General features: G+C 37.7%; 1 long non-coding RNA gene across 1 annotated transcript; it reads right to left on the minus strand.

The window, feature by feature from the left end:
• Positions 1-37,516: 37,516 nt before the first annotated feature.
• Positions 37,517-53,671, minus strand: LOC121041365 (uncharacterized). The gene is made up of 2 exons (XR_005795710.1): positions 53,579-53,671; positions 37,517-37,872 (listed from the first exon to the last, which is right to left on the minus strand). It is a non-coding gene; the product is annotated as an uncharacterized LOC121041365 (long non-coding RNA).
• Positions 53,672-63,481: the final 9,810 nt, after the last annotated feature.

A 63,481-nucleotide genomic window follows, 5' to 3' on the forward strand; every position in this document is an offset into this window, starting at 1 on the left:
CTCAGACTCGTGTGTGAATTCAAAGAAAGAAAAATAAAATTACATAGATTCATTAAAACTATTCAGCACACTGTAATTATAGGATTACTCAAGAGCTTCCTTCTAACAGCTGCAAGTCTTTAAGATTAATCCACACCCATATTTGCACACGACTTCACATGCTTGCTTGCATACACACACACACACACACATACACACACACACACACACACACACACTCCTTGCTTATTAACACCTCTTTCAGAAATGTAGAAATGACAAAGTTTGGGAAATTGAAATCCATAAGAAGCAGAGAATTTGCAAAAAGATAAGGAGCAGAGATGTTTCCCCACCACCCTCATGGATGTCTATGGAAATAAAACAAATAATAATAAAATGGAAAAAAACATCTACCAACCTGAAACTATAAAGGGTGCCATTAAAAATCAGAAGCTTTGATTAATTTCTTCAAGATGGAGTGTAGAGAAGACTGTAAGAAGCACAGAGACCTGCAAAAATCGTGTCTGGGAAATAAGGATGGGAGAATTTAAAAAATAACTCACATAGTTCCATTTATGCAGGATTGGGGTGCAGGAAGAAAAAGGAGATCAGCGTAAACCAGATGGCCACACCAAGCAGAATGTCAAAGTTCATAAGGTTTATATCCCAGAGTAGATAGCCAGAAGGAAGAAATATCAATACATAGATATTTCCTTGAAGAATAGATTCTGTCCCAAAGAGAAAACCTAAGTCATCAGACTTTCCTATTGAGTGAGCTGCTACAAAAAGCTATCATCATGGTTGGCAGTGATGTGACTAGCATATTTGATAATCAGAGATTACTTTTTAATCTCTTTCCCCTATATGAAAAAAATAACAGGTAGTAATCAGGTACTAATCATAATTTTACTTATTTTTTTAGTTCTAAAGCCATTATCACTTGAAAGAATAGATTCTATTTTAAAAATATTGTTTGGTGGCGCCTGGGTGGCTCAGTCACTTGAGCATCCAACTCTTCCTTTCATTTCAGGTTGTGATCACAGGGTCCTGGGATTGAGCCCCGTATTTGAACTCCGTGAGTAGCATGGAGACTGTTTGAGATGATCTCTCTCTCTATCTGCTCCTCTCATCCACTTGTGTTCTCTCTCTCTCTATATATATATGTATGTATATATATATATGTATACACACATATATATACACATGTATATACACACATATATACACATATATATTTAAATAGAATAAAATATTTTATGTATAAATGAAAATTTGCATTTACCAATCCAAAACAATGCACTTGTGATTCACATTTTGTTCACTGCCTTAAATTTTAAGCACAAATAAAACTGCCATGTAGAAAGACACACTTGAAATAAATACAGGTCTCTTGGTTAATCTTTATATTCCCTGTTTTAATGCAGAACTATGTAGAACTACCTGGACTAGAGACACAATCTGTACCCTAAAAGAGCATTATTGTATTTGTTAGCAAACAGTGATAACAAAAAGCAAACTGACTTTTAGTTGGTTTTATTATTGTTTTTCTTTTGTTTTGTTTTTGATTGTTTTGTTTTTTACACCTTATTTTTTAAATATTTTGAAATTTTTATTTTTTTTCCTATTTTAACCATGGTTATTTTTTTATTTTTTTTTTTAATTTTTTTTTCAACGTTTATTTATTTTTGCGACAGAGAGAGACAGAGCATGAACGGGGGAGGTGCAGAGAGAGAGGGAGACACAGAATCGGAAACAGGCTCCAGGCTCTGAGCCATCAGCCCAGAGCCTGACGCGGGGCTCGAACTCCCGGACCGCGAGATCGTGACCTGGCTGAAGTCGGACGCTTAACCGACTGCGCCACCCAGGCGCCCCCATGGTTATTTTTTTAAATTTACATCCAAGTTAGCATACAGTGCAACAATGATTTCAGGAGTACATTGCTTAATGCCCCTTACCGATTTAGACCATCCACCCTCCCACAACCCCTCCAGCAACCTTCTGTTTATGCTCTATATTTAAGAGTCTCTTCTTTTTTGTCCCCCTCCTTATTTTTATATTATTTTTGCTTCCCTTCCTTTATGTCCATCTGTTTTGTCTCTTAAAGTCCTCATAAGAATGAAGTCATATGATATTTGTCTTTCCCTGAGTAATTTTGCTTAGCATAGTATCCTCCAATTCTATCCACATAGTTGCAAATGGCAAGATTTCATTCTTTTTGATTGTCGAGTAATACTCCATTTTGTGTGTGTGTGTGTGTGTGTGTGTGTGTGTGTGTGTGTGTGTATACACACCACACCTTCTTTATCCATTCATCTATCGATGGATGTTTGGGCTCTTTCCATACTTTGGCTATTGTTGATAGCACTGCTGTAAACATTGGGTGCATGTGTCCCTTCGAAACAGCACACCTGTATCCCTTGGATAAATGCCTAGTAGTGCAATTGCTGGGTCGTAGGGTAGTTCTATTTTTAATTTTTTGAGGAACCTCCATACTGTTTTCCAGACTGGCTGCACCAGCTTGCATTGCCACCAACAGTGCAAAAGAGATCCTCTTTCTCCGCATCCCTGCCAACATCTGTTGTTGCCTGAGTTGTTAATGTTAGCCATTCTGACAGGTGTGAGGTGGTACCGCATTGTGGTTTCAATTTATATTTCCCTGATGATGAGTCATATTGAGCAGTTTTTCATGTGTCGGTTGGCCATCTGGATGTCTTCTTTGGAGAAGGGTCTATTCATGTCTTTTGCCCATTTCTTAACTGGATTGTTTTTTTGGGTGTTCAGTTTGATAAGTTATTTATAGATTGTGAATACTAACCCTTTTTCTGATACATTATTTGCAAATATCTTCTCCTATTCTGTCGGTTGCCTTTTCGTTTTGGTGATTGTTTGCTGTGCAGAAGGTTTTTTGTTTGTTTGTTTTGTTTTTTCATTTTTTTTTTTTTGATGAGGTCCCAGTAGTTCATTTTGCTTTTGTTTCCCTTGCTTCCAGTGATATGTTGAGTAAGTAGTTGCTGCAGCCAAGGTCAGTAAGGTTTTCCTTGCTTTCTTCTCGAGAATTTTGATGGATTCACATCTTTCATTTAGGTCTTTCATCCATTTTGAGTTTATTTTTGTGTATGGTGTAAGAATGTGGTCCAGGTTTATTTTTCTGCATGTCGCTGTACAGTTTTCCCAGCACCACTTGCTGAAGAGACTGTCTTTATTCCATTGGATGTTCTTTCCTGCTTTGTCAAAGATTAGTTGGCCATACGTTTGTGGGTCCTTTTTTGGGTTCTCTATTCTGTTCCATTGATCTGAGTGCCTGTTTTTGTGCCAGTACCATACTGTCTTGATGATTACAGCTTTGTAATACAGCTTGAAGTCTGAGATTGTGATGCCTCCAGCTTTGGTTTTCTTTTTCAGGATTGCTTTGGCTATTTGGGGTCTTGTCTGGTTCCATACAAATTTTAGGATTGTTTGTTCTAGCTCTGTGAAGAATGCTGGTGCTATTTTATAGGGATTGCATTGAATACATAGATTGCTTTGGGTAGTATTGACATTTTAACAATATCTGTTCTTCCAATCCAGGAGCATGGAATATTTTTCCTTTTTTTTGTTTTGTGTCTTATTCAATTTCTTTCATAAGCTTTCTATAGTTTTCAGTCTATAGGTTTTCACCTCTTTGGTTAGATATATTCCTAGGTGATTCATAGTTTTGGGTGCAACTGTGAATGGGATTGACTCGATTTCTCTTTCTGTTGCTTCATTATTGGTATAGGAATGCAACCCATTTCTGTGCATTGATTTTGTATTCTGTGACTTTGCTGAATTCAAGGATCAGTTCTCACAGTTTTTTCGTGGAATCTCTTGGGTTTTCCATATAGAGTATCATGTCCTCTTTGAAGAGTGAAAGTTGGACCTCCTCCTGAATGATTTGGATGCATTTTATTGCTTTGTATTGTCTGATTGCTGAGGCTAAGACTTCCAATACTATGCTGAATAACAGTGGTGAGAGTGGACATCCCTTTCTTGTTCTTGACCTTAGGGGGAAAGCTCTCAGTTTTTCCCCATTGAGGATAATATTAGCAGTGGGTCTTTGATATGTGGCTTTTATGATCTAGAGGTGTGATCCTTCTATCCCTACTTTCTTGAGGGTTTTTTATCAAGAAAGGATGCTGTATTTTGTCAAATGCTTTCTCTGCATCTATTGAGAGGATCATGTGGTTCTTATCCTTTCTTTTATTGATGTGATGAATTGCATTGATTGTTTTGGGGATATTGAACCAGCCCTGCATCCCAGGTATAGAGCCCACTTGGTAGTGGTGAATAATTTTTTTAATATATGTTGGATCTGGTTGGCTAATAACCTGTGAGGATTTTTGCACCCATGTAAATCAGGGGAATTGGTCTATCGTTCTCCTTTTTAGTGGGACTTTGTTGGATTTGGAATCAAGGTAATGTTTCATAGAAAGAGTTGGAAGGTTTTCCTTCCATTTCTTTTTTTTTTTTTTTTTTTTTTTTTTTGGAACAGCTTCAAGAGAGAATAGGTGTTAATTCTTTAAATGTTTGGTAGAATTCCCATGGAAAGCCATCTGACCCTAGACTCGTTTTTTGGGAGGTTTTTGATTACTAATTTGATTTCTTTACTGGCTATGGGGGCTTTATTATTGTTTTTAAAGTCTGTATAGATAATGTATCTCCTACTTATCTGTACTCTGAGCCCTGATATTGAGAGTGAACAGTAGACTGAATTCTGCATATTTTAATATAATAAAAGATAAATTCAAATAATCAACCCAGAATTCAGAAAAGAAATACAAAAAGGTGAAAATAATGTAAGGAAATACATTTGATATAGAGGAAAGAGAAAATCCAACCTATCATAGACATCACAGGGAAAAGAAAAATCATTTATAAGAAATCACAAAATCAATAATAAGTGAAAAAAAATTAATGTTAACCTGAAGAAAGACCTGAATTTTTATCAAAGGAATTTGGCATATATAAGATGTAAATAATGAAAAGAGATAATATTATAACATATCCTAGTTATGACTGTTAAATTTTACAACAGATATAGGAGAAATTCAACTACTATATAGGAAAGCAGATAACTTATAAAGGAACAAAATTCACATTGCATCTGGATATCTCCTTCTCAACCTCAACACCAAAAAATAATCAGGCAATATTTACAGTTGTAAAAAGTGAACCACAGCTAAAAATGTAACCCCAAATTTATTTATCCATCCTCGATTTTGTTCTTGTGACAAAGCTATAAAAAGACATTATCAGGCATTCAAGTGGTAAAAAATAGACACCTACTTGTGTATTCTTTCTGAAAACTACTTGGCAGTGTACTCTAAATCAAAAAGGATCAACAGAATTCAAACTGAGGAAGAAAGGATAGCAACTGTTAATTATACAAGTTGAGAAGCAATAGGGGAGAGGAGATTGAAAGTAAAGGCTAAATGTTCATTTAACATACTTCTAACTACCACTTCACTCCTCACAATGAGGATTAAAGAAAGGTAGTAAGTTGAAATAATTGAAATTCCCCAACTATAACCACTAGTTAAAAAAACAAATAAATAAAATAAAGTGCATATAACTTGGAAATCATGGAAGCAAGAGAACACTTCAGATTAAAGAAAAAATAGGCCCAAAAACGTATGAATGGAAAGGTAGGAATAAGAAATAACAAAATTACACACAAAATGATGTGATGCTAATAACCCCAAATACATCAGATACAATAATAACTGTAAGTAGATTATGCTTCTTGTTGAAAAGCAGTTTGTCAGGTCAGGTTCAACAGTAAAATTCTAAACAGGTAATTCAGATTTCAAAGGAGATTATATTCTTCTATGACATTTAAAAAAACCACGCATTGTAGTATCTCAAATTTTACGAGCTCAATGTGCTGTGGTGGTGTATACTTAAAGTTCTTGCTGGACCCAAGTTCCTTTAGGATCTGAACTCTAAACCTTGCTTGTATCTGACCTTCTATGTCTCCAGCTCTTCCTCCTGCCCCTCTCCTGTGTTTCCCTATGTCCGACTCCCTAGACAGGAAATGCTGGGCGTTGCAGATAACACTGAAGCTCTGGGACCATGGAAATGTGCTTTCACCCTATGGTGTGTCCTTTCCTCCTTAAGACTCCTTGTGTATCTCCAGCCGTCTCATATTGCCAAGAACCCCTCACCACTCTGCTTACAGGTTACTCAGTAACCCCTCCCCCTTTATTAAGCTGAGCAGTTTATCTAGCTTTTGAACCACAAATAGTCTTCTGTCTTGCCTTTGCTTTTCCGAAGTCTTATTAATATCACGACCCAAACAGCCCTTCTCCTCTGAGTCTCACCTTTTAACAGCCCGGAAGAATGGGCTTTGAAATTTCACTATTCATTTTCCCTCTTGTATGATCCTATGTAAATGCAAGGGAGCTAGAGATTTTACTTTCTTAAATATAAATTAGGCCATCACTTGTTCCCATACCCTCCCTCAATTCCTCAAGACAGATGCTGTTTTAGGCTATTTGGATTTTAAATTAAACTATTATAAATTAAACTATTTTAAATTAAATTACTATAGGGGCGCCTGGGTGGCGCAGTCGGTTAAGCGTCCGACTTCAGCCAGGTCACGATCTCGCGGTCCGGGAGTTCGAGCCCCGCTCGGGCTCTGGGCTGATGGCTCAGAGCCTGGAGCCTGTTTCCTATTCTGTGTCTCCCTCTCTCTCTGCCCCTCCCCCGTTCATGCTCTGTCTCTCTCTGTCCCAAAAATAAATAAACATTGAAAAAAAATTAATTAATTAATTAATTAAATTACTATAAAAATGCTATTTACATAAGTATCCAAAATAAAATTTAGGTTAAAGATATAAAAGAATGAGTAAAGACTTACCAAGGAAATACAAACAAAAAGGAAGCAGTGACAGTCAATAGGATACAAAAAAAATCCAAAGAAAATATTAAATGAGATAGAAATTGATTATTTTTTTGCTAATAAGTACAATTCTCAATAAATTTACAATAATCACTAAACTTTACGTGTCACATAATAAAATACCGACATAACTACAGTTAGGCTGTCAGAAATAAAAGAAACTCACAAAACACAATTATGGGAAAATCTAATATGTCTTTGTTACATTTCTCTGGCTTTTTAAAAAACTAGAAAAGTTATTAGGCAATGTATTCCAACTCATAAAAAAATAAATAGGAATCAAAAGAGCAAGACTAAAAGTAATTGTTAATAAACTATGAAGTGGTAGGGGAAAGCAGAGATAAAATACAGAAAATTGGAAAACAGAATTAACAATAGTAATCCCCCCCCAAAAAACTCTATATTCTTTTATGGTTCATGAAGTACTTACAGGAAAAACCTCGCTAATTAAAAAAATAGAAGTCATTCAATGCCAACAAGACAAATTATAATGCAATAAAATTAGAAACTAGTATAATTCTAATAAAAATTCTAACAGGAGGGTTTTTTTGTTATTGTTTTTAATTTGTATGTGTGATTTTTCCAGTGTATCTTAGAGAATAAGGGTTGGAAAAAACTCAAATTACAAAATATTATCAAGGAGAATATACTGTACTTGATATAGAAATATAGAAGAAAAATAGAGAGACACTGTCCTAAGTATAGAACCTATGGTTTATAAAACAAAGGTGCAAATTCAACCATATTTATAAATTATATGTATATAGTCATATACATAGACGTCATCTTCTATATCTCATACATAAATATGGAGAGAGAAAGAAAAAGAGAGGGGCACCTTGGTGGCTTAGTCGATTAAGCATCAGACTCTTGATTTCAGCTCAGGTCATGATCTCATGTTTCAAGAGATAGAACCCTGTGTTGGGCTCTGTGCTAACAGCACGGAGCTTGCTTGGGATTCTCTGTCTCCTTCTCTTTCTGTGTCTCCCCCACTCGCATGCATGCTCTCTATCTCTAAATAAATAAACACTTAGAAAAGAGAGAAAGTAATTGCATATCAGAAAGGAGAGGATGGAATGACTATTCAATAGAGCATATTAACTGATGGACTATTTTATGTTTCAAAATGTATTCTAATGAAGTATAACAGTAAATAGAAGAAAAATGCTAGAACAAATGTGAGGGAATATGATCCCCTGTTGATTTTGGAAAATATTAAAGCTAAATGTGATCAGCCCCATAACTAATCAAAGTAATGTAAATTACAATAACAAATTAAATACAACATCTAGTATATATCAAACTGATTAAGTTTTTTTATTTATATTTCTGGGTTTTTTTTTTATTTAAATCCAAGTTAGTATATAGTGTAATAATGATTTCAGGAATAGAATTTAGTGATTCATGACTTATGGGTAACACCCAGTGCTCATCCCAACAAGCACTGTCCTTAATGCCTCTTGCCCATTTAGGCCATCCCCTAACTCAATACCCCACCAGCAACCCTCAGTTTGTTCTTTTTGTGATAACCAAGTAATATTCCATTATATATATATGTATATATATACATATATATACACATATATACATATATATACACATGTACATACATATACATATATATATTATAATAAAAGAAAATGTGAGAGAATATGATCCCTTCTTGATTTTGGAAAAAACTAAAGCTAAATGTGATCAGCCCATAACTAATCAAAGCAATATAAATTACAACAACAAAAATTAAATACAACAACCAGTCTATATGTATGTATATATACACACACATACATATATATATACCACATCTTTTTTATCCATTCATCAGTTGATAGACATTTGGACTCTTTCCATATTTTGGCTATTGTCAATAGTCCTCCTATAAACATTGAGGTGCAGGTGCCCCTTTGAATCAGCATTTTTGTATCCTTTGGATAAATACCTAACCAAAGAAATAAAAACTCTATACAGTGAAAACTATAGAAACCTTATGAAAGAAATTGAAAAAGATACCCAAAAAATGGAAAAATATCCCATGCTTATGGATTGGAAGAACAAATACTGTTAAAAAGTTAATACTACACAAAGCGATCTACATATTGAGTGCAATGCGTATGAAAATAATACCTGCATTCTTCACAGCCAGAACAAATAATTCTAAAATTTGTATGGAACCAGAAAAGACCCCAAATAGCCAAAGTAATGTTGAAAAAGAAAGCCAGAGCTGAAGTTCTCACAATTCCAGACTTTAAGCTGTTTTACAAAGCTGTGATCATCAAGACAGTATGGTACTGGCAAAAAAACAGACACAGAGATCAAAGGAACAGAACAGAGAACCCAGAAATGGAACCACAAATGTCCATTAATCTTTGACAAAGCAGGAAAGAATATCCAATTGAAAAAGACAGTCTCTTCAGTAAATGGTGTTGGGAAAACTGGACAGTGACATGCAGAAGAATGAACCTGGACCACTTTCTTACACCATACACAAAAATATACTCAAAATGGATGAAAGACCTAAATGTGAGGTAGGAGAACTGTCAAAATCCTAGAGGAGAAAACAGACAACAACCCCTTTGACCTCGGCCGCAACAACTTCCTACTAGACATGTCACTGAAGGCAAGGGAAACAAAAGCAAAAATGAACTTTTGGGACCTCATTAAGATAAAAACCTTCTGCACAGAGAAGGAAACAATCAGCAAAAATAAAATAAATTCCATCAGCTACTGATGGAATGGGAGAAGATATTTGCAAATGACCTATCAAATAAAGTGTCGGTATCCAAAATCTATGAAGTACTTAGCGAACTCAACACCCAAAATAATAAAAAAAATCCGGTGAAGAAATGGGCAAAAGACATGAATAGACACTTCTCCAAAGAAGACATCCAGATGGCTAACAGACACACGAAAAGATGATCAATATCACTCATCACCAAGGAAATATAAATCAAAACCTCAAGGAGATACCACCTTACACCTGTCAGAGTGGCTAACATTAACAACTCAGGCAACAACACATGTTGGCGAGGATGTGGAGAAAGAGGATCTCTTGTGCATTGCCAGTGGGAATGCAAACTGGTGCAGCCAGTCTGGAAAACAGTATGGAGATTCCTCAAATTAAAATCAGAACTATCCTATGACCCAGAAATTGCACTACTAGGTATTTATCCAAACGGTACAAAAAAACGTGTTGTTTTAAGATAGATCCCAGTATTGGCACAGCTAATGGGAAATGTTTGCTCTCTTACATGATTGATGGGATTGTCAATAGTAATAACTGTCTATAGTGAAGTTTTCTCTATTAGAATAAGCCTTAATTTTTTTTTCCATACAATTGGACTCAAATAGTTCCACTTTTAAAATAGCGGTAATTAGGGGCGCCTGGGTGGCTCAGTTGGTTGAGCGACCAACTTCAGCTCAAGTCATGATGTTGCAGTTGGTGACTTTGAGCCCTGCATCAAGCTTGCTTTGGAATCTGTGTCTCCCCTCTCTCTGCCCCTCCCTTGCTCATGCTCTGTCTATCTCAATAATAAATAAATGTGAAAAAATTTTTAGAAAAAAAAGTAAAACGCAGGTAATTAGAGGTACCTGGGTGGCTCAGTTGGTTGAGCTTCAGACTTGTGCTCAGGTCATGAACTCGCGGTTAGTGGGTTCAAGCCCTGTGTGGGTCTCTGTGCTGACAGCTTGGAGCCTAGAGCCTGCTTGGAATTCTTTGTCTCCCTCTCTACCTGCCCCTCCCCACTCTGATGCTCTCTCTCTCAAAAAATGAATAAACATTTAAAAAAATTTTAAATACAGGTAATTAAATATAAAAGAAAAATTATAAATAGTTTATTTAAATTAGGCAAAAATGGGGGGTTGTGTAAACAAACTATGACATGATAGGCATATATAAAATTTATAATATAAAGGATACTGATGAGAGATAAAATGTTCAGGATTAACATTACATTGAAAAACATTTATACAATGATCCAATTTTGTCAAAGTGGGAATGGGCCTCTTTGGAGAGGAGGAATATTTTATCACTCACATTGTTTAAAATTGTAGGCAAATGGTGTTAATGAATTATTACTAGTAAAGTTTTAATTATGGAGATACATAAAAAATGAGAATCCCAGAGTCTGGAACAAGACCTGCTTGCTGAGTTGACAGGTACTTTCTGAGAGTCAGCCCTGGCCCACCCTGTGCACTTACCCCCCTTCCTAATAGTGTATTCCTGGCTACTGAACTTGCATTTTCCCTGTCAAAACTGCCTAACATTCTTTTTTCTTGACTCCAAACTTTACCACCAGCAATGCCATCCTAAAATCTCAAAAGTCTATCTCTGCAAAGCAAATATGACTGACAGCAGAGGCTAGGGAGGTCCAAAGAAGAGGTGGAATGGCATGGTGCTAAATTACCAATGACAACTATTTGCCTCTTCATCCCACTGCAGATGGTTCCTGACCTGCAATAGTCTGACATGATTTTTTGACTTGATGATGGTGTGAAAGCAATAAGTATTCACTAGAAATCATACTTTGAATTTTTATCTTTTCCTGGGTTAGTGATAATGGAATACGATACTCTCTCATGATGCTGGGCAGGGGCAAAGAGTTGGAGCTCCCAATCAGCCAGGCAATTACAAGGGTAAAGAACCGATAGGCTTACAACCATTTCTACTTGTACAACTGTTCTGTTTTTCATGTTCTGTACAGTATTCAATAAGTCACGTGAAATCTTGAATGCTTTAATATAAAATAGGCTTTGTGTTAGATGACTTTGCCCAACTGTAGGCTAATGTGAGTGTTCTGAACACATTTAAGATAGGCTAACCTATGATGTTCAGTAGGTGGGGTATATTAAAGCATTTTCAACTTAGAATATTTTCAGCTTGTATGGGTTTATCAGGACATGACCCCATCATAAGTTGAGAATGATCTGCATTGATCTATTGATCAGCCCTTCTACCTCTTTATTGATGAAAATAGCTTTGGGGCTCTCTTTCTTTTGAGTAGCTAGTAAACTGGGCTTATTATACAGTAATTTCTCAAATGATAAAGATTATAATCTTAAAGAAAAAAATATGATTTCCAAGAAGGGAAAAGTTAAAGAAACTTCCAAAATAAACCACCTTTATGAACATTCAAACTCTGCTCCATGGTGTCAAAAATCGATTCAGGAACACCTACCTGCCTGCTGCATTAGAATCTACAGAGGCAGAATCTCTCCCGTTACATACACAGTGCCTCTATTTAAAGTTTGTTAACATCTCTATGTTGGTTACTATCTTGGAATTTAATTTAGGGGTCTTGCTTTATGCTCCAAAAAATCTTGGTAAGTCTCAGCAAAACTCCTGTGCCTCAGTGAAGGCTTGCTCTGTTTGTCCAAAGGATGGAGACTCCATGCTACCTCCCATACTTGTGTATGTGACTGGGAGGATATAACAACACTCTTGTCTGGTTTAAGGATCTGAAGGGAAGCATATACATGCAAAAAGGTAGGAGGCTTCCAATAATAAAGTTTTGTCTCTTCTCAGTCCCCAAACAAACTCACCTTCCCACAACTGGCTAAACCAAGACATTAAATTCAGCATATAACTAATGTATTCTAAATTTATTTTAAAATTCTTTCTGAAGTAGTTCTATTTCTCCATTATAATTATAGGATAGATATGCATTTGCCTTAATTACTCTCTCTTCTCCTTTCAAAATATGCATTGCAAATAATTAAGACTCCTCTATTCCTAATAAAGATAAAGCAAGTATATATTCTGAGGGGAAAATGCTTTATCTTTCACTTCTGAATGTGTTTTGGTCCTTGCATTTGAATATGATCTGGAAATTCACTTCAAACTGAAGCAGTGCAGCTGAAAACTCAAACTCTTGGGAACCAGTCCTGGATCAGCCGCTGAGTAACCTGTGCACGTTGCTGCCTCTCTGTAGCCTCTTAGGGAAAACAGTGAGATCAGAGACTGAACGTAGGGCCCCTTCCAGCATAACAAATCAAAGCATCTCTGAGTTTGTCTTTAAATAATAAAGTCTTGCTGTGAAGAACGGCTGTTGAGATCTCACAGCACAGCTCTACTCCAAGCTGGAAATAGCCCTTCTCACAGACTCATAGAGAGCTAAGCTGAAAGCACACTCACATTGTTTCGTTACATGTGGAGTCCTCAGGGTGTCTCCTCTAGAAATGAAAGCTACCTACAATGTGAAAACAAACAACAACAACAAAAGAGATAAACCAAATGAAATAATTAAGACTCTTCTGGAAGAGATAGGTTATTCTACCATGTCATTCCCAGTCCTGTTTCTTCAGTCACTTAAAATCTGCTTGCCACTTTGTTTCTGGAAAATTCAATAAAAGATAGCTGAGTGTGTCAAGATCTAAAGCTCTAGCTGTATACAGGATTTGGGAGCTGTCTCTTGCTATTCTGACTTGACTCTCAGTGAGAGAGGCCTAGGGCCAACTCTGAGAACTGCAGGCACAATTCCAGGCAATTAGTGATAGCGCTTAAGGACCACAACATCTGAGGGACTTGATTGGAGCTTTTTCTGAGTGTATGATGCCTTTTGGTTGATTAATGAGTGAATATGCCCTCATTTATTCTCTTTGAGGACGCAGCTGTGGAGAGCAAGCACATAGGCACATCCTGTCTGAGCAAAGTGCTTTTTCCTTTCAGCTGCCTCTGTGCCCCAGTCCTAAAATGGCACCTCTGGTAGACAGCCTGATGCCTGACTTCCAAAATCATTAGAGAACAAGGCTGAAGGACTCCATTTTAACTCTTATTTTGCTTAATGTCACCCCAAAGTTGGAAACATTCCAAATGTACACTTCTCAAAAGGACAACTTTGTTTCTAAATAACATGCCCATTTAACAAAATACAGTTTTCTTTGGCTGCTGTTTCATACCCCCGTCCCAAGACTCATGCCTGTGGTCACTTGTCTTTGGATGTCTTACAAATGGCCTCCTGATTGAGGTATTTGGGAAAGTAGCTCCTGAGTCACTATGTATTAAAGTTGGGTTAAATATAATAAATTAGATGTTTCAAATTAAAATGAGTGTTTTTAAAATGTATATACCTAATGAGGTGAAGTATATCCAACGCAAGGTCAAATTTAGTTACAGGTGTGATGGAAACTGTGCATACGCTTATTGGGAAGGTCTGTAATGTTAAATGAGGAAATTCATCCTTGGACTTGAAAGGGCTTTGTTTGTAGTTTGTATTAATAGCCGCTTCTCAAAAGATTGCCAAACAGCAAATGACTTGTAAGAAGAGACAGTCTCTAGATATTGCCCATGATTAGCTGAATAGATCCTTCTGTCACCCATCAATTCCTCATTTCAAGTGGCTCAGAGTTCATTGAATTTCTACAATTGGAGGGCTTTTTTAATTTTCAAAAAATAACATCGTGACTCATCTTGAGATTGCAATATTCTGCCTGAGAAGTACTCATCCATGGCTAATTTTTTTTTAAGAAAGGTACTATTAGAACTTAGATGTTGCCATTTGTCTTACATGCCAAAGCAGCTTACAAAATGGCTATTAAAAATAAAATTGCCATCCACCTGTTGGGTTTAATACATGCTACATCACATTTTACTTCTCATATAATTTGTTAGGCAATGTGTGGTTGTCAAATTCTAGGAAAGTAAGAGAAAGGAGATTAATGAAGCAAAACACTTATCTTTTTTAGAAGGCAATACTGAGAGTTAATCATTCTTACTACTAATATTTGTACTGTTCCACAGGGCCATGTGACCCACAAAATGGTGGCCATGTAACCTATAAAAATGGGTGTGAAAGAAAATCGTGTAAGACTTTCCAAGCAGCTATGAAATGGAAAGTAAATTTAATATAGTATGTAAAATGCCATATTGAACATGTAAACAATGCCCTCTTTGTCAAATTTTCTATTGTCTTTTGTGATCTTCTGTCATTGATTTGCTTCTAGTGCTTCGTAGGACCTAGACTTCACTGGTTTCCAATCTGAAATCTCAAACCAAGAGCTCTAGATATAAACAAGTAAAGACAAACACGCAGAGCATTGGGAAATGCAAATGCAATGATAAGGCACCTAAACAAATGCACCGTTGCGTTTGGAGTCTCAAGTGTAGCCCATGTATAGCATCTTCTTATGAAGGGAAATTGCTAGGAAAGCAAAGTGCTGGGCATTACCCTAGATGAATAAATCAGAAACTTTGGGGATAGGGCTCAATGATCAGTGTTTGAGCAAGTATTCCAGGTAATCATGATGAATACTGAAATTTGAGAACCACTTATCTATAGGAAATACCTGAATTTCTTCCGCTGAATAATGAAATGTTGCCTAAATCCTAGATGTGCTCAACAAAATGTGACAGTAGTAACCAGAGATAAAATTAGAGAATTAGATGTGGTAGGAGTAGCAAAGGCCTTATTATAGTCCCCCCCCCAAATTGTTTATTTGCAGTGTTGATCTCAGAGTCATTACCTGTAACATTGAACTTTAGAGCAAGCTCATTGTACAGAGAATCACAACCACCCCAACAGTAAAATGACTAATGCTTATTAAGCACATACTATAAGCCAAGCATAGTTCTAAGTGTTTTACATTTATGTAAGTTAATCTTCACAACCACCTTAACCTCATTTTACAAGTGAGGAAACTAAGACCCAGAGGGAGTAATTTGTACACGGTACCACAGCCACTAAAGAAGTGGATGGCCAGTTTCCTCAGAATATCTTTCTTGTCTCTAAGTGATGATAAAATTATGAGAAAATAAAATATACATGTAAGGTTCATAATTGCTACTCTCTGGTTTTTAATATGAAACAAAGTCCATTACACAACTGCTCAAGTGTAATTCGGTAACACTAAAGACAGTAACTATAGAACAAACCAGATAATCAAAACTAAAGCTGTCATATACATATACACACACATACATATGCACATATGTATATAATACATACATTATGTATACGTACATATACATACAAATATAATACATAATACATACACAAGATACATATGTAATCTTTCTTGACATGCTAAACTAGTTCTGAGACCACGGACCTAACCTCAGTACTGATGAGAGTCAGCCTTCATATATGACCCTGAACATGGCCAGACAGACCCTGGATGGAGAGCCTGCTTCTCAGAGAGTCTGGAGCTGTTGCTGCCACCAAAGGGTCAGTAGCAAGGAGAGCATATCAAAAAGAGTGACCTGCAAGGGTGCATAGAAAGCTCACATCTGCAAATTCCCAAACCAAACAGAAGCTCATTTCTGTATTTCCTGCTCTTTCCTTCGAAATGATAGTCATTTAAATTTTGCAATTTCCCATCTCACACTTACACTTTATTTTTAGCGACTTGTTTTACATTTGGTCCTATACTATGAGATCACTAAAAGAAGCCTTTACCTCCCTCCTTCATTGATTAAACAAAAATTATAATGATAACAAAACATAATAGAAAATGAACCTGATTTCTTTACAAGTTTCCTAATCACCAGTCTCTGGGGCCAATTTAACAATGAATTATTAAAGACCTCTGACGTCTATTTCTTGGAGTAACCTGTCTAAGCATCACTAAACTGTTAACCTCCCCTGCCATCAAAGAAGTCTTAAGTTACACCATATGCATCTATGTTTTCTAGTGGTGTGTTTATATTTTGTGAATTTTATACAGTGCATATACACATCACTTGTATTCTTAGCACAAGTCTGTCAGTAATAGATTTGAAATAAAAATTGACTTTTAAGATTGAAAGATAGGATCTAAAAGAATACAAAAGAGTGAATACTTTTAAAAATAGCATTACACAATTTATCTTTTTTTTTTTAAATATAACTTATTGTCAAATTGGCTAACATACAGTGTGTAAAGTGTGCTCTCGGTTTTTGGGGTAGATTCCCGTGGTTCATCGCTTACACTCAACACCTAGTGGTCATCCCAATAAGTGTACTCCTCAGTGCCCATCACCCATTTTACCTTCTCCCACAGTTTCCCCATCCACCCTCAGTTTGTTCTCTGTATTTAAGAGTCTTTGTGGTTTGCCTCCCTCCCTCTCTGTAACTAATTTTTTCCCCTTCCCTTCCCCCATGGTCCTCTGATAAGTTTCTCAAGATCCACATAGGAGTGGAAACTCATGATATCTTTCTCTGACTGACTTATTGCACTCAGCGTAATACCTTCCAGTTCCATCCATGTTGCTGCAAGTGGCATGATTTCATTCTTTCTCATTGCCAAGTAGTATTATTACATTGTATTTATAAACCATATCTTCTTTTTCCATCAGTTAATGGGCATTTAGGCTCTTTCCGTAATTTAGCTATTGTTGAAAGTGCTTAAACATTGGGGGTACATATGCCTCTATGCATCACCACTCCTGTATCACTTGGATAAATTCCCAATAATGCTATTGCTAGGTCATAAGGTAGTTTTGTTTTTAATTTTTTGAGGAACCTCCACACTGTTTTCCAGAGTGTCTGCACCGGTTTACATTCCCACCAACAGTGCAAGAGGGTTCCCATTTCTCCACATTCTGGCCAGCATTTGTAGTTTCCTGAGTTTTTCATTTTAGCCACTCTGATCAGTGTGAGGTTTTGTTGATTGTTTGCTTTGCAGTGCAGAAGCTTTTTATCTTGATGAGGCCCCTTAGTTCATATTTGCTTTTATTTCCCTTGCCTTTGGAGATGTGTCAAGCAAGAAACTGCTGCAGCTGAGGCCACAGAGGTTGTTGCCTGTTTTCTCCTCTAGGATTTTGGTGGTTTTCTGTCTCACATTTAGGTCTTTCTTCCATTTTGAGTTTATTTTTATGTATGGTGTAAGAAAGTGGTCTAGTTTCATCCTTCTGCATGTTGCTGTCTAGTTCTTCCAGCACCATTTGTTAAAGAGACTGTCTTTTTTCCATTGGACACTCTTTCCTGCTTTGTCAAAGATTAGTTGGCCATACTTTTGTGGGTCCAATTCTGGAGTCTCTAATCTATTCCATTGGTCTGTGTGTCTGTTTTTGTGCAAATACTATAGTGTCTTGATGATTACAACTTTGTAATAGAGGCTAAAATTTAGGATTGTGATGCCTCCCGCTTTGCTCATCTTCTTCAATATCACTTTGGATATTCGGGGTCTTTTGTCGTTCCATACAAATTTTAGGATTGTTTGTTCTAGCTTCGAGAAGAATCCTGGTGCAATTTTGATTGGGATTGCATTGAATGTGTGCAGTGCTTTGGGTAGTATTGAAATTTTAACAATATTTAATCTTCTAATCCATGAGCATGGAATGTTTTTCCATTTCTTTGTGTCTTCTTCAATTTCCCTCATAAGTTTTCTATAGTTTTGAGCATACAGATCTTGTGTACATCTTCGGTTAGGTTTACTCCTAGGTATTTTATGGTTCTTGGCGCAATGGTAAATGGAATCAGTTTCTTTATTTCTCTTTCTGCTGCTTCATTATTGGTGTATAGAAATGCACCAGATTTCTGTACATTGAGTTTGTACCCTGCGACTTTGCTGAATTCCTGTATCACTTCTAGCAGTCTTTTGGTGGAGTCTATCAGGTTTTACATGTAGAGTGTCATCTCATCTGCAAGAAGTGAAAGTTTGACTTCTTCTTTGCCAATTTTGATGTGTTTTATTTCATTTTGTTATCTGATTGCTGATGCTAGGACTTCCAACACTATATTAACAACAGTGGTGAGAGTGGACATCTTTGTCCTGTTCTTGATCTCAGAGGGAAACCTCTCAGGTTTTCCCCATTGAGGGTAATATAGCTGTGAGCTTTTCACATATGGCTTTTATGGTGTTTAAGTATGTTCTTTCTATCCTGACTTTCTTAAGCGTTTTTATTAGGAAAGGATGCTGAATTTTGTCAAAAGCGTTTTCTTTATCGATTGACAGGATCATATGGTTCTTATCCTTTCTTTTTTTTTTTTTATTTTTTTTTTCAACGTTTATTTATTTTTGGGATAGAGAGAGACAGAGCATGAACGGGGGAGGGGCAGAGAGAGAGGGAGACACAGAATCGGAAACAGGCTCCAGGCTCCGAGCCATCAGCCCAGAGCCTGACGCGGGGCTCGAACTAACGGACCGCGAGATCGTGACCTGGCTGAAGTCGGACGCTTAACCGACTGCGCCACCCAGGCGCCCCTCCTTTCTTTTATTATTGTGATGTATCACACTGACTGATTTACAACTATTGAACCAGCCCTGTAGCCCAGGAATAAATCCCGCTTGATCATGGTGAATAATTCTTTTTTTATGCTGTTGAATTAGATTTGCTAATAGCTTGTTGAGATTTTTTGCATCCATGTTCATCAGGAATATTGGCCTATGATTCTCCTTTTTTTGTGGGATCTCTGTCTGGTTTGGGAATCAAGGTAATTCTGGCTTCATAGAATGAGTCCAAAAGTTTTCCTTCTGTTTCTATTTTTTGGAACAGCTTGAGGATAGGTATTTACTCTGCTTTAAATACTGGTAGAATTCCCCTGAGAAGCCATCTGGCCCAGGACTCTTATTTTAGAGATTTTTGATAACTGATTCAATTTCTTCATGAGTTATGGGTCTGTTCAGATTTTTTATTTCTTCCTGTTTGAGTTTTGGTAGTGTGTGGGTGTTGAGGAATTGGTCCATTTCTTCCAAGTTGTCCAGTTTGTTGGCATATAATTTTCATAGTATTCCCTGATAATTGCCTATATTTCTGAGGGATTGGTTGTGATAAATCCATTTTCATTCATGATTTTATCTTTTTGAGTCCTTTCTTTTGAGAACTCTGGCTAGGGTTTTATCAATTTTGTTTATTTTTTCAAACCACCAACTTTTTGTTTCACTGATCTGTTGTACTGTTTTTTGTTTGTTTGTTTGTTTTTTGTTTTTGTATTCTATATTGTTTATTTCTGCTCTCCTCTTTATTATTTCTCTTCTTCTGCTGGATTTGGAGTTTCTTTGTTGTTCTTCTTCTAGTTCCTTTAGTTGTGCTGTTAGATTTTGTAATCGGGATTTTTCTTGTTTGTTGAGATAGGCCTGGTTTGCAATATATTTTCCTCTCAGGACTGCCTTGGCTGCATCCCAAAGGGTGTGGGTTATTGTATTTTCATTTTCATTTGTTTCCATATATTTTTAAATTTCTTCTCTAATTGCCTGGTTGACCCATTGATTCTTATTTTTTTTTTAAGTTTATTTATTTTTGAAAGAGAGAGCATGAGTGAGTGACAGAGCATGAGCAGAGGAAGGGCAGAGGGAGAGGGAGACAGAGAACCAAAGTAGGCTCCAGGCTCTGAGCTGTCAGCCAAGAGCCCGATGTGAGGCTTGAATTCACAAACCACAAGATCATGATCTGAGCTGAAGTTTGATACTTAACCGACTGAGCCACCCAGGCGCTCGTGACCCATTGATTGTTTAGTAGGATGTTCTTTAACCTCCATGCATTTGGAGGTTTTCCTAAATTTTTCCTGTGGTTGATTTCAAGTTTCCTAGCATTGTGATCTGAAAGTGTGCATGGTATGATCTCTTTTCTTTTACATTTATTATGGGCTGTTTTGTGACCCAGTATGTGATCTATCTTGGAAAATGTTCCATGTACACTCAAGAAGAATGTGTATTCTGCTGCTTTAGAATGGAAAGTTCTAAATGTATCTGTTAAGTCCATCTGGTACAGTGTATCAATCCGGACCATTGTCTCTTTATTGATTTTCTGTCTAGATGATCTGTCCATTGCTTTAAGTGGAGTATTAAAGTCCCCTGCAATTACCACATTCTTACAAATAAGATTGTTTATGTTTGTGATTATTTTATATATTTGGGTGCTTCTGAATTGGGTGCATTAACATTTATAATTGTTAGGTCTTCTTGATGGATAGACCCCATAATTACGATATAATGCCCTTTGTCATCTCTTGTTAAAACCTTAAGTTTAAAATCTAGTTTGTCTAAGTATGGCTACTCCAGCTTTCTTTTAACTTCCAATAGCATGATAGATGGTTCTCCATCCCCTCACTTTGAATCTGAAGGTGTCCTCAGGTAGAAAATGGGTCTCTTGTAGCCAACAAATGGATAGGTCTTGTTTTGTTTTGTTTTTTATCAATTCTGATGCCCTATGTATTTTGATTGCAGCATTTAGTCCATTTACATTCAGTGTTCTTATTGAAATAGATGGGTTTGAGTCATTGTGTTATCTGTAGGTTTCGTGCTTGTAGTGATGTATCTGGTACTTTGTGGTCCTTGCAACATTTTAATCACAGAGTTCCCCTTAGGATCTCTTGTAGGGCTGGTTTAGTGGTGATGAATTCCTTCAGTTTTTGCTTGTTTGGAAAAACCTTTATCTCTCCTCTATTCTGAATGATAGGTTTGCTGGGTAAAGGATTCTTGGCTGTACATTTTTCCTATTCAGCACATTGAAAATTTCCTGCCACTACTTTCTGGCCTGCCAAGTTTCAGTAGATAGGTCTGCTACTACCCTTATGTGTCTACACTTGTAGGCTAAGGCCCATTTATCCCTAGCTTCTTTTAGAATTCTCTCTTTATCTTTGTATTTTGCCAGTTTCACTATGATATGTCATGAAGAATGATTAAGTTATGTCTGAAGTAACTTGAAGAACTGGAATTTTCTGTGCCTCCTGGATTTCAATGTCTGTTTCCTTCCTCAAATTGGGGAAGTTATCAGCTATGATTTGTTCAAATATACCTTCAGCCCCTTTCTCTATAAGGGAACTACTTCTTCTGGAACTACTTCTGGAACTTCTAGGGTATGGATATTAATCCATTTCATTGAATCATTTTAGTTCTCTAATTCTCCCCTCATGCTCCAGAATTTTTTTTATCTTTTTCTCAGCTTCATATTTTTCCCTAATTTCACCTTCTCTTTCACTTAATTTCCCTTGTGCTTCTTCAGTCCTCACTGTCACTGCCCTTAGTTTATTTTGGAGCTCACTTACAGCATTTTTAATCATCATGACTATTTTTTAGTCCCTTGATGTCTGCAGCAATAGATTCTCTGCTCTCTTCTATGCTTTTTTAAAGCCAGTGATTAATCTTTTTTTTTTTTTAACGTTTATTTATTTTTGAGACAGAGAGAGACAGAGCATGAATGGGGGGAGGGTCAGAGAGAGAGGGAGACACAGAATCGGAAGCAGGCTCCAGGCTCTGGGCCATCATCAGCCCAGAGCCCGACGCGGGGCTCGAACCCACGGACCATGAGATCGTGACCTGAGCTGAAGTCGGACGCTTAACCGACTGTGCCACCCAGGCGCCCCAAGCCAGTGATTAATCTTATGACTACTATTCTCAATTCTTGTTCAGTTATATTGTTTATATCTGTTTTGATCAATTCTTTAGCTGTCATTTCCTCCTGGAATTTCTTTTGAGGATAATGTTTCAGTTTTGCCATTTTGGCTAGTTTTCTGTCCCTTATGTTTTAAAAGCTTGTTATGTACCCTGCACCTGCGAGCACTACTGTATTAAAGAGGAGTCACACACTGTCCAGGGCCTGGCCCTTCAGGAAGTGTTTTTTGGAGAGTGTTACTTGTTCTCTGTTGTTGTGACTTTGGTTACTTTATCTCCCTACTCCTAGTAATGTTTTGGACTCTTCACCAAGTGTACTTTATTTTTCCTTGAAGTAGCCCTGAAAAGTAAAACAGACAAACAAACAAAAACATAAACATCAGCTACAAGTAAACAATAAGGTGGAGGGAGGGTTGATGGAAGAGGCCTTATCCCATACAAAGGGAGAAATGACAGGGGTAGAGGAAAATAAGAGAAAATAAAATTTGACCAGAGAAACTATATGGCTTAATCCAGAGAGAGAGAAAGAAAGGGAAATAAAGGAGGTATAGAACATGTATCAAGAGAATAGGTTAAATATGTCTGCTTAAACAAACCAATAACCAGAGTAACCAGACTAGAGAAGGGAAGAGATGAGGAGAAAAGGAAGGAAGAATATATCTATATAATAAGAGTTGTCCAAGAATTAAATCAGACAATGCAACAGCGCTGATCTGGAGGAGGGGCTGTCTGGTTTGTCAGCTACAATCCCACTCTTGGAGATAGGCAGTTACCAGGCGTGGAGGGATGTAGTTTGGTGTAGGCAGGTCCTGCCTCCACTGTGGGTCCACTCTCCATTCCCTGAAGCCCTACCTTGTTGGTAATGGAGAGAAAAATGGAAACATCCCACTCTCTTTCCATGGACTGGGGGTCCCAAACCATTCTGTTCAGGCTGTCCTCACTGTGCTGCGGGCACAAACAAGGGAAAGGGAATGAGCTCACTGTGCTGCGGGCACAAACAAGCATGTCCTGTGTTTCCCTGGCCCTTGGCTAGGATTTAAACCCCAATGTGTTTCAGGTTCCCACTCCATCCACCCCTGTTTCGGGGACGTTTCACTCCTTTGAGTGTATATATATTTTCTTGCCACAGCACTCCAAGGAGGGGATTGTTTTCTCCCACTGAGGACTGCACCTCTGAACTAGTTACCGAGCCCAGGGCTGGCTTTCCTCCTCCCCAGGTGCATGAACAAAGCAGCACAGCCAGCCCCAGTACAGAGAAAGCCCCTCATTTAGAGATTGGATCTTTCTCTTTCCAGTTCTGTGATTTTTCTCTTGTCCAGGTACAGGCCTACACTTCCACAGCCTCTCTTTCTCTTCTCTTTGTCTCTTCACAGAAGGGGATCCTTTCCCTCTGTTCCTTTTATCTCTCACAGTTCACAACCACGCACCTGTGGCCTATCAGGTTGTCCTAGTGGGTCCCTGGAAGCATCTTCATCACTTTTCTGCCTGGACTCTTGGAGTTCAAATTCGTTTGGGCTCAATATTGTTTTGTTTGGGAGACGAGAGAACTTGGGATCGCCCTGCTTCACCATGTTGGCCCCTCAAAATCTACACAATTTATCTTTAAAAATAGTCAGCAAATGAGAGCAAATGAATCAAAAACCTGGCTATAGACTTAATTCTTGAATGGTAATAGGAGTGGAGTAATGGGAAAGCCAACTCCTATAAATGGTAACTTCAATCTGATACTACACTAGAATTAGTTGTTTTAACCCCTTTTAAATATGACATTGGTGCTTGAGTGGAAACTAGCCATGTGTCATCTAAACCTCCTGATAAGTTCTTATAATTTGGAAGTCCAAATTAAAAATTTTCATACTTCAAGGGTAAGTTCTACCTTCTTTCATGCTTCCAGAGTCAGGGGGAAAAGCACACACACCTTAATGTCAGATAAAATTTTCTACATTCTCTAGCTGAAAAGAATTATAGGGGGCAATCATTAAATAAGAAACACTTTCATGAGGGGTTTCTGAAATGATTCTGCTGTGAATGGTGAACATCTGTAGTTCCATGGAGTAGAAAGACTTGTCCACAGAGGAAATCATCTTTTATAGTCATTGTTAAAGATAAAAACTGATTAGGTAACCTATTAACTTTACTCACCTACTGCAAGGTATTTGCTTAAGACAAATTAGTAGCTACAGAATATCTGCTATAAATGAAACTGTGGAGGGACTCTGGGGGCAGGAGGAAGACGACTTTTTTTTTCCCCAACAATAATTACTGAATATCTCCTATATGCCAGGCACTACTCAAGATACTCAACATTTTGGTCGTGAGTAAAAGACACACAAATTTCTACCCTATGATGTAAGTTCTAGGGGGAGGAATAGACAATAAACAGGATACACAGCAATAACAAGTGTTGTAAAGAAAAATAAAGAAAGAAAATGGACTAAAGAGTAATGTTAGGAGGCATACACCAATTGCAAGTGACAGGGAAGAATGGTTCTCCATTGAAAAGATGGTGAAGGAGGTAAAGGAGGAATCAGGGAGGATGGCTGCAGGAAGATCATTCCAGGGAAAGGGAATGAGCACAAAAGCTCAGAGACAGGAGATTGGTAAAGTGTAAGAACAGCACGGAAGCCAGAATGACTGGAGTAGCGTATGGGAGAGAAAGAGGAGTAGGAGGTGGGGACAGAGAGGTAATAGGGGACAGATTCCCTAGTGTCTTATTATAGGTTATTGTAATGACTTTCACTTTTACTCTGAATGAGAAGGGAGCCACTGTAAGAGTTTGAGCAGAGGTGAGAAATGTTCTAAATTGGGTTTTTAAATGTTCTTTGAAAGATTCACACACACAAAAGTAGCCTGATATATAGCAAGTAATTACACCACCAAAGAATGAAAGCAATCACTAATATATTTTTAGCTAATGAATTGAGTGCTTACTATATGGTTAAGTAGGTTATTTCACAAATGTGCCCAGTAAACCTATTCTCTAATTTAGTTGAGGAAATTGAAGCCTGGAGAGTTTATACAACTATTTCATTATCAAACAGCAAAGTGTAGCAGAGCTGGCCTTCAAACCTAAGCATTCTCAATTCTGACTCCTTGAAAGGAAAGCTTATGCTTTCTGGCTTCTTCAATGCTCAGGGCAATACAACAGAGGGACTGATTTGCTCTCTCTGGTAAGTTGAAGAGGGCTCTGCAAAGAGAGCAATGGTTGAAAATATCCTAGAAGAATGACTAGATTTCTTGGAAAACAGTAGGTGCAAAGTCATCTAAGCAAAGGAAAGCATGGTAGTTCAGGAAGAGGTTTCGTGTGGCTACAACTTGGTTAGCCCATAGCAGCATCTTGGGATGACATAAGACAGGTGATTTTAACAGGCCCTAACCCAAAGGGAAGATTTCCTCTTTGCTGAGATATATATTTTTTCTGCAACCGATCAAGGGTAAGAAGAGCCCTACCAAAATGTTTGCTTCTAGGCAGAAAAGTTTGCCTTCTGAGGACAGGAACCTCCTCTCTTATTTGCTGTTGCTTCCCAGCTCCTAAGACTATTAGATTATATGTATTTTCAGTAACAATGTATACTTCTTTTGTGTCAATTCAAGTCCAGGAGTGGGTGTGAATGATAGCCATGCAGAGCTAGGTGCCATCTTTTTCTGCCCTCCAAGGGAAATGAAGCATTCACAAAGTTAGCATATACTACACCTACTGGTTTGGCAAATTTGCTCAGCCTAGATGTCATTGATTCACTGGACTCTTGGTTGTCCCTCATGGCACACAGTTTCCTCAATTCCAGATCTTATTATCTGAGAGGAAAGAATCAACTCAACTAGGAAATGAGTAGACTTTGTTAGGTTATCAACCCTTGGCAGGGGACATCCTCTCATCTCCATGTCTTGCTTATCATGGGTATCACCAATGATGTCATGCAAGAGACAATATAGGGATGAGACAAGTTCCTGTTCCCATAGACTTAACATTTGAAAGAAAATAACCTGCTTCTGGAAAAGGAAGTTATTCCTGATTAGACAGATACAAGAGTCTCATGTGTATAAAATGGAACCACTGAAATTCTGTACATTTCAGAAATATATATAGATTTATTTATTTTTTGTTTATATCTAGATTTTAAAAAGGATTTGGCAATCAAAAATAATGAAATCTTGCCATTAACAACAGCAGGGATGGAAGTAAACAATATAAGTTAGAGAAAGATAAATATCATATGATTTCACTCATGTGGAATTTAAGAAACAAAGCAGATGAACATAGAAGAAATGAAGGAAAAATATAAAAACAGGGAAACACACCATCAGAGACCCTTAAATACAGAGAAAAAACTGAGGGTTGCTGGAGAAGTCTTGAGTGGGGCGATGGGCTAAATGGGTGATGGACATTAAGGAGGGCACTTGTTCGGATGAGTACTGGTATTTTATATGTATTGTTGGATCCGGTTGGCTAGTATCCTGTTGAGAATTTTTCCTCCATGTTCATCAGGGAAATTGGTCTCTAGTTCTCCTTTTTAGTGGGGTCTTTGTCTGGTTTTGGAATCAAGGTAATTCTGGCTTCATAAAATGAGTTTGGGAGTTTTCCTTCCATTTCTATTTTTTTGGAACAGCTTCAAAAGAATACGTGTTAACTCTTCTTTAAATGTTTGTAGAATTCCGCTGGAAAGCCATCTGGCCCTGGACTCTTGTTTTTTGGGAGATTTTTGATTGCTAGTTCAATTTCTTTACTGGTTATGGGTCTGTTCAAATTTTCTATTCCTGTTTCAGTTTTGGTAGTTTATATATTTCTAGGAATTTTTCCATTTCTTCCAGATTGCCCATTTTATTGGCATATAATTGCTCATAATATTCTCTTATTATTGCTTTTATTTCTGCTGTGTTGGTTGTGATCTCTCCTCTTTCATTCTTGGTTTTATTTATTTGGGTCCTTTCCTTTTTCTTTTGGATAAAACTGGCTAGGGGTTTATCAATTTTGTTAATTCTTTCAAAGAACCAGCTTCTGGTGTCATTGACCTGTTCTACTGGGGTTTGTGTTGTTGCTGTTTGTTTGTTTTTGGTTTCCATAGTATTGCTTTCTGCGCTAATCTTTATTATTTCCTGTGTTTGGCTGGTTTGGGGTTTTATTTGCTGTTCTCTTTCCAGCTCTTGAAGATGTAACATTAGGTTGTGTACCTGAGACCTTTCTTCCTTCTTTAGGAATGCCTGGATTGCTATATACTTCCCTCTTAGGACTGCCATTGCTGCATCCCAGAGGTTTGGGGCTGTGGTATTATCATTTTCTTTGGCTTCCACGTACTTTTTAATTTCCTCTTTCACTTCTTGTTAGCCCATTCATTCTTTAGTAGGATGTTCTTTAGTCTCCAAGTATTTGTCCAAATATTTTCTTGTGGTTGATTTTGAGTTTCATAGCATTGTTGTCTAAAAATATGCATGGTATGATCTCAGTCTTTTTGTGCTTGTTGAGGGCTGATTTATGTCCCAGTATGTGATCTATTCTGGAGGATGTTTCATGTGCACTTAAAGAATGTGTATTCTGCTGCTTTAGGATAAAATGTTCTGTATATATCTGTTATGTCCATTGAGCCTGTGTGTCATTCAAAGCCACTGTTTCATTGTTGATTTTCTGTTTAGATGATCTGTCCATTGTTGTAAGTGGGGTGTTGAAGTCCCCTACTATTGTATTATTATGAATTAATTTATGTTTGTGATTACTTTTATATATTTAGATGATACCATGTTGGTGGCATAAATGTTTACAATTGTTAGGTCTTCTTGGTGGATCGCTTAATTATGATATAATGCCCTTTTTCATCTCTGTTACACTCCATATTTTAAAATATAGATTGTCTGATAAAAGTATGGCTACTCTGGCTTTCTTTTTGTGACCATTAGCATGATAGATGGTTCTCCATCCCCTTACTTTGAATCTGAAGGTGTCTTTAGGTCTAAAATGGGTCTCTTGTACACAGCATATTGATGGATCTTGTTTTCTTGTCCGTGCTATTACCCTATGATTTTTGACTGGAGCATTTAATCCATTGATGTTTAGAGTGAGTACTGAAAGTATGGATTAATTGCCATTATGTTGCCTGTAAATTTGGAGTTTCTGGTGGTGTTCTCTGGGCCTTTATGTCTTTGTTGCTTTTGGCTTTTTTTCACCATCTTTTCTCCCCTCAGAGTGTCCCCCTTAAAATTTCTTACAGGGCTGGTGTAGTGGTCATGACGTCCTTCCGTTTTTGTTTGTCTGGGAAAGTTTTTATTTCTCCTTCTATTTTGAATGACAGCCTTGCTGGATAAAGAATTCTTGGCTTCATATTTTTCTGATTCAGCACATTGAGTATATCCTGCCACTCCTTTCTCACCTGCCAAGTTTCTGTAAATAGGTCTGCTGTGAACCTGATCTGTCTTCCCTTGTTGGTTAGGACTTCTTCCCTTGCTGCTTTCATGATTCTTTCCTTTCCTGAGTATTTCTTGAATCTGACTATGATATGCCTTGTTGATGGTTGTTTTTGTTGAATCTAATAGGAGTTATCTGTTCTTCCTGGATTTGGATGTCTGTGTCTAACCTGTGTCCCCAGGTTAGGAAAGTTTTCTGCTAGGATTCCCTTCCATCAACCTTCTACCCCTTTTTCTCTCTCTTCATCTTCTGAGAACACTATGATTCTGATGTTATTCCTTTTTAATGATTCACTGAGTTCTGTAATTCTTATATTGTGCTTTTTGTCTTAGTCTCCCTCTTTTTTCTGCTTCATTATTCTCCAGAAGTTTGTCCTTTATATTGCTGATTCCCTGCTCTGCCTCATCCATCCTTGCCACTGTGGCATTCATTTGAGATTGCAGCTCAGGTATAGCATTTTTTTTATGTCATCCTGACTAGCTTTTATCTCCATAGAAAGGGATTGTAATCTATTTTCAACCCCAGCTAGTGTTCTTACTATCATGATTCTAAATTCTGCTTAAGACACATTGCTTGTTATCTGTGTTAAGTACCTGGCTGTCATTTCTTCCTGTTCTTTGTTTTGGGGGGAATTGCTTCATTTTGTCATTTTGAAGGAAGAAAAGAAATTAATAAAGTAAAAAAATAAAAATTAAAAAATTAAAAACAACACAAAACAAGCAAATAAAGGATGCTAGATACTAGGTATGTTTTGGTCTGGTTGTTGAAAGAAGTTTGATAAAATAAAAAGGGGAAAGAAAAGAAAAGAATAAAAAGGAAAACAGTTGAAATTTGAAAAGTGAATACAATAAAATAGAATAAGATGAGATGATAAAAGTAAAATAGAATTTAAAAATAGAATTACAAAAAAGTGAAAAAATATAATAGAAAAATATTAAGGAAAAAATTTTATATAAAAATGGAAAATAAAAATAAGTTTTCTCTTTGTATATTCAAGAATAAGAAAAAGGAAAAAAATTAATAGATGGAGCAGCGAACAGAGTGAAATATGATTGAAATTACATCCATTTTCCCCTAGAAGTCAAATTATGAAGCACTTTATAATCCATAAAGTAAGCAGGTGGAGACACTTGTGCTCCTGGAGAGTGTGGTTGCCCAGTTGGGTGAGGCTTAGGGTAATTGTTCCATTCTCCACTAGATGGTGCTGCTTAGCTTACTGCGGTGGATTGTTGCAGCGGGTGTAGGCATGTATGCACATGCGCGGGAGTGGTGAAAATGGCATCACCCCGCTAGCCAGTCTCTAGTTTCAGAACTCTGTGCTCTCCCAGACTGTAAATCAAGCACCCCTCCTTTGTCTACAGATTCCATGTACTCCCCACACCTACACTGTCTGTGACAAAGCTGTCAGGCTGCCAGGAGGCACTTCCCTCCTGAGTTTTATCTCAGATGGGGTGGTGTTTCTCAAGCTCTCACTTCTGAGGAACTGCAGCCTTGACCCACTCAGTCCCTTTGGGGGTGGTTCTTGTTGAGCAATGGCAGGGTACCGGCTGCCCCCAGGAATATTTGTGCAACCATGCTGTTGCCAATATCTAGGGACTGCAGCTGGGTACTACCTCACCCCAAAAAAAGTTCACACATGTAGCAGCACTGTTTTAGGGACTCCAGAAAATCACAACACACATCTGGCACAAAGCTTCATCCCCATCATTCTTGTTCCAACACCAGTGAATGTGGATGTCTGGTGTCCACGTGGACCCTTGCCTGTGCGGTGGCCATACAGGCTCTACCAAATGTCTTCCCAGGAGGGGAACCGCCTCTCCCCATGTGACCAGAGGACCTCTTGGACCTCCATCTTTGCTCCTGGGGGTTCACCCTTCCCCCCAGAGCACTGCCAGGTATCAAGCTACAGAGCCTCACACTCTGCACTCCCCCTGTTTATAGAGTCTTGATAGAATTTAAACCCTCTCCTTTCTCCTTTCTCCCTTTTCTGTCCACTATTTTGCAGCTGTTTCCACTCTTCCTCTTTCTCTCCAGCTGCTTTTGGTGGGGCAAGGGTTGCTTTTCCCATACTCTGCCCCTGTTTCCGTCCTGTCTCCACAAGCAAAACCAGCTCCCTGCCCTCTGCAGATTCCCTCTCCCCCAGTTCACCTCCCCACGTCAGGTACCTGCAGAGTTCTGTGGCTCAAGTTGTGCAGATTGTTGTGTTAATCCTCAGATCAGTTTTCTAGGTGTGCAAGATGGTTTGGTGTTGATCTGGCTGCATTTCAGGGATGACAAAGGCAAAAAAACTTCCATGATGTTCAGCCATCTTGGTTCCCTCCTATTCCTTACAAATGGAAGAGTTGAATTCCATGTAATAAATGGACATCACTGCCCTAGTAAGATGTCAACTTAATGATTTTCCTTAACATACTGCTGAATATAAAAAAAATTATTGAAAGCTAGGGAAACTGAGGGAGGACTTGTTATTTCCATGTGTTTTTTGAATCTTAAGGATCTAGAAGGAGAATCAGGGACCCTATGCTATCAGTGTACTTGTTTGTACACAAGAAACAGTTACATCTTGAATGCCAGTTTGAGTGTGCCTTGCCACCTTTTTTTTTTTTATCTTTGCTTCCTCATTCTGATATAAAATAACTTCAGATTAGTATTTCACTCACATTGTTTTTATCAGGGAACTCATTTATTAACAGTAGATACTCACATGAGTACTTTGAATAATTGAATCCATTACAGAGAATTCTATAGGATAGCCCATGATAGACTTGCAACTTTAAAAGCAATGAAAGCAATTTTTAAAATGTGCTTAGATTTGACTTGACATATTTTCATATTTCATACTAGTAAAATGAAGAAGTACATTTTAAAATACTTTGAAATCACTGCTATTATAAATAAATATGATAACATTATTTTCTGGGAATCAAGACAGGTAATAGTGTTTGATGATACTGCCCTGAATATGAATTTTAATTTTCAATCTCATGATGGTAATTCTTAAAAACTATTTATTCTTTGGTGGTTGCAGCTGTAGAGCTGAATGTCATGTTCACAGTTTGCATATTTGTGCAGATTTGTTTAGAAAATGGGCTCTGTTGTGAACTTGTTTCAAAATTGCCAAATGGGTGTGTAATGAAAACACATCTGCTAAACAAAAAAAGAGAAAACCAAGTATGAGAAAGGAATTAGCAAGGAAACATTAGTTTTAAAAGTTCTCTTATAATTGAAGTGTGTTGCAAATGAAGTGGATCTTTGCCCAAACATGCTATTCATAGCATCCAGAATCATCAAATAGTAGGCACTCCAGGCAGAGCCAGAAGTAGATAAGCCATAAGCAATTACGAATAATGCAGAAGAAGAGGGGATGGCAGATTGGAGGTGAGGTAGTAGTGGCGTGATTGTCCAATATCAAGTACCAAGAAAACATATGTTGAAAAAAACTAAAAATTAAGGTGACCTTGTGTGTCTTGCCCCAAGGAGTGAAGAGAAAATTTTGAAAGGGATTTTTAAAATTTGTTTGACTTACGGTGTCAGCATTTTGACCAGCTCAGATGCTACCCCATCAGTGAGGTATTCTCTGCAAATACATATGTACACATAGACATATATTTATACATACATACATGTGTGTATATGTATATTGAGAGAAAAATCTTACTGGTGGTCATGTTATAAATTTTATTTACAAGTTATTTATGAATTATAAATAAATATATACTAACACCTCCAGTGGCAGTCTTGAAATCCCAACCCCCCCTTTGTTTGCACCATATGATGTATGATAAACACTAAAACCTTAGTTTGTGAACATAATTCACTCCAGAAACTTGCCTGTAATCCAAAACACTTGTATATCAAAGCAAATTTCCCCATAAGTAGTAAAGGAAACTCAGATGATCCCTTCCACAAGCCAAAAATATTCATATAAAAATGATTACAATAGTATAATATACAAAATAATAAAGAAAGTACAAAATATAAACAAAAAAATTAACCTACTCTTACGTTTGAAAACCTTCATGGCTGGTGTGAGGGAGATGACAGAAGAGGGTTCTTGCATAAGAGACAATTTTCCCTATCACTAACAAAATCATTGCTATCTATTGGCTCAGTGGAATCTCTTTATTTTTGTGCAACTTTAACAAAGAACCTATTCAATTACCTAGAATGAAGCAGAGCATTCCTAAGCTTACTCTTATATGGAAAAGCAAAGGACTGTCCATAGGTGCTTTGAAGGAACAAAAAATACACCAGTGCCAGTTGTGGGTACCTTCCAACGTTCTGAAAAATCACTGATTTCTGCCAAACACCACAGCCTGAGACCAAGCATTTGAGTATGGGAGAAGATCACCCACAATCCCGCAGCGAGAAAGAGAGAGAAGAACCATTGTCTCAGTAGTGATCATGTGATTTTCGGCATCAGAAACTACTCGTATTGCAAGACATCGCTCTTTACCAAGTTAAAATTTATTAGAAATGTTTGCTCGTCTTGCAGAACATGCACAGTACAGGTTACTCACAATCCAAGGTTTTACTGTATTGCCCTATTACCTCTTTATTATCTACTCCATCTAAAATATATGCCTCATAAGAACAGAAACTCTGTTCTCTCTTCAGTCCTCTATTTCTAGAACCAATACTTGACACAGAGTTGATGTCCATAAAAATGTGTTTAATAAATGAATAAATCACTAAATATGAGCCCCTTTTTAGCACATAGTGAAATATTACCTCTATCTGTGTACCTCTATCTGGGTAAAGAGACTCCTTTGATCTCCTACTTCTATAAAACATCCATATTTCTCAGATGGATGAGAAAACATCCCACAGACAATTAGAATGTCTTTGTAAATAAGGAAGTATGTCATGTCTTCTCTATATGGCATTATATTCATTTGGGAAAGAATTTTGCTTCTAGCTTATAAATCTGTATTTGTCCATTGATTATTATTTATCACTCTGTCTTCATACTCAGTTTGAGAACTCAAAGTTTTTTAAGTGAAACTTAGTGAATTCCTTTTCCAAGTAGCTTTTTTTCCATTTGAAAAAGCCGGACTTGATAGTATTAAATCCAGAAAGAAGGAAAGAAATTCTTAACAGCATTATATAGACCACATTCCTCATTTTTTTCTCCCATCAAATCTTAACAATAATTGCGCATTAGAGAACAAAATTGGTAAATGAGTTCCCTTCCACTAAGCTGAAATTCTGCCACGAACAGAAAGTAATTTTTCTAAAATGCAAAGTACATCAATCATTTTACCCCCTTGCTTAAAACCCTGCAGTAGCTTCTCATTGCTCTTGAAGTAAAGAACAACATCTTCATCTCTGCTCACATGTCTACCTGGCCTGGCCCTTGCTTATCTCCCCAGTCTCATTAATCATCCATCTCTCACTTGGCCTGTGAGCTCTGGCCAAACTGCCTTCTCTCAGTTTTTAAATTTCATTCTTTATCCAAATGCCAGGCTTCTCTGATTTCACTCCCACATCCTTCAGATCTCAGCTCTGAGGTCCCTTTCTCTGGCAGCTTTCTCTCCCTCAAATTCTCATTCTAGACCAGGATCTTTTGTTACAGGCTCCCATAGAAACTTTCCCTCCCTCCCACTCTTCTCTCTCCTTTCCTTTCTTGAAGAGCACATACCTCCATTTCTAATCATACATTCTTCTGCATTCTCATGTGACTAACACCTTTCTCCCAATTAATCTGTAGGAGAGCAGAGATTCCTCTTTTACTCACCATTATTTTCCAAGCTTGAGAACAGTGCCTGGCATATGTGATAGGCCACTAGTACTTGCTACATTAATGAAAACAGTTCTCAAACTCTCTGATTTGCCTTGCTGATGGAAGTCAACTATTTAAGTAGTGTTAAATACTCTTAGCTTAATACAGCAATAATTGGGGTAGGGAATTATATTGATGTTACCTTGTTGCCATGAACATAGGTAGTTAAGGAGCAGCAAAGGAAGAAGGAATGTTAAACAGAAGTAACTTCCTCAGGGGCTTCTTCGCTGTGCTGAGTACCTATAAGTCCATCTAATCTTTGGACATTCATTTCCACAGGGAGTATAAAATGCAGTAACATTCATGAAAGTACTCTAGATTCGTTTTGCCTATAACTCCAAGAAAACGATTTATGACAAAATGTTGATAGTAATAATGAAATGAATATAAGAGAAAAAGTTGGGAAGTGTGAAAACAAAGCACCCAGACCCTGCTGAACATTTCCAGGGAAATAAATATTTAGTTACTCCATAGTGAGAAGGTCATGTTTTGTAATGCGAAATGTTTCATGCCTCATAGCACGGAAGTTATGAAAGATCAGTCAGTAATCAAAGAGTAACACCATCCGTTAACCAAAGCAAGAGAAGACACAAAGATGATAAATGAAGTGTCTCTTTCGAAATGGGGAAAAAATGAATGAAGACTTCAGAAGTTGAAATCAGTCTGGTTTCCCTCTGGGATTTCGGAGAGGATTTTACATTTTTTCTCACTTGGCTTCTTCCATATTTTTGTGTGGACATGAGGCCTGTTAATACTTTCAGGACAAACTCAAATCAACAAAAATAGTTAGAATACATGGAGAAAAGAAACTGGATGATGGCCGAGCTTGTTTTCCTGGATCTGATATTGAATAGTTGTGTGACCTTGATGAAATAACTTGACCTCTTGCTTGGGTCTGACTTTATGCAGTACAGAATTTAATGAGAAACATACAAATGATTGTTGTTATGCCTCCTAACATACCTGGAAGAGGGGATATGTGTTAGTGTTTCCTTTTACCTAACCTTATGTGACTGTGTATGTGTGTGTGTGAACTCAAGGTGTATTCCAGAGTACTCGGATGGCTTTTTTTGGTTTCTTTCAGAATCTCTTTCTAACTTGCCCATTGATGCCTGGAATTCCTCAAAAGGGGCACAGCATTTCATTCTATAATTAGCATTATAAATTAACATACAAATCATTCTGGGAGAGGTGACACATGGAATTTCATACTATGAGTTAAAAAGACTTGAAGGAGCTCTTTTTCTGAGAGTAAATTTTGACAGGGTTAAGAAGCTGAAGGAAGTGAATGCTGACAAATGGGGAAGCATAAACATGAGAAAGCTTAGAGTACCAAAAGCACATTTTACTTGCTTCACATTTTTGTCTGGAGCTGGCCCTGGGGAGCAACTTGAAGAGGACCATTACATAGACTTTGAGTTTTGGTAGCAAACACCTCCCCTCCATCCTCCTCAAGAGAATGTAAGCTTGTAGGGTTGTACCCTGGGCCCACTTCACATTGAGAACACTTAAATTGTTGAGCAATGCTACACAGTACCAGGAACTGCACCAAAGGGAGCCTATCTGATGGTAAAATAGCAAATGGCATATACTTCAATACCAGTGTTTAGAACATGAAGAGCAATGACAGTTCAGCGAGGTTAATGTAACAACTTTTCCTTGTTTTCTTTACTGTTTATATAATTTCTGTTTGCGTATTTATTTGGCAGCCAGATGGAAAGCCTATCTTTTAAAACTATCCATAGATTATGAGGGCACTCTAGGCATTTTACATTACCTTATACTTAATAATAACAACCCGTTGCTAAGGATCACAGTTAGTTGGCATATGAAATTACTAGGAGGATGCAGCATTTCTGACAGTCTCATTTAGTCTGATTTTGATAAAATAACTGTTCGTTGAAAATGAGTTTCTGTGTTTTGAGTATTCTGGCATATTCTGGCATGTTGTAGATCGAACATTAAATAATAGTGTCTTGTTCTGTATCTAATATTAGTTCCCAGCATATCTGTCCTCTGTACCCTTCAAACCCAGTGTTCCCTTGGTTTCATTTTCTCTGCCTTTTGTCACAATCATCAAGTTGAAAATGAAGTTAAGGAAGCTGCTAAGTCTCTGCATGTGTATATAATGGATATCATGTTGACCCATATTCCAAAGACCTCTGGAAAACACAGGGACAGGTAAAAAGGAGTAAAAAAAAAAAGGGGGGGGTAGTTATTGATAATGTACAGAGAGCCAGCAGTCTGATACCAGGGACAAGACCTATTTGGGAACCAGACAAAAAATACAGGTATTCTAGTCAGAAAGAGGATTGTGTCTGGGACCACTTTGGTCATCTGTCCAAAAGCCTTTTATTTGAGTAGTATTTACTAGATAAGTCCCACTCTCAGGGGCTTTTTCTTAAAGACACTGCTGATCTTCTGACACCTGCAGGTATGTAGACTTCCCTCTTCTCCTGCACCAAACATTTTTGTAGACTTATTTAGCAATTCAAGAATCCTTTCAAGATTTTAAAATCCAAACTACTGTCAAGAATAACTATCCTAGGAGGCACCTGGCTGGCTCAGTTGGTGGAGCCCGCGACTGACTCTTGACCTCAGGGTTGTAAGTTCAAGTTCCATGTTGGGTGTACATATTACTTAAAAATAAAAATATTAAAAAAAACTATCCTAATTATGATGGGGTTGAGATTGCTATCAGAGGGAAGCATGAGGGAAGATTGCACGAAAAAGGAAAGATAATTATAGTGAAATCCAGGATCTGCAAATCCCAGTACACCACTCCATTGTGCCCACAATTGCTGATTCTTGGTATTGCTCTGAACTTAAGTACTTTCTCCTGAACGCTCTTGAAAGGGCCAAGAAGAATGAATAAATTCTTAATACTAAAGAATGAATAAAGAATAGGAAGAGACGAGTGTGTTTTTTGGTATTTTATTCTCCCAGCAACACAAGGCATGTAGACTATCAAAGACAGAAACTATCAAATTACAGATTTTCAAAGGACCCCTAAAAACACCTAGTTCCCACCTCTGTTTCTACATAAACTTGTCATTCTGAAAACTTTAGGTAAGATTTTATGTATATACTTATTTTAAAAGTTTTCTGACAGCCATATAGCATTGTTTTTCCTCAAATATTTCAGTTAGAATTAGTTTCTAATATGTAATACAAGTTTGGCTGTAATTTAAGGCAATTTCTTTTTTTTTTTGTCTTTTTTCACTGTTTTTCATGTTGGTTTTCTTCTTATACATACCTGCTGTTACATTTTAGATAAAGATATTAGGTGATTTTATTCCCTTGGTTATGAGATTAAAATTGCTTAGGACTGCACATTCATTTTTTATGTTCACGTTCTAGTGGCAAATTCATTCTTTATAAACATGCTTCTTTATATGGTGTGTTCCCTGGTGGTTTGCAGTTCCAAGGGCAGCAATGACGAAAATTCTTGAGGTAAAAGCTCATCTGTGACTTGATTCCTCCAATTCAGTTCTCACAACAATTCAGTGTCTCAGCTTTACTCCCTTTTGAGTGTTCTCCTTGAAACTGATACTATGGAAAACAAAACAAAAACAAAAGCCCTCTTAGATATGGATAATACAGAAGGAGAGGGAAAATCTACAAAAGATCTCTTATGGACTGCTCACTGCTTGCTTCAGGGATATTTTTGAAAACAGAAATTATATCTACACAGCCAAAAATGCCTGGAACCAGGGCTGTGCTGAGTTGCAGACTCTGTCTCCACAGCCAAGCTGGGGCAGCTCTGGCCACTCGGCCCGGGCTCTGGGCCACTCTGGTTGGCAGCCTAGCCAACCAGAACATGCCAGGGAGGTGGGGCTGTGGGGCAGCCTTGCTGTCTCCCCAGGACTGTGCAAGTGAAAACTCTAATAGGATTCCTGAGAAGGATTAGACCCAATCAGAGTGCTGATGCCACGTTAATCCTTCGGCTACTTTAACTCAAGTCCCCAGTGAGGCTGAGGAAAAAATGGAAATTATCACTTTTCCTGTTCCTCCTTCACTATGAAAGCATGACTGCACAACCTTCAAAAAGCCATCTTTAACAATCCCACTATCTTTTATCTATTTCTCTAACTGGATTTTTTGGCAGTAAAGGAGGATGTGAGTAAGCAACACATGTGCAACTAAACTTAACAAGAGCAAGAGCCAGCCTTGCTGGCTGATGGAACTGATACTCAAAGCAGTGGTTCCAAGCATTGTAAAACTGCCATGATGTGGAGATTTGGCTATATGTATGTCAACTAGAGGATTGCAAGTCACCAAACCAGGTCATTTGGGTCCATCATATTCCATCTGGGAACTGAATTATTTAATCTGGCTGCCTAAAATAATCAGAAAACTAGAAAACTAGAAAACTAGAAAACTGCCAGACTATTTAGGTTTGGGGTTGGTAAATATAAAACAGTAAGATAAAGAAGTACCATGCATTGCAGATTATAGGGAATTTAAAAAGTGCCATCAGATCCTTCCCATAGAGTCCTCTCTGGCACGTATGTGCTTGCTTCCCAGTAGACTGCAGGCTAATATTGTCTCTATCCTAGAGGTATTAAACATACCTTCCCCTTCTCAGCTTTTGCATTAGGAGGGAAATCCGTAATGGAAACTGACCAGCTGGAGATCTCATTATTTTTGGTGATCAAAGAAAAACAATTGATCCTTGGACATTGTTTTCCCTTGTGGAACAAGAATTGTAATTTGTGCCATTGGTTGGTTCTCTCCCTACCCAAAGGAAAATTAGGAAATTAGAGTGCAGATTCTAAAATAGGTTGTACTTCTGAACTCACTGGTGATTAATAATAGATATCTCTAACCCCTAGACAATTAGTGTTCATATATAATTCCCTTGACTCAAAGAGGGGAAACAAAAGAAACAAACAAAAAAAGAGTAAAGCCAAATGTAAAATCGAATCAGATTTTGTACACTGTTCCCCAGAGCCAAAATGGAGACTTGGAAGTTTATGCTATCCAATTACAATGTTGCTTCACATTTAAAGGAAAGAAGAATAAAGCAGTTATCTAAAATACCATTCCAGGTCAGAGCATACCACTGTCACTGACTGGCTAAATTTGTCTCCAGCTTTGTGCTTATTCTCCCTCCCCCAGCTTCTGGATCCTTCTCTCTCAGGTTTGACCTTATAATTGTACTGACCCAGACCAATCTCGGAGCAATGGAGACCCTCAATTCAAAACAGGTTAATCTCCCCAGGATTGATAATCTATCCAAGGTCTACATCCCCTTTCATTTCCAGCACTGTCAGTAAGATGGACAGTTAGCAGTCAGCAAGAAAAACTCCCTTTGGTCACCTATGGTGCAGTAGCACATACATTATAAAATAGAAATATGTATTTATGGCATGCTGTAAAGAAAGCTCTAATCTGAACACTGAAAAAAAAAAGTGAATGATAATGTCAACCACATACATTCATCTATTTCATCCCCTTGCATTTAAGTTTTGCTTTCTCTTTTTCCCCCAAACTGGGTAGTTTAGACATTTCCTATAATACATCTTCATTAGAGTCCATAAATGTTTTATGGATGTGCATTTAGAAAAGTTGCTTTAAAACTTGAATTTGAGCAAGACCATCACTACAAGAAAAAAAAAAAAAGTATTGACATCTGCTTAAGTGTTAATTTCTCTGAAAGCACAGAGGGTATTAACACAGACTCTCTCTCTTGTTAAATGGTAAGTTTTAAAATTGTTCAAAGAATGCCAAAGGGTTTTTTTTAATGTTTGTTTATTTTGTAGAGAGAGAAAGAGAGACGGGAGAGAGGGAGAGAGAGGGAATATCCCAAGCAGGCTCCGCGCTGTTGCTATAAACATTGGGTGATGTATACCTCTGAATTAGTATTTTTTCATTCTTTTTTTAATTTTTTTTTAACGTTTATTTATTTTTGAGACAGAGAGAGACAGAGCATGAACGGGGGAGGGGCAGACACAGAGGGAGGCACAGAATCGGAAGCAGGCTCCAGGCTCTGAGCCATCAGCCCAGAGCCCGGCGCGGGGCTCAAACTCACGGACCGCGAGATCGTGACCTGAGCTGAAGTCGGACGCTTAACCGACTGAGCCACCCAGGCGCCCCGGTATTTTTTCATTCTTAAGGTAAATACATAGTAAGTGCAATTGCTGGATTGTAGAGTAGTTCTATTGTTAACTTCTTGAGGAAACTCAGTACTGTTTTCCAGAGTGGCTGCACCAATTTGCATTGCCACCAACAGTGTAAAAGTCTTCCCCTTTCTCGGCATCTTTGCCCACACATTATGTTTGTGTTGTTAATGTTAGCTATTCTGACAGGTGTGAGGTGGTACCTCATTATAATTTTGATTTGTATTTCCCTTGTGATGAGTGATGTTGAGTACGTGTTCATGTGTTTATTCACCATCTGCATGTCTTCTTTGGGAAAATGTCTATTCATGTCTTCTCATGTTTTTAATTGGATTATACATTTTTTGGATGTTGAGTTTTCTAAGTTCGTTTTATATTTGGATACTAACCCATCAGCAGGCATGTCATTTGCAAGTATCTCCTCCATTCCATACACTGCCTTTTAGTTTTGATTGTTACCTCCACTGTGTTTTAGTTTTAGTTTGATTGTTACCTCCACTGTGCAGCAGCCCCAATAGTTTATTTTTGCCTTTATATCCCCTGCCTTAGGAGACATGTCTAGTAAGAAATTGCTACCGCCAGTGTCAAAGAGGTTACTGCCTGTGTTCTCATCTAGGATTTTTAATGGTTTCAAGTCTCACATTTAGGTCTCTCATCCATTTTGAATTTATTTCTGTGTAGGGTATGAGAGAGTGGTCAACTTTTCGTTCTTCCACATGTTGCTATCTAGTTTTCCCAACACTGTTTGTGGGAGAGACTGTCTTTGGCCCATTGTATAATCTTTCCCGCTTTGTCAAAAATTCATTGGCTGAATAGTTGTGGTTCCTTTCTGGGTTTTTATTCTGTCCCATTGTTTCATGTGTTTATTTTTGTGCCAGTATCATACTGTTTTGATAACTACAGCTTTGTAATAGAACTTGACGTCCAGAAACTTGATGCCTCTAGCCTTTCTTTTCTTCTTTAAGGTTGCTTTGGTTATTCAGGGTCATGTGTGGTTCCATACAAATTTTAGGATTACTTGTTTTAGCTCTGTGAAAAATGCTGGTCATATTTTGATAGAGATTGCATTACGTGTGTAGATTGCTTTGGGAAATAAAGACATTTTAACAATATTTGTCCTTTCAATCCATGAGCATGGCATTTTTTTCCATTTCTTTGTGTCATCTTCAATTTCTTTCATTAGTGTTTTATAATTTTCAGAGTGCAGATCTTTCATCTCTTTGGTTACATTTATTCCTAGTTATCTTACAGGTTTTGAATGGGATCAATTCCTTGTTTTCTCTTTTTGCTGCTGCATTATTGATACATAGAAATGCAAAAGATGCCTGTGTGTTGATTTTGTATTTTGTGACTTTACTGAATTTGTGTATCAGTTCTATCATTTTGGTGGAGTCTTTTGGGTTTTCTATATACTGTATCATGTTATCTGCAAATAGTGAAGGTTTGGCTTCTTCCTAGCTGATTTGAATGCCTTTTATTTCTTTGTATTGTCTTATTGGTATGGCTAGGATTTCCAGTACTGTGTTAAATAACAGTGGTGAGAGTGGAAATCCCTATCTTCTTTCTGGCTGTAGAGGAAACGCTCTCAATTTTTCCCCACTGAGGTTGATATTAATTAACAGTGGCTTTTTCATAGATGTCCTTCATGATGTTGAGGTATGTTCCCCCTAAACCTACTTTATGAGGGCTTTTGTGAATCGATGTTGCGCTTTGTCAAATGCTTTTTCTGCATCTACTGAGAGGATCATATGGGTCTTACCCTTTCTTTTATAACTGTGGTGTATCACGTTGATTGATTTATGAATATTGAACCATTGTTGCAGCCCAGAAATAAACCCCACTTGATCATGAATGATTCTTTTAATGTACTGTTGGATTTGATTTGCTAGGATTTTATTGAGATTTTTTGTATCCATGTTACTCAGGGATATTGGTCTGTAGTTTTTTGTTTGTGTTTTGTTTTGTTTTGTTTTTGTTTTTTTGTGTTTTTTTTTTTTTTTAGGGGAGGCTTAATATGGTTTTGGTTTCAGGGTAATTCTGGACTCATAGAATGAATTTGGAAGTTTTCCTTCCATTTCTATTTTTTTGGAATAGTTTGAGAAGAATAGGTATTAACACGTCTTTAAAAGGTAGGGGGGCACCTGGCTGGCTCAGTCAGTTAAGTGTCCAACTTTGGCTCAGGTCATGCATGATCTCACAGTTCGTGAGTTCAAGCCCCGCATCAGTTTGTTCCAGATTTCTATTTCTTCCTGTTTCAGTTTTGATAGTTTATGTTTCTAGGAATTTATCCATTTCTTCCAGGTTGTCCAATTTGTTAGCATATAGTTTTTCATAATATTCTCTTATAATTTTTGTATTTCTGTGGTGTTGGTTGTTATTTCTCCTTCCATTTGTGATTTTATTTATTTGGGTCCTTTTTATTTTCTTTTGGATAAGTATGGTTAGGGGTTTATCAATGTTAATAATTTTTTTCAAGAACCAGTTTCTGGTTTCATTAATCTATTCTATTGTTTTTTTAGTTCCTATATCATTTATTTCTGCTCTAATCTTTAATACTTCCTTCCTTCTGCTGGTTGTGGGCTTTATTTGTCCCCACCCTCAATGGGGAAAAACTGAGAGCTTTACAGCCAGAAAGAAAACAGGGATTTCCACTCTCACCACTGTTATTTAATATAATACTGGAAATTGTGGCCATAATAATCAGACAAAAGTCTAGGTGTAAGATTAGGTTGTTTCAGATTTTTTTTTCTTTTCTTTTTTTTTTTTTTTTTTTTTTTTGCTTCTTGAGGTATGCACCTGTACAGCTATGTTCCTTCCTTTTAGGACCACTCTGGTTGCATCGCAAAGGTTTTGGACAATTGTGTTTTCATTTGTTTCCATGTATTTTTTTCTTAATTTCTTTTTTTTCCTGGTGACCCATTCATTGTTGAGTAGTATGTGGTTTAACCTCCATGTATTTGTGGTCTTTCCAATTTTTTTTTCTTGTAATGGGCTTCAAGTTTTATAGAATTGTGGGTAGGAAATAAGAATGATATGATCTCAATCTTTTTGTACTTGTTGAGACCTGATTTTTGTAATCTTTTCTGGAGGATGTCCCAGGTGCACTTGAAAAGAATGTATATTCTGCTGCTTTAGGATGAAATGTTCTGAATATATCTGTTAAGTCCATCTGGTCCAGTGTGTCATTCAAAGCTATTGCTTTTTTATTGTATTTCTGCTTAGATTATCTGCCCACTGATGTGTAGATGGGGTGTTAAAGTCCTCTACTATTAATGTATCATCAATGAGTTCCTTTATGTTTGTTATTGCTTTATATATTTGGGTACTCCATATTGGTGGCATAATTAGAATTGTTACATCTTCTTGTTGGATTGTCCCCTTTATGGTGATACAATGCTCTTGTTCAGTCTTTGGCTTAAAGTAGAGTTTGTCTTAGGGGTGCCTGCATGGCTCAGTCAGTTGAGTGTCCGACTTTGGCTCAGGTCATGATCTCATGGTTCATGGGTTCAAGCCCCATGTTGGGCTCTGTGCTGACAGCTCACAGCCTGGAGCCTGCTTCTTATTCTGTGCCCCTCCCCTGTTCACACTTGGTCTCTCTCTCAAAAATAAGTATTTAAAAAAACTTCAACTCTAGTTTGTCTGATAGAAATATTACTACTCTGGCCTGCTTTTGATGTCCGTTTGCATGATAAATGTTTCTCCATCCCTTCACTTTCAATCTGCTGGTGGCTTTAGGTCTAAAATGAGACTCTTATAGGCATCATATAGATGGATCTTGTGTTTTGTCCATTTACATTCAGAGTAATTATTGGTAGATGTATATTTAGTGCTATTTTATTACTTATTTTGTCATTGTTTCGGGAGATTTTCTCTGTTCCTTTCTCTTTGTCACTTTTGGTCTTTCCTTTGCTCTCAATGACTCCTTTTAATATTCTTGCAGGGCTGATTTAGTGGTCATGAATCCTTTAGTTTTTGTTGGTCTGGGAAACTGGTTATCTCTCCTTCTATTCTGAATGATAGCCTTGTTGTGTAAGAGTATTCCTGGCTGCGTATCTTTCCCATTCAGCATGTTGAATACATCTTGCCACTCTCTTCTTTCTTGCCAAGTTTCTGTTGAGAAATCTGCAGGTAACCTTATGAGTCTTCGCTTATAAGTTAATAACTTCTTTTGCTACTGCTTTTAAGATTTTTTTCCTTATCACTACATTTTGCCAATTTAATTGCAATATGTCTTGCTGTAGGCCTGCTTTTATTGGTTTTGATGGGAGTTCTCTGTGCCTCCTGGATCTGGATGTCTGTTTCCTTCCCATGATTAGGGAACATTTTCAGCTATTATTTCCTCAGATTTTCTGCCCCTTTTCTCTCTCTTCTTTTTCTTCTAGGACTCCTATAATATGAATGTTACTACTTTTGATGGAGTCACTGAGTTCCCTAAGTCTATTCTCATGTTCCATAATACTTCTCTTTTTTCACCTTTATCATTTTCCATTATTTTGTCCTTTTTATCACTTATGCATTCCTCTTTCTTGCAGCCTTCTGTTGATTGCATCAAGCCTATTTTCAATATCAGTTACTGTTTTCTTTCATTTCTGATTCTTTAACTCTTATCTCTGCAGTAAGGTTTTCCCTGAAGTCTTCCATTCTCTTCTCAAGCCCAGCCGCTCTCCTTAGATTGTTGCTTTAAATTCTCCATCAGGCATGTTATTTGTATCTGTTTCACTTAGATCTCTGGCTGTGACCTTATCTAGTTCTTTAATTTGGGATGAAGTCCTCCATCCCGGCATTTTGTCTAAGTCTCTATCTTCTTTTGTATGTTAGAAAAACCCATTATTGTCCCTGCTCCTGAGAGTAATGGCTTTATGAAGAAGAGGTCATATAGTGTCCTGGGTCTGATGCTTCAGGGAATGCCTATGGTGTGGGCTGCATGTGCTTTACTGTTGTGTTTTGGCTTCTCTATCCTTCAGGCCAATCATCCCTAGAGGCTCTCCTTGCCTGAAATGGGTAGTGTTTGCTTTTTGCCCAGAATATGGCAAGTTATAACTAGATATGCTGTGGTCTGCTTGTTAAATGAGACCTGATTCTACTTCCACAAACCCAAAGCTTTGCAGGATTCTGGTCAGGACATGTGGTGTGGTTAGGGGTTTCTGCTGGTCTTTTGGGGAAGGATCTTGACATACTGGGACTGAGGCAAGCTTGACTGAGAAGGGCAGTCACACCACAATGCAGGAGTATGGGACTTGGGACAAACAGGGTAGACAGCAAGTGTCAGTGTTTTGCTGCTTAATACAGGTAGTTCTATGTTTATGCTGAGACGTGGGGGAGGGCAGTGGCAAGAGCTAGCTCCTTTGTTTCCAGAGAGGCATCCCATTAACACTACCTCTCAGCAACTCACTCCAAGAGGAGCAAATAATCTCCCCTCTGTGCATCCCAGGCATTTCTCAGGTCACTGTTTCAAAGCCTTCTGCCCCCTGGGTGGTTTGCCTGATTTCTCTCTACAAGTAGTGGAGCATGCCCAGGGCTCTATCCCAGGCAAGCCTGTTGGCCTTTATTTAAAACTGCAGTCTTTAAACCCTGCGGGTTGCAAGAAAATCAACCCCTCTCATTTTTGCAGCCGCTGGCTTTGGGGAAGTGTTTTCCTTTCCTGCAGACTCTACTTTCTAGCCTTTCTCTGTGACAAGGGCTCCTTCCTGTCTGTAGCACTTGGAATCCATTTCTCCTCTAAGCCACATCTCCACACTTCCTACCTTCCTCTATGTGGCTTCTTCTCTCCCTTTGGATGTGCAGTTTGTTCTTTTAGTCCTCAAAATGGTTTCTGGTGGTATTTAGAAAGATTTGATAGCTATCTACTTGTGTTGCAAGGACAAGACAAGGCTAGGGTCCTCCTACTATGCTGCCATCTTAGTATCCAGACATGATTTATTCTTAAAAACTGGAGGGGAGTATTTTCTCCAAGGGAAAATTTTTTATGAGTGTGCAAAGGGGTTTTCAAATGAGTCTTGTTACTTAATAGTAATGAGTGAAAGCAAAATAAGTGAAATAAGTGAAGACTATTATTTCCATCCTATGACCCAATCCATCCCATTTTGAGCTTTTTTACGTTTATCCTATTTTGAGCCTTTTGTTTTTAATTCATTGTCCGATGTTATTATTGTAGCCAAACCCCCCCCAAGCCAAAAATGCATGTAGCACTTGTCATTCCCCCAAAATGTAACTGCTAAGAGCCTATTTTTGACCAGAAGCTTTACTGATAAAATATACAAAATGTGTTAATCATCTGTTTATGTATTATATATACATATGTATTCTGGCAGTAAAGTAAGCTAGTGAAAAAGGTTTAAAAATCAGAAGAGAATATACATTTACAGTACTGTACTGTATTTATTGAAACAAAAAAATCCGTGTATAAGTGGACCTGTGCAGTGTGGTTTAAGTATGTTGTTTGGATTTTGTTTTACAGTCTAATCTCCCATTTACATTTATTATTATAATGAAAATATTGGGTCTTATGTTTACTTGTTAAAGGATTTCTATCTGTTTTAAAATGCTGTGCTGATGTTTTCATTTTCTGATTTCTGCCATATGTATTCATCTCTTTTGTCTTATATTTCTGTTTTAAACCATATGTAACCTATTTTAAATTCTAATCTTGTTTTTTACATTTAAAAATCATTTAATTTATATTTTGAGTGGGATGCATTGATCAGAACAAGAATCTATTGCATACTAAACATGGATAAGCATGAGTTTACTGGAAGCAATTGAAGTTAAGTTGTAGAATGAAGAAGAATTGTGCCTATTAGCTAGACATTGAGGGGAAAGGAAGGGAGAACAGGAACAGAGACAAGTAGAATCCATTGCATGACTTGCATTCTCTTAACATACTATGAAGATATATTAATTATCTATTGCTATTGTAATAAGTTACCCGAAACTGAGTACCTTCATACCAAATTTTGTAACTTCAGGTTCTGTAGGTCAGAAGTCCCGTGGGCTCAAGTCTCTGCTTAGAGTTTCACAAGACTGGTATCAAAGGGTTAGCAGTGTTGCATTCCTTTATGAAGGCTCTGGGAAAGAATCTTCTTGTTTATTTGGACTATTGGTAGAATTCAGTTCCCTACAGTTGTAGGACAGAGGTTCAGTTTCATTGCTGGCTATCAGCTGAGGAGTGTTCTCAGCTTCTAGATGCTACGTGCATTCCTTGGCTCATAGTCCCCTTCCTCCATCTTCAGAGTCAGTACTTGGGTCAGATCCTCACACTGCATCCCTCTGACTCCAGCTGGGAAAGGGTCTCCTCTTATTTTTTGTTTTGTTGGTTTTACTGCAATATTAAAATAACACACAAGCAATTTGAATCCAGTCTTGCTCTGATTTAGTCAACTTTTCACCAAAAAGTTGCCAAATTATCTTTTCTTAAATATCACTTAAATAGGTATGAAACAACCAGCTAGCTTGCTTGCTTCCTTCCCTTCCTTCCCTTCCTCTCCCTTCCTTTTATAGGCTGGTGTGGTTAGATTTGTCTGAAAGGGATAATCTTTCCATTTCAAGATCCATAAACTTCACATCAGGACAGTCTTTTTTTGCTATGTAACATGACCTACTTATAGGTTTCAGACATTAGGGAGTAGACATTTTTGAGAAGTACTTCTTCATCCTATAGCAGAAGGATAGGCAAGAACCTATTAGAAATCAGCTCAGGCAGCATTAGGAGGTCTGGGCAAAGCTTCATTGTATTGACCTGACAATAGTATCCTACCTTATGAAAATGAATTATAATAAGAAAAACCATATGCAAGTTAAATGAACAGTAATTATAGGTGGAATTACACATGGCCAGGAGAATCTCACTTTGGGGAGGGTCTAGCAAGAGTTTGATAAGGAGTTTTGATGGAGATCAAGAACAGTGTAAGTGAAGGGAAAGAATGTGACACCTATGCAGGGAAATACAACAGAGACCTTCTGGGCATTGCAGACTTAGTGCTATTCTTTGTGACCCAGTTGCCTCATTTAGTGTGGCATTACTATGTGAAAAACAAAACAAAATTCTTATTAAGAAATGTTTCCTGAGAAAAAGCAGGTGATCAGCCTTCTGTGTTCTATGTAGGGGTGCAAAGCACTCTAATCACTCTATACCTTGAATTCTGTTCCCTTAACATTATCCTGGAGGGTTAGGCCATTCCAGGAGAAGTGGCATGGAGACAACAGTATTTGTCAATGTTTGGAGTCAAGGTTAAAATATTATATTAAGAGTTACATACAACCATTCCCTTCCCTCTAGAAACCATGAGTTTGCAATGTATTTTATTTTTTTCATTTCATGTACCTAGCTTCTCAATATTTTCTGTTAAATCTAAATTTTGCATTTAGATTATTCTTAGTACATTGTTTTTATCTATTCTTTTGAGTTTTATATTCAATTTTACTAAATAGATTTATAGCTATCAGTAATTCTGAGAGACCTTTTATAAAACTATTTTTCTATTCTTTAGTTCTTAATTGGATAGAGATGATATTGTATCAGTATGTGCTCAGTGTAAGAAAAGTAGAAACATTTCTTTTTCTGAAATATTTATTCTCTAAAAATCATTTTGTAGGGCAAACATTTAATCAGGCTCTACATAAGATTGCTTTTTCTTTTTCAGCCTATTTTGGATTCATCCTTTTCTCTCCACCTAAATTTTATTCTTCTACTTCAGACAGAAATATTCAGACTTAGATTTCTCTGTTAACCTTTCAACTTCTTTCCTCCCCAGTCTCTGCCCATCTCTATCAGTCCTCACGCTGGTGCTAATCCACTTTCCTAAAACATTTTGACCTTGCCGGTTTGTTCCTCATGACCTTACTAAAGCTGCGTGATATATATTACTCCTTCTTGGGTTGTCATTTCCATTTCTTTTCCCTGATCAAATCCTTAGGTTTCTTTCAACACTAAATGCAGATTATATCTTCTTGGCCTGATGACACCTGGCAACTTGTCTTTTCCTTGTCTCAATTCATGTAATATATATCATTCACTTCAAGGACATTAGCCTGAATTATATGTACTCTGTGCTCTTCTCTCATTGATTCTGTGAATCTTACTTCCTTTATCATATTTTAAGTTTGGTTAGGTCAGTGATTGTTTTTTCTTTAATGGCCTCCCCTGCACCTGGCCTGGTTTCCCAATGTAAACTCTTAATGGTACCTTACATATACTTACACCTACAAGTAGAGAAAATATATAGGAATCCTATATAGGAATTTATACGAAAATACATAGGAATCAAAATATGTAGGAAAATATATAGGAAACAGTGGATATACGGGATTTTTTTCTCACTTATTTTTTTCTTAGTTTGGTGATGTTTCCATATCAGCATTTTTGGCTATATTTTATTACTTTTTAATGACTATGTAGCCTTTCATTGTGTAAATGTGCCAAGCACTATGGTGACAGTCAGTCTTGACAGTTTCTTGCTCTGGAACAAATGTAGCTACATTCATGTCAGATCTCTTAAGTAAACCTCCATCTCCAAAACCAGGAATTTATATTAACAGTGAGAAGAAGTGCATCAGAAAGAGAGAAACTTTTAATATAACACCAAATTTTAACAGTAAGTGGATAAGATTTGATTAAAAGTTTGGTTAATCATGGGAAATACACTATGTTGAGCTCTATAGTAAAAAGGTATAAAGTTAACATTTGCACACTATTTTCCTTGGGATTATGACAGTCAGGGAGGGAGCCACATAGGAATCTGGAGGAAAAATGTTTCAGGTAAAAGCACAAGACAAGTACAAAGATTTGGGGATGGGAACATGGGGCTTAAGTAGTGTGAGGAAGAGAGCAAGTAGTATGAAATACTTCGCCTTGTTCCTGAATCAAATGGGAACATATTGTAGGGTTTTAAACGGACAAGTGAGTTAATCTGACTTATATTTTAAGAGAGGCACCTGCTGTTTTAACACTACGTTGGAAGGGGGCAAGGGAACAGAGCGACTTGTCAAGTGTAGAGGTGTAGAGGCCAGCTTTACAGTAATCTAAGTAAGATTAATTGTAGCAATGGACTGTGAAATCTAAGCTACTGTGTTGGGGGGAAATGAGGGCGCCATTGGGGGAATGAACAGTGAAAAACTGATAGGCTCAATGGATCATTAGATTCTGGTGGGGGCGAAGAGTGGTGGAGTATGGATATTAAAAGGACTGAGTGGGAAAACAGGAACAGCAAAGAAAAGAAAGCTGAGATAGGGTGGAGGTTAAGATGACTGAGAGGAAATTGAGCAGCTCATAGGCCAGAGTAGTGCAAGGTTCATCTATAGTAATATTGATATTTCAACAAATTATGGCCAGAGTAAGGTTAGAGAATATGCTAGTGAGCCGGGAGCTAATACTTGTAAGGATGATGGGGGTGCTGTCTTCCTTATTGAAGAGTTGAACATTTGTTTCCTGAGAACTTCTTCTATATCAGAGAATATTCAGGGGGAAAAATGCCATGATTAGCACAGTTTAGAGTCATGCTTATAGGAACTAAGTTCTAGAGCCAGACAGCTTGGGATCAGATGTCATCTTCTATTTACTAGCTGGGGGACCTGAAGCAAAATCTTATCTCAACTGTAAATTGGAGATGAAAGTACCTTCCTCCCAAGGTTGTTGTGAGTCTTACTTGAGATAATATATGTAAAGCACATAGACCAGCGCCTGGTGCAGACTAAGTGCTATGTAAGTGTTTGCCATTAATAATGTCACTTTTTTCCCTTGGGTATCACAGGGTATGTCAAGGAAATAGTCAACACATGCATTGTAAGTTGGTTAGAGAAGAAATTGGTAGAGAGCAATTTATCAGTGCCTTTACACAGCAATTCTATTTATCCTTTAGCTATACTTGCCCATCTATAAAATGACATATACAAAGATATTCTTGCTATATCATTGATAATAGTAAAAAGTTAATAATAAAATTATAATAGTAAAAAGGAACAACATATCCATAGAATACATCTGATGCAGCTCTTTAAAAGAATTCATTAGCTTTGTAATGTTGATACAGAATTCACCAGGATACATTGTTAGGTTAGGAAAAAAAATCAAATGCAGGACAGTATATATACTTAGCATTTGATATACACATATAAACATTTCTCTGTGTGTGTGTTTGTAAATGAATATAGGATTTTTGAAAAGTTACACAGGAAGCCTCTGCTTCTCAGGAAGAAAACGGAGTAGAAGATAGGGGTAATGTTAAATTATAATGTTATAATGTTAAAAGGCAAATCCCTTCAGGAAATATTTCTTGTACAACCAAGTTCATGGCAGGCTGTACAAGAGTCTGAGGAACACTAACTTTAGTCCTTCCCTTGTACTTGTTGGGGAGGCAGGGTGCATCTCATGAATCATTCCAGAATAAACCAGAAATATGAAATTGAACAATCTAGGGGGTTAAGAAGGCTAAGGGGCTGACAACTGTTTCAACTGGGGACTTTTGAACTCAAAACCAGATCTGAATATACATGTAATGTATTCAGAATGACTCGGGAACATGATCAATATCTATATACTTGGTTCAAAAAAAAAAAAAAAAACCTCTCAGTTACCTGTCACAATATAGCAATATGAAAGCAATAGAGCCCCTTATTCTTGTTCCAGCTGCTTTCTAGTAGCACTGCAACTAAGATGTTCTATTTATTTAAACCTAAATTTAGCATGAGGTGACTGGGCAGCTCAGGACACTGTAATAAAATGTTAGTGAGTGGTACTATGATCCATGGCTGCTGATGAGAATGTAGGACGTTAATGTTTCCAACAAGTCTTAAGGCCATGACACACATGGAAAAGAAAATAAGAGAGAAGTAGTAATTGAGATTCTGAGAAGGGACATTGAGAATTACCTACAAATAGAAACTGACCTTTTTTTCTTTTTCGTATCCTTAATCCCCTTCTAACCAAATATCACAGCGATGTGTTGGAAAAGCAGGCATGGTTTCTGTGCTACAGGCTATAGCCGATGTGTGAACAGAGCAGTTTCTAATCCTGTACCAAATATAAAATTAACTTAAAAAATGGCTTTCTGTTTCAGTTTGTTTGCTCATAAGTTACAAAGCCTTGATAGATATTTGAGGAAAATGAAAGCAATAAGCTCAAAGTTGTTCAACTGAGAAAAATAGCGGCTTTGAGCAACAGACATTTCTGAGAAACCTCTACCCTCAACCCTCCACACTTAGTCCCACCTTCCCTCTGAAGTCATACGTTAGGAAGAATGTGCTGTGTTGAGCAATGCTGTACCACACATGGGCTGCCGACCAAGGGAAGGCTATTTCCATGCTAGATGGATTCCGAAGAAATACATTTTGTTGGAGCCTAATCCCGGCATCTGATCTTGCCCAGAAAAAGCCCTTGTGGTCTTGAAAGCCAGAAGATCCATCAGAATAATTCAGAGATTGAGAGTTTGGGTTCACTCTAGGGCATAATCAGGGACTAGGTTTGGCCCAATGGTCTCAGGCCACCCTAATGCCATTTTTAGTCAAAGCCCCAAACTGACCTGTTTTCTCAGGAGTCCTTATGAGAATCCCCACCAACACTTGCCCAGCTCTGAGACCAGCAATAAAGGTGTGCTGAGTATAGGACCCTGAGGCCTAGAGAGCCAGGTGTGGTAGTAGCTTAAGAGCTACTCCACCCCGGCAAGGAATGTCAGGAATCCTTTCTTCTTTCAGAGTCCTCATGAGAGCATCAGACTTTAGATTCCCTTCATGGATGTCTCATCTACCTAATCAGTCTTTTACCCAAGTCTTAAGTTCTCATCAAAATTTCTGGGCAGTCCAGGGTCTATCTAGCCTAGTTAAAAGCATCCACTAGCAGCCCTTTTCTCCTGGGCTGGAATGCCCAGGAGGGTTTCTTTGTTTTTTTGTTTTGTTTTGGTTTTGGTTTGTTTTTGCTCTGTTCAGACACCCTTCAAACCATGGGCATTTCAACACCAACCTAGGCACATTTAAAATTGTTACCTCTGTAGCTTGACTATTTAGGCAGCAGTCTGGTCTTGGATTTATTTGTTCCTCCCAGGCTTTCTTCAAGCTCATCGCCACTAGATCCATCCTCCTAACTCAGAGCTCCCAGAAAACCTGATGGACAGGGAAGAACTATTTGGGATACTTGAATGGAAATGTACCTTGGCTGAGATGTGTCTGGGGGCTTAGTCATAAGTAGGCCCCAAACACTCATCCATGCTATCTCAGACACACACAGGAACCAGACAGCCTCTATAAAAGAAAAGAGAAAACAGGAATGTAAGTACAGGTCTACCTTGACAAATGCCACCCTAAGGGAAACACTCACCTCATCCTATGTCTACAATTCTAAGAGTAAATAGAAATACTATGCTTTTCTGTACTTGTAGGAAGGGTACTGCTTTATTCGTTTTTAAAAAATGACAGAGGAATCCTTGTTGTTCAGTTTTCTAATTCAGGTTGTAGAAGTTGACAGAGCATGACAAGTCTTCCTCTTACCCTAGTCCCACTCCACTGCTTCCAAAAGGTCATCAGAGAAGGAGCAAAGCCAAAAGATGCAGAAGAAGCACTGCATTTTTAAAAGACTGTCAGATTATGTGATTGATAGTACAGCTAACTCAGTATATTGAAACAGTAAATAAATAGGGCCCATGTGCCCTAAGTTAATATAGCTCCCAAGGGTGCCTTGGTTTCAAGGGCACAGTTTACGTCCTGCAGAATCTCACTCAATTAAATAATAGAAATAAAGTAGCAGAAAGCAGGCTCTCAATCAGTGAGCTCCTGCTGAGAACCCAAGCTCTGCTTTGTGCTGAGGGGTGCAGAGGACAGCTTCCCTATCTTCAGGGGGCCCACAATCCAGTAGTGGAGGGAGAGACTCACACCCAAGAGCAGCACAGCAGAGGACTGAACAATGGGCAATTTCGTGCTACGTCTTTGCTGAGACAAAGGAAGAATGGGTGAAAGACAGGGTCGGGTGCAGGACCCTGGAGGGAAGGAGCGAGGACAGGTGGAGAGAGAGCAGCAGAATGACCTTGCTGGAGGTGGAACCGACAGGCTCAGTTCATGGACTGTGAAGAGGCTGGACCGATTAGAGCAGACCATCTGCACTGTGTTCATAATTTCATAAGTACCACTTTCAGATTATGCAAAACAGAAAGAAGAATGTGTTGATCTAATGAATATATATAAATGCAAAAGAGATAGGATTCGTTTTGCTTTGCTCTTCCATCATATGTCTGTGACAGTTGCTTCAGAAATCATATGACACAAGCTTCAAGCTGAGGATGAAACTTTGAAAGAAAGGAGCATTTTTAGTTATACCAATTACTTTAGGATCTCCTTGTCTATATTTAACATAAAGCTTTTCTGGTGTTAACCGTGATCATTTAAGTCTTTTCTTTGATTTCCAAATACTAGATTTTCAGCCTGAGATTCCAACCCCATACCTTTTCCTGTATAAAATTAGTGAAGAGTCCAGTTGACTAAAAGTAGAGTATCAGGCTTATATAGGATTTAGAAAAAGAAATAGAGGAAAAGGAAAACAGTTCTGTGCAATAAGCCTCATGTTATATTTAAAATAGAACATAAATATGTTTAGTCTATAAAGCTCTGTCTGCCACTAATAAGGCACATGGTCTCAGTAAGAAGGAAATGATAAGACTTAAATAGTTCTGATAAATGAAGGGCAAAAGACACTTTGTGGATATATTTTGATCACAAATACTATCTTAGCATTTACTTTTTTTTTTTAAGTATAGGATTGTATTTTCCTGCAAAATGAGTAATACCGAATTTACTCTTTTCTTTTATTAAAATGGATTTTTTCCCTTGCAGAAAAGGCTAATACCAATGAAAATGTTAGGCAAAAAATTGAAAATTAATGAATAAAGAATGTATATGACTTCGGAACAGTCCTTGGGGAGGTGAGGCCATCTGGCTGTATAATTCACAACCCACCTGAGACACATTCCTCAAGCTGTATGCTGCTCACTGATTTTGTACTTCTTGATAAAGATCACGTGAGAAATTACCAGCCTTCTGCTCAAAATGCAGGGTCCCCATACTTAATACCCACATGATGGAAAAGTAAACGTGCAATATCTCCCTGGTCCCTTGACCAGTTATTCTTTATCAGACTCTAGCTTGAGCTGCTTCTCAGTCAGCCTCTGTGAGCGAGTACACAAGTGAGTGTGTCCCGAGCTCATTGACAATGCATAACTTGCCAGGAACACACACCCAAGTGCCATCAGAGAGATGAATGTGTGTTCTCCCCACCACTCTTGAAACAGAGCAGGTCTGCGTCCAGACCAGTCTCCCAAAATTCAAAAGGAAAATCCTAAACAGCAAAATACTTTTGTCAGAAGTCTAACAAGTTCATGAAAGCAAACAAAGAGGAACCCCACCACACAGACCCACAAATTACATTAAGGAAGACAGTCAGCGGGACCCCCCTTATCTTTACACAAAGAGGCATCATAGGCCCTAAGGTACCTGAGAGAATGAAAGCTAAGGAGTTACCAGCTGCAGGCGTGGCTCAAACGCTCACTGCCCCCCTCGGGCAGATACTTAGCTGGGCTGAGTCTGAGTTCACATTTATAAAAAAAGGACAGTACTCCATCTCCAGGTTTTTTTGACAATTACTAGTAATGGTTATATTATTTCCACTTTTATCATTGACCCAACATAGAGAAACTAGAAGCTTAGAAGCCTAATTTGCCGATCAAAACCCACCATCCTACAGGACTGGAACCAAGAATATCCTATCTTGCCACAGTAACATCTCTTTTTTGCAGTTAGTACTAGGCTCTTTGGCACAGAGCATATTTTTCTTTTCATGGAAGTGAAGGCAATGTTACAAAGATGCTTTTAATCAGAAACAGGCCACCTAAGCTAGCAACATCTCCTCAATAGGAAGTAAAATGTTACTGTTCCATCATTTTGCCACAAGGCGGGCAACATGCTGGGAAATGCTTTTGCCCACTTGTCGCTCCTTGTCTAATCAATTTTTATTCTTTTCATAGTTCCATGTAATGGGGTTGGAAATGGCTAAATAAAGTGAAAGATGTTTTGAATTGCATTACTAAGTGGTAGCTACATTATTTCATAAATGAATAGTGCTAACTACATTCATATAATTTATGTATTGAAGTGTCATTCGGGGGGAAAACATCAGTGTCAGATTTTGCATTTAAACGCCTGCATTAGCTGTCAGCTGTGCAAAGTCCCATAAAGACAAACGGCTCCACGGTAGGCACACAGATGAGGGTATTCATGGCCCACATTTGCAAGTAGACGTGCTACTGTAATCACGAAGAAGTTTTCTGTAGTCAACTCCTTTAGAGCTTGTGTAAAAGTTCCTAACTTCCATTCAGACAACAGCCACATCTACACGATCCATACTAAATAGCAGAGTCTGAACCCTTAGAGTATCATTTTTCTTTTAATTCTGTCTCTGCATAAAATTAATCTTATTTTTGTCATTTACCTTTAGAACAACCAACAAAAATGAGATTTAATGAACTATATAAGTCAGTGGCATATAATAAGTCTGATATTTATATTGCAAATTTTAAATTGATACTTCTGTACTACTGCACCCTTCCAAATTAGTGGATACTTATGAAGTATGATTATTCTGCTATGTGGTGGTATGTGTGTGTGTACGTGTTTGTGCATGTACACCCACAGCCTATAGGATAGGAAAAGAAAAGGAGGAAGGGAAGAGAAAGAAGCCTTATGCCATCAAACATTAAAAGTGTGAATGAAAATTGTCATTAAAGCTCAATTTAATGAAACCTGTCATTAAAGCTGAACTTAATGAAACCTATCCTTAAGGGGTGCCTGGGTGAGTCAGTCGGTTAAGCATCCGATTTTGGCTGAGGTCATGATCTCATGGTTTGTGTGTTCAAGCCCCGCATCAGGCTCTGTGCTGACAGTTGAGAGCCTGGAGCCTACTTCAGATTCTGTGTCTCTCTGACTCTGCCTCTCCCACACTCGTGCTTTGTCTCTCTCCCTCTCTCAAAAATAAATAAACATTAACAAAAATTAAATATATATTTTACTTCTCTAATTTTTTTAAGTTTATTTGAGAGAGGGAGACAGAGATTCCCAAGCAAGTTCCGTGATGGCAGAACAGAGCCAGACTGGTGGCCTGAATTCCTGAAACCATGAGATCATGACCTAAGCCAAAACCGAGTCAGATGCTTAACCAACTGAACCACCCAGGTGCCCCTACATATTTTACTTCTTAATCATCTATTCAACCAGAGTTTATTCAGCTTCCATGTGCTGAGCAAACTGCTGATTGTGAACACATTAAGTCTGCATGATATATGGTCTTTGCCTTCAAGGAACAAGTCAGGAAGCAGAGAAACATAAGGGCCACAGACAAAACAGAAATGCCCTCTGACATCATTAATGGGATAAATGTTTTAATAGAACTGTATTCAAGGTTTCAATGGGGGACAAAGGAGGAGACCCTTAATTTAGCGAGTAAGACGGGCTATGTCAGGAAAATGTGGCATTGGTACTGATATTTGGAGACTCTACGTGATTTCCAAGGGATGATGAGAAAAACAAGGGCATTACTCCGGAAAATTGCAAATGGATTATCTAGAATATCAAAACAGGATGAGAGGGGACTATGAAAATAGACTAGCAGGGAGCAGCACTACTCAGTCCAGGCCAACAGTTGCTATACTTCAGTAGTCCCAGGATTGTCTGATCTCTCGATTTATAAAGAAAAGCAAGGAACCCATATGTTTATACGCATTATACCCGTTTTTAAGTGGTAGCAGCTGATTATCAAATACTGAAAAAAAAACTTCAGACCTATCAGAAGATAAATGTAAACCAGATCTGACCTACTGTTTTCTTTTTGGTGTCCTCTGATCTCATCGAATACTGTGCACCCAGGAGAATGCTAGCAGACCCTTGGCTGACAGAATAACACTAAGCTTTAGTCCTGTGAAACACAATTTGAGGCAGATATTCAAATATTTGTGCAGTGGAATTTATTTTAGGTGTAAAGAAATGCCAGCAACTCAGTCCAGAATATTTGGGAGCGAAATCACAAGATTAACCAAATTAAGATTATTAGAATTAGAAATTATATGGCTGTTTATAATGGTCCGTTAAATGCACTGTTTGATGCCAAAGAAATGAAATGCTATTTCATTAATTTTTATTGTCTGTCAAGTGGTTGTTTTTCTTTCAGATGTTGTGCTTTGCTGGAGAAGGCTGAGCCATTCACATGTGCCTATGCAGTTATCCCTCTGACTGCCCACCTATGAATGAAAGTGGTTAGGGACAACTTGATTGGAGCTTCAAGTCCTCAGAAACCTGATTCTGATAACACTGGTGCTTGGTTGAGTTTTCCCAACAAATAATGTTGTAACGGAGCATTGTGCTTCTTAACCAAAATTCAAGTGTTTAAAATTCGTAGCAGCAGACATGCTTAGGTGTACAATTGTCACTGTTCCCCAAAGGTAATCGCAAAATGGATCAAAAGCATGGTGTAGACAAGGGCACCTGAGGTGCTCAGTTGGTTAACTGTCCGACTTGGGCTCAATTTATGATCTCATGGCTCTTGAGTTTGAGCCCCACGTTGGGCTCTGTGCTGACAGAGCTTGCTTCAGACTCTGTCTCTCTCTCTCTCTCAAAAATAAATAAACATTAAAAAAAAAAAACTAAGGAAAAGCATTGTGTATACACAAAAAGATAGGAAGATGTCTTCCTAAGTATGCAGAATGGTACCATAGTTGTCTCAGATAAAAATGTGTGAAAGTCTAAATGTGCTGTAATTTGTTACGTTTAATGCTTCCTTTCACTTCCCCTGTATAGGGAGTGACTGTAAAACTTTAACATGAAAATAATCTGTCTTCTTTTCTTTCAGAGGGGGAAAGGCCAAGATTAGGCAAAGAATCCTAAGGGGTAACTTCAATTCATGTCCGTCAAAACACAACCTGAGAAAGACAGAAACATGAAGGGCAAATATTCGATAACATTATATTAGTCTGAACGTGAGCTACGGCAACTGTGAGTATATATACTGAAATCAACATTTCAGAGCACTGGAAAGTAGCATTCATGTCAAAGTTATAAAATTGCTTTGATAGTAAACAACAGCAGCAGCAAAACGGGAAAGAATAAGTAACCAGAATTATCCCACAGTCAGCAAATCTGAAAAATTAGGAAGACTAGAAGTCGACAAAACCTTGGTCCCTTTGGGCAATATGGATAGTTTGTTATTAATACTCAGTGTTCCTTTGAGAAGGTGAATAGCTCATTAAGGCTACAGAGAGACTTGCTAAGAAATGCAAAGGATTGGGAATAAAACTTGATTTCTTTAGAAACTGAAAATGATGCTTCTGAAGCTCCCACCAGCTAAATAGGTCCTTAGTGTGCCTAATGCCGAGATAAATAATGCTAAGTGTGTTACTAGCTCCGTGTTTCCATTGCAATTAATATAATCCTCCAGGGATAAAACAAGAGATCATGTAAAAACCCCTGGTACATTAAACTGAACATTAAATTGAGTCAGATCTTCTCAGCTGCCTAAACCACGCTTCAGCAAGTGCAACATTTGGGACATGAGGGTAACATCAAAGGCAGCTTTGATACTCCAGGGCATGGTACTCTAGCACCTGGAAGAATTAAGGGACCAATTTTAAACAATGGGAGAATCTGGCTCATTAAGAAAAATTCTTGCTAGAATAACAAACATAATGTGCACATTAGTCAGCAAGTGCTTTACTCTCTCTTGGGCATGCATGCCACACCTATCATTTCTTCCCCCATTTGTAACATCCCCTTATATAGCATCACTTGCCCATGTAATTAATAGGTTCTTCACTCTGTCTTCCAACTCACTAATGGTTTTTTACGAATTTTAAATTAACAGGATGAGACAGAGCATCACACCTAGTTACACACCATATGGTAGTTCCTCCCAAGTGCCATTTACTATTATTCTATTTATTCAGATCCAGGATACAGACACAGCCATGTTCCTACACGAATCTCAAAGGTCAGATAATCCGTTTCTCTCATTTTAACAGATGAAGAAGTTAAGGCCAAGCGAGGTTTAGTGATCTTTAAAAGATGACTTATTGCTCCAAATACTGACTACCAAATCTTAGACTAGACATTAACCGTTTCCTCTGCAGATATTCCACGGGCAGTCTGGAGAGAGTTATGCCATATGCAAGCAAAATCAGAGGAAAAATATTTTTCAAAAATCCTCCTAATGAGTCAAAAGAAATGGCGTCCATGAGCTTGAAAGGTAAAGGACTTGCATGTTACATTATAATTCGCATACTCGATGCTTTTAGGGCCTGGCAAGTTGTACAAATCAGTGAAATGGGTTTTAAGATGATAAGAAATTTGTGAACTGTACTAACTGTAAAGACTGGGCTCCTTTCAAAATTAATTTCAAAAGAAAGTATAAATATAGAAATATACATCTTGGTGAGTTCCAAATCAATTTTACAGAGTCCACCAATTTGTGATATTATTTTTTAAGTTTGTTTGTTTATGTCTTTAAGAGAGAGAGAGAATCCCAAGCAGGATCTGCGCTGTTAGCGCAGAATGCAACGTGGGGCTTGATCCCACGAAATGTGAGATCATGACCTGAGGGGAAATAGTCAGATGCTTAACCAACTGAGCAGACCAGGCACCCCCAATTTGTGATATTTTAAATCCATCCCACAGGATGGACTGAATTATCATTTATCACTGCATAAATGAGATACTATTATTCAGAGAAAAAAACAGGAGTTAGATATTCATCCCATAACATACACAGAAAAATTCCAAATTTTTTAAGATAAAATCATTTAAATAAATAAAGTGCAGGAAGTGTATACTCGGATGACTTCCTCTGATCAAAACACGGAGGAATAAAATACAGAAAGGAAAAACCAAAATGGCATAATAGGATAAAAGGTGAACTAAAACTTATCTTGAATCAGAAAGAAAGCAGGATCCTGAGTAGGTCCCAAACCCATTGGTCATCTGAGCTCTGGGTCTGGGAGCAGGCAGTAGAGAACAAGAGCTAAGCTCTATGAGCCCCTGTGAGTAGGGAGCCAAAAGTAGTTCAGGTGAGTCAGGGGCCACTGTTTAAAGTTACGGACAGGAAGGGAGTTCCCCTCTCACAAAACATAATTTTAAAAAGCACTGTGCTGTCAGCACCGAGCCTGACGTGGGGCTAGAACTCACCAGCTGTGCGATCATGACCTGAGCCAAAGTCAGACACTTCAGTGACTGAGCCACCCAGCCACCTCTTAAATGTCACTGTTTCTATGGAGCTGCCCACGTACAAAGGCAATGAATACATTCAGAATAGTAAATCAAGAGACCTGTATGATTAGCATCCACACTTTCCATGTCTTCGGTATCACTGCAGGAAAGAAGCTTTAAGCTTTAATTATAAGACCCACTTCTGGACTTTGAGGCTAATTAGAAACAGCCTTAAAACTATAAGCCAGAGATAGACACTTGAGAAGAGAGAAGGTCTCAAAATATCTAAATTAACACCATACAGACTTCAGGTATTACCCATAATGCAAGCAAATTAGATACGAAAGAGTAAACATGTATGAAAACACATACGCACATACACTAAAACCTTAAAACGTGCTCCTTAGGTACTCACTCGCAGGATACAAAGGAAGCTGTAATGGAAATGATGACACACTTAGAAACAAATGACAACTGAAAATACTATAGAGCAGAATCTATAGGATGGAGGCATTGGTGTTCTAAGAATGTAAATCTAATAAAGTTAAGTTCATTTCTTTGAAAAGTATTTTAAAACTGAGATTTTATTTTTTTTTCAAAAACTAAATGAGTTAAGCATTTAACTGAAGAAACTAGTAAAAGTAAAAACAAAATAAATCTGAGGAAAGTCGAAGCAAGAAAATAATAGGAGCAGGTATAAGTGAAGTAGAAAACAAAGAAATGAAAAAAATCACCAATGAAATCAAACCTGATTTAAGGGGGAAAAACTGAAAGAGAAATAAGATTAATCGATGAAACGTGACACAAACATTAGAAATGAAAAGGACACACCTACAAATAGCACACTTTAAAATCAAATTCAGGGAGCAATTTAACATAAATATAAATGCCAAGATATTAAATAATACAGTAGTATTTAGAAGTAAAGGTGTATGTAAAATGATACATCATGTTCTAAATCCATTTGCCCTGGGAATATAGAAAGAGTTCAATAGAAAACTAGTAAGTATTACATTAATAAAAGTTAACAGGGTAAACCACCTGATTATAATAAATAGAAGAAAAAAAGCATTTCATAAAATTCAACACTTTTTTTTTTAAAAAATCTACTTCGATGACAAATACAGATACTTTATTGGATTGTAAATTTTAGCCAATGCAATGTATTATAAATGAAGAAACAAAATTAAATGTATTCCCTACCTATGTATTGTGGGATTTTCACAAATAGAAGATATCACAAGGTGTGCAGGATACAAGGTCAACATCAGAATTATTAAGGTTCCTACCCAACAATAACCAATTAGAAGAAAAAATAGAAAAAAAATTTTGTCCATTGTAGGAAACAATAGTAATGACAAAACCACAATGAAGCCAGGAATAGCCCTAACAACAGAAAGACTTGGAGGAATAATACAAGCCTGAAAAACATAAACTTGAATAAATGGAGCTTTAGGTTTAATATTGCCAAGATGTCAATTCTCCCTTTGATTTTTAAATTTATACACATAAGTATGTTTTTTTAGTTTTATGAAGGTCATATGAACCCATTTTTTAAAAAGTAAACTCACCTAGCCAGCCTGTATTAGCCAGATTTCGTTGGAATGTCTTCTATTTACTTTCAGAGTCTCTATATGACTTACTGGCTTCTACAGGTTCCTACTTAGGACTGACCATTCACAATTCTAATTCTGTAATACGTCCACCCTGCTCTTGAGATTTTCTGATCCCTAGTTTGGCGAGTCCTGAACTCTGGTCTTACCTCCAAGCTTAGGTCATCGGGGGGGGGGGGGGGGGGGGGGCGGCGGGGGGGGGGGGGGGGGGGG

Source organism: Herpailurus yagouaroundi, unplaced genomic scaffold (genome assembly GCF_014898765.1).
Source record: "Herpailurus yagouaroundi ecotype Mexico unplaced genomic scaffold, PumYag 29, whole genome shotgun sequence".
Classification (NCBI taxonomy): domain Eukaryota; kingdom Metazoa; phylum Chordata; class Mammalia; order Carnivora; family Felidae; genus Herpailurus; species Herpailurus yagouaroundi.